At 36.1% G+C, this 72,089-nt stretch overlaps 2 protein-coding genes across 3 annotated transcripts; both read left to right on the top strand.

The window, feature by feature from the left end:
* Nucleotides 1-38,381: 38,381 nt before the first annotated feature.
* LOC131146412 (protein SPIRAL1-like 5) lies at nucleotides 38,382-41,027 on the top strand. 2 transcript variants are annotated; one of them, XM_058096008.1, is made up of 4 exons: nucleotides 38,382-39,079; nucleotides 39,797-39,838; nucleotides 40,138-40,375; nucleotides 40,663-41,027. In XM_058096008.1, the coding sequence occupies exons 3-4, from the start codon at nucleotides 40,145-40,147 to the stop codon at nucleotides 40,735-40,737; spliced, it is 306 nt and encodes a 101-aa protein (XP_057951991.1). In that variant the 5' UTR covers nucleotides 38,382-39,079; nucleotides 39,797-39,838; nucleotides 40,138-40,144; the 3' UTR covers nucleotides 40,738-41,027. The 2 variants fall into 2 exon arrangements, with proteins under 2 accessions (XP_057951991.1, XP_057951990.1); XM_058096007.1 differs by having other exon boundaries at nucleotides 38,838-39,079; nucleotides 39,800-39,838; nucleotides 40,093-40,375.
* Nucleotides 41,028-44,773: 3,746 nt separating this feature from the next.
* LOC131145670 (probable serine/threonine-protein kinase At1g01540) lies at nucleotides 44,774-66,919 on the top strand. Its single transcript, XM_058094871.1, has 7 exons — nucleotides 44,774-45,330; nucleotides 65,165-65,266; nucleotides 65,393-65,515; nucleotides 65,605-65,775; nucleotides 65,908-66,031; nucleotides 66,113-66,322; nucleotides 66,436-66,919. Exons 1-7 carry the CDS (start codon nucleotides 44,774-44,776, stop codon nucleotides 66,499-66,501), a joined length of 1,353 nt encoding a protein of 450 aa, XP_057950854.1. The 3' UTR covers nucleotides 66,502-66,919.
* Nucleotides 66,920-72,089: the final 5,170 nt, after the last annotated feature.

The following is a 72,089-nucleotide window of genomic DNA, read 5'->3' as shown; positions in this document are numbered from 1 at the left end:
TCATGATATATAGTAGCTCATTTTCCACACACTAGTAATAGCATATTTCTTCTTACTGAGCATTGGCTCATCCCAGTGTTGAAACATTTTTTAGGTAATCCAGGTAGGCGAGCAAATCAGGCTCTCAAATAGAGGGGCTTCTGTAGTGCCCTGTCAGAGAGTGAGTATCATTTTTGGGAACGTTTTTGTATAGCCCTCACCAGTTGAGGATATTTTGGGAATATAGTTATATTTCTATATATTGGAGAACATTTCAGAACTCTGGTATTGTATGTAATGATTTATGGTTATGTTACATGATTTTTACTTCTTGCTGCTTAGGTTTTGGTTGGGTTTACCCCCAGCATGGTATCAGAGCATGTAGAATATTATAATATGGAAAAAAAAAAGAATAAATACCCAGTTAATTAAGCAGGTCGTTACATCAACACCCTGAAATTTACATTTTTCCCAAACAAAAGTTCAGTATTATTCCATCTACTACACTTTCCTCAGTCTAGAAATACCAAATATCTTATAAAACTTAAAATAACTAACTTACCCAGATTTTGGGATGGTGCTCAAGTTAGCTTAACCCACAAATTACTCCAGCAGACTTGAAGAGAATCTTCCCAGGAGTAGCGTGGCGGCTTTTGATCGTCAAACCGGTGAAGAACGAAGCCGGAAATCTAGAGAGAAGGTGTGGGAGATGATTTTAGAGAGAGAAAGAGAAACAAGTTGCATGAAAATTTTTCTGAAATCCCGATGTTGGTGTTTTTATAAGGTGCAGATTCATCGACGAGACACATCACCTCGTTGACGAGTCAAGAGAGAAACGAGCTGTATGAAAATTTAACTGAAATCCTAAGGTTGGTGTTTTTATAAGGTGTGGATTTGTCGATGAGACACGTCACCTCGTCGACGAGTCCATGAAGGAAGTTCGTCGACAAACTCGTAAACCTCGTCGATCAAATTCAGGCTCCACTAAACCTCTCTCGGTAAGTTCTCATCGACGAGTCCAAGAATGCTGCTCGTCGACGAGACCCTTCTTAGTCCCTTTAAAAATCTTTTTCTCTCCTTTTCCTTTATTATTTATTTGCGATAATTCTTCGAGTCTCTACATAGAGTATTTTTGAGTTAGAAAGAAGGGTATAATCTTGATGATATTTTTGACTTGTATTAAATTTTTATGTTTTATGTTTTAAGTTTTCTGAGTTATGGATGGTTGTGAATACTGGGTGTTGGAAATATGTATATATATGTAGATGCAAGTTGATGAATGGATTATTTGGGATGTTATAGTTAGAAACTCTGATATTTTATTGTCATTGGATTATATTTATGTTTTCTACTGTGTAAACGATAATAGAATGTTAGGTATCAGGTAAATGAATGGATTACGTGGCACTCGGGTCCCATTAGGTGGGATCGGGGTGCCACAAAGCACGGATTTTTCAGGTATAACGCACTAGATCAGGTTTTCAGATTCTGAGCGTTACATTTTGGTATCAGAGCAATTAGGTTTTGGGTTTTGTAAACTCTAGAATGGATTAATACTAGAGTATATGATTGAGTTGCAATAAGGATAAGGATGGGTAGATTAAGATACCGTTAGGAATTCTGAGTTATGTTTCGTAAGCTTGGGAGCAGAAATCCCTTGATGAACTTCTGTGTTTTTTTGAAGAAGTAACTAGTTTCAGAAAATCATGGTAAATCCATCGATGGTGATGTTTCCGAATAGAGAAATTAGAACTTGGGATTTGAACCGAAGGTTAGGTTGGTTGATTTGTGTAGGAAAAAAAAAATCTTTGAAGGAGCATAATTTAGGTGATGTGATTTAATGGTTTGTGGTCGAATTGGGTGTTTGATATTCAAATTGGAGTATATGAAAATGTGTGGTATGAGGTTGGGTAGTTGATTTCAGAGGTTATGGTATTAGGGGAAACAACAAGAACCACTAGGAAGGGGTGGTCTAGCACGAGTGTACTCGTTGCTTCAGGCTGATGTAGATACTAAAGGCACAGATACAAGATTATATATTTAAGATAATGATAATTTAATTTAATTAGGGATGATTGAACAGTTTATATGATGATCTTAATGTTTACGATGATGTTATTTAATTGTGGAAAATGTAGAAATTCATTTGATAAATATTGGGATATGTGAGATATATTGAGTAATGAATTCTTGAAATGAGGAAATTAATGGTTAATAGAAATTTTGAGGACGAAATTTTCTAAAGGAGGGGAAAATATAAAGACTCGAAAAAATAATAATATTATTAACTAATTAATTAATATTATTAAATTAAATTAATGAATTAAATAATAGGATGAATATATATAAGTATACATACATATATATATATATATATATGTATGTATGATAATTAATATAATGTTATAATGGTTAAAGTAAGATAATAAAGTAATAATATAATATAATTAAATGTTAGTGGAATGCATTAAATGCATGAATGATATTTGAAATTAAGTTTATATTGTTAGTGGTTAGTGGGTAGTGGGTAGTGGATATGTAAGTAAGATTGCATGCAATTCAATTTTGAAATTGAATCTTCACGACCAGTGTCTCTCATTTCTCTCTCTCAACTCTCATTTCTCCATGGCCACCTCTCTTTTTCTCTAAAATTTTTCGACGAATATCTGGCTGATTAGAACGAAAAATAGAAGGAACCGTTGGATTCTAATCTCCGCCATTGATATTTCTACCGTAGCGGATTTGTTATGGGAGCGGCGTAGATACCACTCTTGAGGAAAGGTATACTCCCTCTATTTTCTTAATTACTCCTTAGATCTTCAGTTAAATCGATGATCAGGCACCACCATGGGGTCCTAGTCTCGATCGTTGTCATTTTGGTCGGAGTAAATTTTTAATTTGGGTATCCTAAGCACCATTCCAAAGCAAGAGTAAAATTTGGGGAATTAAGTAAATTGGTTATATTTGGAAATTTAAATGTTTATTGGGAATTTATGGGCTTAGGAAATGTTAAAATTATATTTTATTTAGGATTGATTTAATGGAACTATGATTTGTGATTCAGGGTTTAAGTGAGCGCCACAGGCATCTTTTTGGAGTCCCTGTTGGCGTTTTTCAAGAAACAAGGTAAGGGAGAATATATATTAAACCATGTTTTATGAATTAAAAGGATAAATGGATTAGGTTAGGTATATATGTATAAATTTTCTTATGGGTTAAAAATGCTAACCGTTTAAATTATGATTTATGAGTTTAAGACTGTTTTATTAGTTATGTATATATGAAAATGGGATGATTAAATTAAAATATTTTTCAGGATAATTATGTAAGAAATTAAAGGTATATTTTCAGTATATGAATGTTAAATGTAGGTTGACTTATTTTATAGGAAATGTATGAATTTTTACTGCTAAATTATGTGGCATGAGTAAAATGAAAATTCTATGTAAATTATGTTGAGATACAGGTTATACAAAGAATGCAATGAGAATGAAAATGTTATATGAATTATGCTGCATGTGATTGTTAATGTAACCATGTAAATGATGAACAGTTAAAATAAGTTGTAGACTAACTGATGACAGGTAAAAGGTGCTATAGACTAACATATGACATCTAAAAGGAGCTGTAGTAGCAGATTTAGAGCATATCTATGTGGACTAATTGATGTACAACTAAAAAGAGTTTTAGTACGAATGCATGAAATGAAATGAAAAGAATGAAATGAAAGGGAAATGAAATGGAAATGAAATATAAAATGTGAACAACGTAAAATGGAAAAGAATCACGTAAAGTGAAATGCAATAAAATGTCAAAGTTAAGAATATGAACAGATGAGAGATACAGAGTAATGACGGAGAGAATAATGTATTACAGTAGTATCAGTATGTAAGCTAGTATAATATGGTACGTGTATGGGTGGGGCAAACTCTTTGCCCGAGAGCTTGCTGAGAAAGGCGAGTGCCCTAGTAGGCATCTGATGTAGTAGTAGGTTGCATAACGTATTAGGATAGAGGGAAATTACTTGTATGAGCGGGTAAATTTCCTTTTTCTCGGGAGCCTTTGCTGGTAAATTTTTGCATGAATTGTGTGAGTACGAAATTACTCTTTCACCTGAGGGCTTACTAAGTAAGGTAAGTGCCCTGATATGCTTCAACTGTAACTATTGGTTGCCTAAAGTATCAGAGCAGAGGGGTACTACTTGTATGGGCGGGTAATCACCCATATACTTAGGTATTCTTGTGGATAAAATACCTTGCATGTGTTTGATTAGGCTCAAGAAATGATTTTAGAAATTATGATTAAATACAAATGATGATTTTATATGTTATTTACAAACCTCATGTTGGCCACGCGCTGATTTAATATATTGTTTCTTCCCTTACTGAGATGTGTCTCACCCGAATACAAATTCATCTTTTTTAGGACCTCCACGTGATTGAGCTTAAAGAGTTCGGGGCTGTTATGGTATTTTTGAGCTAAAAAGAAAGGGTATAAGCTTGATGATATTTTTACCTGTATTAAGTTTTTATGTTTTATGTTTTAAGTTTTGTGAGTTATGGATGGTTATCCATAGAGGGTGTGTAAAGACCCAAAAGATTAAAATAATTAGGAGAAAAAAATAAATAAAATTAATTAATTAATTAAAATTATTAATTAACTAATTAGTTAAACATTATTAAATTGATGTATTAAATAAATAAATAAATAAAAAAGAATAATAATAATAATAATAATAATAATAATAATTGGAATAAGAGATATATATAAATATATATATATATATATATATATATATAAAAGTTATGTAAAGTTAAAGTTTAAAATATATATATATATATATATATATATATATATATATATATATATATATATGTTTGAAGATATCCTGAAGCAAAGGCTTCAGGAGAAGAAAGATTTTTTTTTGCTCCAGAGAGGAGCGCCACCTGAGAGTTTTTCCTGCGCCCTCCACTTGCTCTCCGTCTCCGTCTCTCCTTTTCTCAATTTCTCGATGAATTTGCAGCGCATTGGGAAATGGAAGGTGCCATTGGATTCTTGGTTCCGCTGCCGACATTTCTACTGGAGTAGATTTTTCATGGGAACGGCTTAGGCACTGCTCCTGGGGAAAGGTAATTTTTTTCCATTTTCTCAATTTTACTTTAAATCTGCTGTTAAATTGGCGAATGGGTACCACCACGTGGTCCTAATCGTCGTTGTTGTCATTTTGACGTAGGTAATTTTTCAATTGGGATTTTCTAAGCCCTACTCCAAAGCAAGAGTGAGATTTGGAAAGTTTGGCAAATTAATTAAATTTGCGGGTATAACTATAAATTGAAAATTATGATCTTAGAAAATATTTAAATAGTACGTTATTTAGAAATAATTTAAATGGAATTAGGGTTTTTGAATCAAGACTCGGGTAAGCGCCGCGGGTGTAAAATATTTAAGGATATATTTATTTATTTAGAATTTATGGGCCTAAAAAATATTAAAATCATATTTTATTCGGGAATAATTACATGGTATTAGAATTTTTGATTTAGGATCCAAGTGAGCACTGCAGGTATTTTTCCGGAGTCCCTGTCGGTGTAGTTCAAGAAACAAGGTAAGAGAGAAATTTATATTTAATCAGGTTTTTCATGAATTAATAATGAACATGTGTTATTTATGTATATATGTTTTTTATGTGGGTTAAAAATGCCAGCCATGAAATTTATGTTTTCTGAGCCTAGGATTGTCGATATAGTTATGTATGTGTGAAAGTAAACAAACGAAAGTGAAAGGAATTTTCTAAGGAATTATGTAAGAAATGAAGTGTATTTTGAGCATGTAAATGTTAAATGTGGGTTGGCTTATTTTATGAGAAATATGTATGAATTTTACTACTAAATTGTGTGGCATGAGAATCTGTACAAATTATATGTTAAATGTATGAGATGCAGGCTAAGTAAGTAAAACAATGAGAATAAAATATGATATGGACAATGTTGCCTGTGTATGTTAAATGCAACCATATAAATGTAAGACAGCTAAAAGATAGCCATGTTAGCAGATCCAGCACACTTCTGTGTAGATTAACTGAAGATAGCTAAAAGGAGCTTTGTTAGCAGATCTAGCACGTTTCTACATGGACTAATTGATGATGGCTAAAGACCAGTTATAGTACGAAGTAATGAAATGAAATGTTATGTAATGAAATGACGATGAAATGACAATGAAATGAAATGACAAAGGTAAATGATGTAAATGGGAAAGAGTCACTTAAAGTGAAACGAAATGCAAAGTTAAGTTATGAACAAGAATGAATGTGCATGAATGTATAATGACAGAACAGAATGATGTATTATGATAATAGAAGTATGTATGTACATAGAACATGTTACAATTGAGCGAGACATACTCTTAGCCTGAGGGCTTGCTGAGTAAGGCGAGTGCACTAGTAGCTTCAGATATGACAGTAGCTGCATAACACACTAGGGCAGAGAGAACCTACTTGTATGGGCGGGTAGGATTCCCTATCTTTAGGGCCTTTGTCGGTAAACTATTGTTGAACTGTGTGAGTACGAGATTAATCCACCACTTGAAGGCTTATTGAGTAAGGTGAGTGCTCTGATATGTTTTAATTGTGACCTTAGGGTTACCTAAGTATCAGAGCAGAGGGGTGCTACTTGTATGAGCGGGTAATCACCCCTATCCTTGGGTAATCTCGTGGGTTAAATATTTGCATGTGATTGTTTAGGTTCAGAAAATAATTTCAATGTTATATGATGATTTAAAAATGATATCTATCTATCTTATGTTGGCCACACGCTGTTTTAGTATGTATATTTCCTCTCTTACTGAGATGTATCTCACCCGAATAAGATTATTTCTTTTTCAGGACATCCTCGAGTTCGAGCTTAAGGAGCTCGAGGGTATTTAGCATTTTGAGGGACTTAAAGAGAAAGGGTATATTTTCAAAACACTTTAGGGGGAATGTAGATATTTATGTTTTAAGTTTTTATGTTTTAAGCCTGTTGAGAACATAATGGTTGTGAAAATACTGAAATGCTTTTGGAGATGTTTGTATATATGGGAATGCAGGTGTTGGATGGATACTTTGGATTATAAATAGAAATTAGTAAACTCTGGTATTGTGTTATATGGAGATTTTGTTTATGTTTTCTGCTGCGTATGTTATGTTAATGATGGATTATCAACGATTTTATCCGGTATAACGCGCCGGACTCGGGTTTAAGGGTTCGGGGCGTTACAGGGTGTTGGAGATATGTATATATATATAGATGCAAGTTGATGGATGGATTATTTGTGATGTTATAGTTAGAAACTCTGATATTTTATTGTTGGAGGATTATATTTTTGTTTTCCGCTGCGTAAATGATAATAGAATGTTAGGTATCAGGTAAATGAATGGATTACGTGGCACCTGGGTCTCATCAGGCGAGTTCGAGGGCCGACGAAGCACTAATTATTTAGGTATAACGTATCGGATCGGGTTTTTGGATTCGGGGCTTTACATTTTGGTATCAGAGCAATTAGGTTTTGGGTTTTGCAAACTCTAGAATGGATTGATACTAGAGTATATGATTGAGTTGTGATATGGATAGGGATGGGTAGATCAAGATACCGTTAGGAATTCTGAGTTGTGTTTCGTAAGATTGGGGGCAAAAATCCCTTGATGGTCTTCTGTTTTTTTCTAAAGAAGTAACTTGCTTCAGAAAATCATGGTAAATCCATCAATGGTGATGTTTTCAAGCAAAGAAATTAGAACTTGAGATTTGAACTCAAAGATTAGGTTGGTTGATTTGTGTAGGAAAAAAAAAATCTTTGAAAGAGAATAATTTAGGTGATGTGATTTAATGGTTTGTTGTCAAGTTGGGTGTTTGATATTTAAATTGGAGTATATGAAAATGTGTGATATGAGGTTGGGTAGTTGGTTTCGGAGGCTATAGTATCGGGGGAAACAACAAGTGCCACTAGGAAGGGGTGGTCTAACACGAGTGTACTCGTTGCTTCAGGCCGATGTAGATACTGTTAGAGATGCAGGTACGAGATTATATATTTAAAATAATGATGATTTAATTTAATTAGGGATGGTTGAGCAATTTATATGATGATCTTAATGTTTATGATGATGTTATTTAATTGTGGAAAATGTAGGAATTCATTTGATAGATATTATGATATGTGAGATGTATTGAGTTATGAATTCCTGAAATGAAGAAATGAATGGTTAGTAGAAATTTCGAGGACGAAATTTTCTAGAGCAGGAAAGAATGTAAAGACCCGAAAAAAAAAAGTATTATTAACTAATTATTATTATTATTTTCAAATTAAATTAATGAAATAAATAATAGGATGAATATATATAAGTATACATATATATATATATATATATATATAGTATTAATATAATATTATAATGGTTAAAGTAAGATAATAAAGTAATAATATATTTTATTTAAATGTTAGTGGAATGCATTAAATGCATGAATGACATTTGAAATTAAGTTTATAATAATATATATATATAAAAGTTAAAGTAGATATTATATAGAATATTATTATAATAATGTTAGCGGTTAGTGGTTAGTGGATATGTAAGTAAGATTGTATGAAATTCAATTTTGAAATTGAATCTTCACGACCAGTGCCTCTCATTTCTCTCTCTCAATTCTCACTCCTCCACGACCACCTATTTCTTTCTCTAAAATTCTCTACGAATATTCGGTCAACTGGAAAACGGAAAGTACCATTGGATTCCTGTTTCCACCATCGACATTTTCTTCCGGAGCGGATTTGTCGTGGGAGCGGCTAAACCCTAAACCCTAAACCCGTAGGCACAACTCCTGGGGAAAGGTATACCCTCTCTATTTTCTTAATTTTTCCTTAGATTTTCAGCTAAATCGACGATCGGGCACCACCACGGAGTCCTAGTCTCGATCGTCGTCATTTTGGTCGGAGTAAATTTTCAATTTGGGTATCCTAGGCACCACTCTAAAGCGAGAGTGAGATTTTGGAAATTAAGTAAATTCGTTATATTTGGAAGTTTAAATGTTTATTGGGAATTTATGGGCCTAGGAAATGTTAAAATTATATTTTATTTAGGATTGATTTAATGGAACTAGGATTTGTGATTCGGGGTTTGAGTGAGTGCCGCAGGCATTTTTTCGAGGTCCTTGTTGGCGTTGTTCAAGAAACCAGGTAAGGGGGAATATATATTAAACCATGTTTTATGAATTAAAAGGATAAATGGATTATGCTAGGTATGTATGTATATGTTTTCTTATGGGTTAAAAGTGCCAACTGTTTAAATTATGATTTCTGAGTTTAAGATTGTTTTATTAGTCATGTATATATGAAAATGGGATGATTAAAGTGAAATATTTTTTAGGATAATTATGTAAGAAATTAAAGGTATATTTTCAGTATATGAATGTTAAATGTAGGTTGACTTATTTTACAGGAAATGTATGAATTTTTACTATTAAATTGTGTGGCATAAGTAAAATGAAAATTTTATGTAAATTATGTTATATGTATAAGATACAGGTTATACAAGGAATGCAATGAGAATGAAAATGTTATATGAATTATGTTGCATGTGATTGTTAATGTAATCATGTAAATGATGAACAACTAAAAGGAGTTGTAGACTAACCAATGACAGCTAAAAGGAGCTGTGGTTTAACTGATGACAACTAAAAGAAGCTATAGTAGCAGATTTAGTGCATATCTATGTTGACTAACTGATGCAGAGCTAAAAGGAGCTGTAGTACGAATGCATGAAATGAAATGAAAAGAATGAATTGAAAGGGAAATGAAATGGAAATGAAAAATGAAATGTGAACAATGTAAAATGGAAAAGAGCCATGTAAAGTGAAATGCAATGAAATGTCAAAGTTAAGAACATGAACAGATGAGAGATACAGAATAATGACGAAGAGAATAATGTATTACAGTAGTATTAGTATGTATGCTAGTATAACATGGTACGTGTATGGGCGGGGCAAACTCTTCGCCCGAGGGCTTGCTGAGAAAGGCGAGTGCCCTAGTTGATATCAGATGTAGTAGTAGGCTGCATAACGTATTATGACAGAGGGAAATTACTTGTATGAGTGAGTAAATTTCCTTATTCTTGGGAGCTTTTGTTGGTAAACCTTTGTATGAACTGTGTGAATACAGGATTACTTGTTCACCTGAGGGCTTACTAAGTAAGGTAAGTGCCCTGATATGATTCAGTTGTGACCATTGGTTGCCTAAAGAATCAGAGCAGAGGGATGCTACTTGTATGGGCGGGTAATCACCCCAATCCTTAAGTATTCTCATGGGTAAAATACCTTACATGTATTTGATTAGGCTCAGGAAAGGATTTTAGAAATTATGATTAAATGCAAATGATGATTTAAATGTTATTTACAAACGTTATGTTGGCCACACGCTAATTTAATATATTGTTTATTCCCTTACTGAGAAGTGTCTCACCCGAATACAAATTCATTTTTTTCAGGGCCTCCACATGATCGAGCTTAGAGAGCTCAGGGTTGTTATAGTGGAGACCTACCTATTTTACCATATTTTTTTTTCACATTAAACATAACATCATTCTTAATAACCTTGTTTCCCTATTATACTGATATAACATGGTCCACCCAGACCCGTGGGTACCAGGGACATACCTGCCAAACAACTTTGACACCTAAGCAGCAGGAAACGTAATTTACATACAACTATCCAATAAATCACAATAGCAGAGTTCTACTAAATCCACTAATTTGTGTATATACAATTATCTACCAAAAGACTGAAAGTATCCTAGGGCCAATTCCCAAAATAAATCTGACCACCCTGGCACAACAACTCACCCTTCTGACAGGGTAGCACAGTCCAACTCTATTGTCACGGAGCTCTATCTACTCCTCTACCTGGATTTCCTGAAGTGTTTTAATGCTCGGGTGAGACACCTATCAATAAGGGAAATAAACTAATTTCAGTGTATGGCAACATGAGTATTTTCATGTTGTATATATAAATAATACATAAAACATAACTGGAAAAGTTTGACTGTACAAAACTGAGTAAAACATGATTTGTCAATTCATAATATAACATACTGCATACTGTGCATGGAAAACATCCTATATAACCGTACTATACTTAAATAACACTCAAGATGGATAGCTAGCTGATGTCATGTATTACCCCACATAACTGGGTTGTGCGACCCGAAGGTGAGACCTAGCAATAGCTAGCCGACCATGGTAGATAAAACATAAGTCTGTAAGTACGATGGGCCTACCCCACCTAGTCTTGGACTTCCAGGAGAACATCACCACTCTACACTGAAGCCACATCGGCTGCCATCTCCCTACTACTGGTCGTGTGGTAGCACTATCATAATTCTGAACATATAGCTACGATACCGTGCTCCTAAAAACTGAACTAAACCATACCATCCGAGTTTTGATATCATATAATACAATTCGTATACTGAACATAACTGTAATGACCCGGAGAATTAAAATAATTAAAATAATTAGGAAGTATAATAAATAAAATGGATTAATGGATAATAAGGAAGGATTTTAGAAAGAAAAGCAGACTTCGTTGACGAATGTCCTGTCTTCGTCGATGAGAGTCCTTCTGGAGATCGTCGACGAAAGTATCTTCTCGTCGACGAAGTGTTTATAGTGGCTCGTCGACAAACCCACGTGTCTCATCAACGAAACCCTATTTATAAATTGAATTTCTCTAATTTTCAGCGAGGACATTCGAAAACCTTCACTCTCTCTCTCTCTCTCTAAAAACTGATTTTCCTAGCCTTCTCTCTTCTATTTTAGATTGGATTTGACCCGGTTTGATGATTCGGAACCACAACAAGATTCATAGGATCGTTCTTTGCAAGGCTGTAGGAGTTGATCGTTGGTTTGAGAGGTTTAGGAAACATCCCAAAATCAGGGTAAGTGAGTTATTTTGGGAATTTCTTAACGAATATTGTTATTTGGAGCCTAGGAAGTATTAAATAAATATTTTTCTTAAGATTTAATTCAATTGAAGTTTATTTTAATTAAACTAGGATTTTTGCATTTAGGGTCCAAGTGAACGCTATGGGTATCAGTTCGGGAATCTTGCCAGCGTAGTTTAAAAGTCAAGTAAGGGAAAATTATATATTAAATCAGGTTTTTATGAATTAAATAAAATCGACCATGTTATATAAATATGTATATGAGTTTTCATTTGGGTATAAGATGCCAATCATGTAAATTATGTTTTTTGAGGTTAGGATTGCCTATGTATATGTGAAAATGAACCAATGAAAGGGAATAATATTTTCAGGACAATTATGTAAGAAATGAAAGATATATTTTTAGTATATGAACATTAAGAGTTGATTGGCCTATTTTACAAGAATATGCATGAATTTTACTGTTAAATTGTATGGCATGAGTAAATGTAAGTTTTGTGCAAATATATGATAAATGTACGAGATGCAGACTAAGTAAGTAAAGCATTAAAAATAAAATATGATATGGACTATGCTGCTTGTGTATGTCAATGCAACCATGTAAATGTAAGACAGTTGAAAAGAGTCATGTTAGCAAATTTTAGCATATTTCTATGTAGACTAACTGATGACAGTTAAAAGGAGTTGTTGACTAATTGTTGATGGCTAAAGTCTAACTGTAGTACAAATGAAAGAAAGGAAAATGCAATGCAATGACCATGAAATGATAATGGAATGAAATGTGAAATGTGAAATGTGAATGATATAAATGGAAAGAGTCACTTAAAAGTGAAATGCAATGTTATTTTTAAACTATGAACATGAATAGATGTGAATGATTGAATAATGACAGAAAGAATAATGTATTATGATATTAAAAGTATCTATGTATGTAGAACATATTACGATTGGGTGAGACATACTCTTCACTTGAGGGTTTGCTGAGAAAGGCGGGTACGCTAGTAACTTCAGATGTGGCAGTAGCTACATAACGTATTAGGGCAGAAGGAAACTACTTGTATGGGTGGGTAGATTTCCCTATCCTTAGATCCTTTACTGGTAAACTTTTGTTGAATAGTATGAGTACAAGATCAATCTAATACTTGAGGGCTTACTGAGTAAGGTGAGTACCCTGCTATGCTTTAGTTGCGATCTTCTGGTTGCTAAATGTATTAGAGCAGAGGGGTACTACTTGTATGAGCGGGTATTCACCCATATCCTTAGGTAATCTCGTGGGTTAAATCTTTGCATGTGATTGATAGGCTTAGAGAATGATTTCGGTGTTTATGATAATGTTTTGCAAATGTAATTAAAATGATATCTATAAATCTCATGTTAGCCACACACTATTTTTAATATATTGTTTCTTCTCTTACTGAGATGTGTCTCACCCAAATATGATCATTTCTTTTTCAGGATATCCTTGAGGTCGGGTTTAGAGGGTTTATAGTCTTTTAAGAATTGTAAAGAGAAAGGGTATACTTTTGTTAAACTATGGGGTTGTATAAAGTTTAAGTTTTTGCTTTATGTTTTATGTTGTTATGTTTAAGTCTGTCGAGGAAGGAATGATTGTGAATACTGAAATGTGTTCGAGATATGTGTATATATGGAAATGGTGATAATATGGATTGTAGATAGAAAGTAGTAAACTCTGGTATTATGGTATTTTATATATGGAGATTGGGTTTATGTTTTCTGCTGCATATGTTATGGAATAACAGGATTTTATCAGGTATAACGCACCAGGCCCGGGTTTAAGGGTTTGGGTCTTTACATTTTGGTATCAGAGCAATGATTTTGGGATTTTGAAAACTTAGGAATGATTTATACAAGAGTATAGGAATGAGTTAGGATGAACAATAGGAGATGAATAGGTTAGGTGTTGAGAAGTAGGTATAGTGTAGGGAAGTATAGGATTTTGTCTTATAGCTTGGAGGCAGAAATCTCTTGGCGAACTTCTGTGATTTTCTGATTCAGTTGACGGTTTTAGAAAACCACGATAAATCCATCGACGGTGATGTTTCTTAGCTGTGAGATTGGTCCTTATATGGAAATTTTGGATTTTTATTGGATTTAATATAATGATTATGTTGTTTGGGGTTATGATATGGAATTCTTATCTCTTCTCTGTCCTATTTCCAAGATGGATTCTGGAGATGAGAATGTAGAGGCTGAAGGAAGGGAGGGTTCAGTGACTTCTAGTGAAGAAGAAATAGATACCTTTAAGGTACTGCGGGGTATCGCATGTCAGGTTAAAGTAGAGATGAAGAAGGATCCAAAAGAACAAAACTGTCCACTTGCAGGACAGGGCTGCAGCATTAAGGAATTTATGAGGATGAACCCTCCAGCCTTTATAGGAGGACCTGATCCCGTGGCTGCAGAGAATTAGGTATAGGAAATAAAAGAGATCATGGCTGTACTCGACTGCACGGACGAACAAAAGGTTTGATATACTGCATTCAAAATGACTAGAGAGGTGAAGCGCTAGTGGCTTTCTGCGAAGCTGCTAGAGGATCAGAAGGTGGTAAAGATAGCTCTTACCTGGGAGAGATTCAAGGAGCTGTTCTTTGATAGGTATTTTCCTTCATCTGTCAGAGAGGAAAAGATTGAGAATTTTACTAATTTGACCTAGGGGGATATGACGGTTGCTGAATATGCGGCTAAATTTGTGGAACTATTGCGTTTCGCTCCATTTCTGATGCCAAATGAAGTAAAGAAGGCCAACATATTTGAGAAAGGTCTGAGGCGCATGATCTACGAGTTGGTGGTCGGGTTTCACGTCCAGAGTTTTTCAAAACTAGTTGATAAGGCCTCGGTATTGGAGAAGAGTATTCAGAGCAGCACTGAGTCTTCGGAGTAGAAAAAGAGACCTGCACCATCTAGTTTTCAATTTGAGGCCAGTCAGAGATCAGCGAAGAAAGGGAAAGAAGCAGTGGGCTCTATATGCCCGAAGCGTAATAAGAGGCATAGGGGCAAATGCTGGTTTGGCTCTCCGAATTGCTACATGTGCAGTAAGTCAGGGCATATCAAGAAAGATTGCCGGGAACCACTGCCTATGGTATTTGTTCAGAATCAGGACCGGGGAAAACAATAGGTACCGCTTGGAAGAGGTGCTCCACCTCGACTGTACATACTTCGAGCTGAGGAGGGTGCCATCAGAGAAGCAGATATGAGTTTATATTTAAGACAATGATGACTTAATTTAATGAAGAATGATTGAATGATTTATATGATGATATGTATGCTGAATTTGTATAGTTGTAGTTAGCAAATGAATTCAAGTAATGTGAAAGCATGATTAGTTAGTAAAATTTTGAGGACAAAATTTCTTAAGGAGGGGAGAATATAATGACCTGGAGAATTAAAATTATTAAAATAATTAAGAAGTATAATAAATAAAATGGATCAATGGATAATAAGGAAGGATTTTAGAAGGAACAGCAGGCCTCGTCGATAAATGTCCTATCTTCGTCAGTGAGAGTCCTTCTAGAGATCGTTGACGAACTTAGTCCCTCGTCGACGAAGGAATCCTGAGAGAGTATATTTGAAACTATGAATTTCGTCGACGAAAGTGTCTTCTTGTTGACGAAGTGTTTATAGTGGCTCGTCGACGAACCCACGTGTCTCGTTGACAAAGCCCTGTCTATAAATTGACTTTCTCTCATTTTCAGCGAGGAAATTCGTGAACCTTTGCTCTCTCTCTCTCTCTCTCTCTCTCTCTCTCTCTCTCTCTCTCTCTCTCTCTTTCTAAAACATGGTTTTCCTAGTCTTCTCTCTTCAATTTCGGGCTGAATTTGACCCGGTTTGATGATCCGGAACCACCACGAGGTTCGTAGGATCGTTCTCTACAAGGCTGTAGGAGCTGATCGTTGGTTTGAGAGGTTTAGGAAACATCCTAAAGTCAAGGTTAGTGAGTTATTTTGGGAATTTCTTAACGAATATTGTTATTTGGAGCCTAGGAAGTATTAAATAAGTATTTTTTTTTTTTAAGATTTAAGTCAGCTAGAGTTTATTTTAATTAAACTAGAATTTTTGGATTCAGGGTCCAAGTGAACGCTGTGGGTATCAGTTAGGGGATCCTGCCACCGTAGTTTAAAAGTCAGGTAAGGGAAAATTATATATTAAATCGGGTTTTTATGAATTAAATAAAATGGACCATGTTATAAGTATGTATATGAGTTTTCATTTGGGTATAAAATGTCAATCATGTAAATTATGTTTTTTGAGGTTAGGACTGCCTATTTAGCTATGTATATGTGAAAATGAACCAATGAAAGGGAATAATATTTTTAGGACAATTTGTAAGAAATGAAAGATATACTTTCAGCATATGAACATTAAGAGTTGATTGACCTATTTTATAAGAATATGCATGAATTTTACTGTTAAATTGTGTGGCATGAGTAAATGTAAGTTCTGTGCAAATATATGATAAATGTATGAGATGCAGGCTAAGTAAGTAAAGTATTAAGAATAAAATATGATATGGACTATGCTGCTTGTGTTTGTCAATGCAACCATGTAAATGTAAGATAGTTGAAAAGAGCCATGTTAGCAGATTCTAGCACACTTCTATGTAAACTAACTGATGACAGCTAAAATGAGCTGTAGATTAACTGATGATGGCTAAAGTCTAGCTGTAGTACGAATGAAAGAAAGGAAAATGCAATGCAATGACAATGAAATGATAATGGAATGAAATGTGAAATGTGAATGATATAAATAGAAAGAGTCACTTAAAGTGAAATGCAATGTTATGTTTAAACTATGAACACGAATAGATGTGAATGATTGAATAATGATAGAAAGAATAATGTATTATGATATTAAAAGTATCTATGTATGTAGAACATCTTATGAGTGGGTGAGGCGTACTCTTCGCCTAAGGGTTTGTTGAGAAAGGCGGGTGCGCTAGTAACTTCAGATGTGGCAGTAGCTGCATAACGTACTAGGGTAGAAGGAAACTACTTGTATGGGAGGGTAGATTTCTCTATCCTTGGCGCCTTCACTGGTAAAATTTTGTTGAACAGTGTGAGTACGAGATCAATCTAATACTTGAGGGCTTACTGAGTAAGTGAGTGCTTTGGTATGCTTTAGTTGTGACCTTCTAGTTGCTAAATGTATCAGAGCATACGGGTGCTACTCTTGTGGGTTAAATCTTTTACATGTGATTGGTAGGCTCAGAGAATGATTTCAGTGTTTATGATAATGTTCTGCAAATGTAATTAAATGATATCTATAAATCTCATGTTAGCCACACGCTATTTTTAATATATTATTTCTTCCTTTACTGAGATTTGTCTTACGCGAATATGATCATTTCTTTTTCAGGACATCCTTGAGGTTGGGTCTAGAAAGCTCAAGGGTTTATAGTCTTTTAAGAATTGTAAAGAGAAGAGGTATACTTTTGTTAAACTATGGGGTTGTATAAAGTTTAAGTTTTTGCTTTATGTTTTATGTTGTTATGTTTAAGTTTGTTGAGGAAGGAATGATTGTGAATATTGAAATGTGTTGGAGATATGTGTATATATGGAAATGCAGGTGATAATATGGATTGTAGATAGGAAGTAGTAAACTCTGGTATTATGATATTTTTATATATGAAGATTAGGTTTATGTTTTCCGCTGCGCATGTTTTAATTTATGGATTATCAGGATTTTTTCAGATATAACGCACCGGACCGGGTTTAAGGGTTCGAGGCGTTACAATAACTATTTCATATTTCATAATAATATTTAACATGATAATATTTCACGAATTCTTTCATAACATACATGAATATGACATCTGTGCCAACATGAATCACGACATCTTCGCTGATATAACATAGCATGTAATCTTGGCATCTGCGCCGGCAAATTGTAATATACTAAACATGAATTTCTTGCACTATTTACATAATATTCATGAAATCATTGTTTCTGCACTGTTTTATAATTTTCCTAAAAACTGAAAATACATGTTTATTCTGAAATAACATAATATTCCATAAGCATAATTCTCATGGTAAATAATACTTATGCCACACAAGATGAATAACATTCTGGTGTAAAATTTATTCTAAAATCATATTTCTTGATAAAACATATTTAAATCATATCCTTGTTCACAACAGTATTTCCTAAACATAATCTTACAATATACATATTATCTTGAAATCAAATGCTATAAAGTAATGAATAATTTTATGAAAATACTGAATTAGTTTATCCTCTTACTCAGCTTACTAAGATGCTCACATAGCTTAATCCTGACTTCATGACATTTTCAGCACAAAACCTACAATTTCCATTTCCCTAGAACATTCAACAGAAATCCAACATAATTCCAAAAAACATTTCCTAGGTTCCCAAGAACCTAAATAAATTGTTAAATTCCAAAATAATCAAATTAACTTGGTTTTCTTGAACTATGCCCGCGGGGTCCCGAAATTACACCCGTGACGCTTACCTGAGCTCTGAATTCAATGATCCTAATTCAACCTCAGAATATCCAATATTTAACATTTTTAAATCTACAATAATTAAATAATAATTAGCCCATTAATAACCCCCTTAGCCTAATTTTGGGGTTATGTCTATGACAACCCCACGAGAAATCTACTTTACTAAACTTGTAGAGAATCATCTCTAGATACTCGTGGTGGTGTCTGATCGTCAATTGGATTTAAAATTTACAAGAAATTGAGGTAAAAGTGAGAATTGAGCTTATCCCAGTAGATATGCTTACGCCGCTCCCACGACAAATCCGCTCCAATAGGAATGTCGGTGGTGGAGGTAGGAACCCAACAATATCTTCAGATTTTCAATCAGCCGAATGTTGGAGAAGAAATTAAGGAGAGTGGAAGAGGAGACGAGGGAGAGACGAGAGGAGAAACAATGGGCGCAGGAACTCACCTGGGGGGGCCGAATCTCCTCCTGAAATTGTGAAATCCTGAAGCTTCTTTGAACCTTCTGGTAAGTATAACATATATATTATATTACTTATTTCATAATTCTTATTATTTAATTAATTTATTTATTCTTCAATTTAATTTTAAATCTTAAATTATTTATTTATTTATTTATATTTATTATTTATTTATTTATTTATATATTATATTATTTTATTTTATTTTTACATTCCCAAACATGTCATTTTTTAGGGCGTTACATTTATAGTATTTTTGAGTTAGAAAGAAAGGGTATAAGCTTGATGATATTTTTTGAGCTGTATTAAGTTTTTATGTTTTATGTTTCAAGTTTTATGAGTTATGGATGGTTGTGAATTCTGGGTGTTGGAGATATGTATATAGATGCAGGTTGATGAATGGATTATTTGGGATGTTATAGTTAGAAACTCTAGTATTTTATTGTTGGAGGATTATATTTGTAGTAACCGGAAAAAAAAAATTAATAATTAAAATTTAAAAAAAATAATAATAATAATAATAAAATAATAAAATAAAATTAATTAATTAAATTAACAAGTAAAATAAATAGTATAATAAGAAACAAATATATATATATATATATATAAATATTAAAGCATGTATATATATATATATATATATACATATATAAAGTATGAAAGCTTCTTAAAGAAGCTTTACCTTACTTAAGGTTTATTATTATATATATTTATAAACTAGCACAAGCTTCTTTAAAGAAGCTTTGAAAGTCAATCCAAATTTAATTGGATTTTGTGTGCATGAGTGCATTTTCTCTCTCTCTCTCTCTCTCTCTCTCTCTCTCTCTCTCTCTCTCTCCTACGACTCTCTCTCTTCGATTCCGGGCTAGTTTTACGCCGGATCGACAAACCGAAACCACCACGATGCTCCTGACGAAGTTCTCTACAAGTCTGCCGGAACGGATCGTTAGGAAAACGAAGTTGGATTTCATCCCAAATCCAAGGTAAGACTTTATATTCAATATTTGGATTTTTGACAGTTGAAGAAAGTAATATACGCGTAAAAATACTTAACTTTAATACTGTAAATTTTCAGTTCCAGGGTATTGATTGGGAACGTTGGGAATCATCCCTAAGTCGAGGTAAGACTTTTTAAGTCGAATTTGACTTAGTGGTAGTTATAGAAAATGTTGTACGTACGAAAATACTAAACTTTAATTCTGCGAGTTTTCATTTTCAGGGTATTGAGTTGAGAACCTTGTGGGTACGGGGAAGATTTTCTTAGGGGCTTTTCAGGAATCAGGTAAGGGGATAAACTAAACTAGTTTTGTTTTGAGAAAATGTATGTATATATATATATATAGCATCTGGTTTCAGGAAAAATAAATATATTTATATATATGATTTATATTTGGAAAATACTGTTTAAATGATGATATGTTGAATACGTAGAAAATTTGTTTAGTGTGGCATGAGTATAAAAGTGTTGTGAAATACTGTTTTTTTTGGAATGGGGACGATATGGATTTCTATGATGGAAAACCGGCGTACGGGCCGAGATATTTTTATATGTATATGTGATTTGCCGGCGTATGGGCCGTGCTATGTGGATGAGATTTGCCGGCGTACGGGCCGTGCTATGTGATTTGCCAGCGTACGGGCTGTGCTATGTGATTTGCCGGCGTACGGGCCGTGCTATGTTAAAATGTGTAATACCGGCGTACGGGCCGATGATTTTTATGATACACGTATATATGTGAAATGATATGATTGATGTGAAAATAAATGATATGAGATATTTATGTATCACGGTTTTAGTATATGTATATGATATCAGAACCTGGTTGGCTTGGTCTAGGCTAGCACTTGCACGGTACCGTTGCTATGTGTCCATGGTCTTCGTGATCATGATATCTGTGTTAACGCCGCTGTACGGAGTGGTGTGAGATTGGATGGTCGATGTGGTTATATTCAAGAAGTGTGTTGTTATCGCCCCTGGTGTACGGACCAGTCTGGGCAAACCCATCGGACCTACAGACTACTGTTTGACTTGGCAGTGGTCGGCCAACCATTGTCAGGTCCCGCCTTCGGGCCACACAACCCAGTCATGTGGGGGTAATACAGGACAACAGCCAGCTAACCTACCAGGGTTGTTTTTATGTTATTATTATTATGATATGAGATGAGAAATGTTATGAAAATGCAGTATGTTCTGTCATGTTTTGATATGTATATATTCCCAGATTTGATAAATAGTATTAAATATGTTATGTATGGTATATGTAGAACACAAAATACTCATGTTGCCACACACTGGTATTAGTTTATTTCCCTTACTGAGAGGTGTCTCACCCCTAAATCTTATACATTTTTCAGGAGCCCCTAATAGGAGAGCGGGAAAAGCCCCGCTGATCTAAATCAGTTGTTTGCCCTCTTTGGAAGGGTAAGTTTTTGGGTAGAGACAGTTAGGTTTTGTGGGGATTGTCCCTAGATTTCATTTTTGAGATGTATATACTGTGAGATAGTAATTGTAGTGACTCTGGTATGTGTTATGCACATTATGATGAGATGTATATGATTTTATACTTTCTGCTGCGTAGGCTTCTGCTGTATGTTTTGTTATATCTCTGGTGCCCACGGGCCCAGGTGGATTGTGACCTGCTGAGTTGGAATGTATGATGTGATGATAATTTATTTATATAAAAAAAAATGTATGTGAAAAAGGAGCAGGTCGTTACAGTTGGTATCAGAGCCTAGGTTGCTAGGTTCTGTAGACTTTAGAGTGCAGCAGGAACAATACCAGAGTTTAGGAAATGATTTGAGGTTTTGTTCTACAGTCTAGAAGCAGGACTTCCATGGTAGTTTCTGTGTTTTTCCTGGGGTGACGATTTCAGGAAAACCATAGTAAGCTATTGTCGGGTTGTGTTCCTAGAATGTAGGACTGGGGATTAACAATGAATTAGAAATGTTGAGATGAGTGGTGAGGATAGGTGGGTAAATTATGAGGATAGGATTACTGAATTGCAACTGCTATTTTTTAGGATGGATCCAGAAGGAAATAGTGCCCATGCGAGTGGCAGTGATGGAGCAGGACCATCAGGTACAGCTAGGACCGACTCTGATGCGGTATTACGTAGCGTGGCTCAGCAGGTTATGGCTGAGATTGTTAGGAGCTTGAGGGAGCAGAGTGGTCCATCTACAGGCCATGGGTGCACTATAGAGAAATTTACAAAGATGAATCCTCCGGCGTTCACAGGTGGAGTTGATCCAGTAGCCGCTGAGAACTGGATGCAACAGATTGAGAAAATCTTGGCTGTGCTGCAATGTACTGAGGAACAGAGGGTCCTCTTTGCCACCTATAAATTGACAGGAGAGGCTAAGAGGTGGTGGACTGCGGTGAGACTATTAGAGCAGCAGAGGGTGACTCCAATAGCTATGACATGGGACCGGTTTAAAGATTTGTTCTTTGACAGATATTTTCCAGCTACTGTGAGGGAGGCTAAGGTAGAAGAGTTCCTGAGTCTGAAGCAGGGACAGCTATCCGTCCAGCAGTATGCAGCACGTTTTATCGAGCTCTCTCGATTCGCCCCATACATTGTTCCTGATGAGGTGAAGAAGGCGAGGCAGTTTGAGAGAGGCTTGAGGCGGAGTATATTTAGGTAGGTGGTGGTGCTGCGGATCTAAGACTTCGCTGAGTTGGTCGACAGGGCGGCCTTGGCAGAGATTGGTGAGCGTCTTGATGCGGATGAGCAGGGACAGAGGAAGAGATCTGCATTTACGAGCTACCAGCAGGGTCACAGGCCAGGTCAATGGAGGAGAGGTAATCATGGTAGAGGGCGGAGACAGGAGACAGGAGGACGCCAGGTGCAGACAGGGTAGGGTCCTCCAGTTTGTCAGACTTGTGGTAGGAGACACTGGGGAGAGTGTCGAGCTGGTGGTGTAGTGTGCTACCGCTGCGGTAGATCGAGACATATAGTGCGAGATTGTCCTACCCCACCAGATGCAGTTCCGGTGTGCTATCGCTGCGGTAGATCGGGGCACATGGTACGAGACTGCCCTACTCCACCAGATGCAGTTCCAGCTCCTAGACCATACCGGGGAGGTTATCAGGCACCACGGGGAGGCCAGCAGAGGAATACGGCTCCAGCCAGGGTGTTTACTCTGACGCCGGGTGAGGCTGAGGCATCAGGTGACGTGGTGACAGGTATGGTCATTATGCTTTCTTTTAAAGTTATTGCATTATTTGATTCAGGAGCTACACACTCGTTTGTGTCCTTGGGGTGTATTAAATTATGTGAGGCTGAAACACAATCATTAGATGTTGAACTGTTGGTATCTACACCGACTGGGTCGGTAGTGAGGTGTGGTAGGGTACTCCGTAACTGCCCAGTAGAGATTTAGGGGAAAACATTGTCTGTTGATTTGATAGTGCATGCATGGGTTTGACGTTATATTTGGCATGGATTGGCTAGCGGCTAATTTTGCCAACATAGATTGTCGTGCACGAGAGGTGATATTTAGACCCCCGGGGGAAGTAGAATTCAAGTTCGTAGGGTCGCATGTACAATCCTCGCCTTAGCTAGTTTCAGCTATTCAGGCCAGGAGACTACTGCTGAGTGGTTGTCAGGGGTTTGTGGCGGTTGTGAAAGAGATGTTAGAGAATGAGTCGAAACTTGCTAGCACGTTTGTAGTGAAGGAATTTGTGGATGTTTTTCCAGATGAGTTACCAGGCTTGCCACCTGACCGTGAGGTGGATTTCTCTATTGATCTACCTCCCAATACAACGCCGATTTCTAAAGTACCTTATCGAATGGCGCCAGTGAAGTTAGTAGAATTGAAGAATCAGTTGCAAGATCTGCAAGATAAGGGCTTCATACGGCCCAGTGTATCTCCGTGGGGAGCTCCAGTTTTATTTGTGAAAAAGAAAGACGGGACTATGAAGATGTGTATAGACTATAGGGAGATAAATAAAGTGACAATCAAGAATAGGTATCCTCTACCCCGTATCGATGATTTGTTTGACCAGCTCCAGGGTACACGGGTGTATTCGAAGATTGACCTCAGATCTGGCTACCATCAGGTGAAGGTGAAAGCAGAAGACGTCTCAAAGACGGCCTTCAGGACTAGGTATGGGCATTACGAGTTTCTAGTGATGTGGTTTGGTTTGACGAATGCTCCTGCGGTATTTATGGACTTGATGAATAGAGTCTTTCACCAATACCTAGACCAGTTTGTTGTTGTTTTTATTGATGATGTACTGGTCTATTCTAGGAACTATGAGGAGCATGAGACGCACTTGAGACAGGTTTTGCAGACACTTCGGGAAAAGAAGTTGTACGCCAAGTTCAGTAAATGTGAATTTTGGCTGGAGAAGGTCGTGTTCTTGAGGCATGTTGTATCTGGGGGTGGTATTTCTGTGGATCCTAGCAAGATTGAGGCTGTAGTGAATTGGGCTAGACCGAGAAATGTCCAGGAGATCAGGAGTTTCTTGGGGCTAGCAGGCTATTACCGTCGTCTTGTTGAGGGATTCTCAGCTTTGTCAAGGCCCTTGACATGACTGACGAGGAAGAATGTTAGATTTGAGTGGGACGATAGTTGTGAGCAGAGTTTTCAGGAGCTGAAACAGAGACTAGTCACAGCACCAGTGTTGATCATCCCATGTGGGGGTGAAGGGTATACCATTTAAAGTGATGCGTCCTTGAAGGGACTTGGCTGTGTATTAATGCAGCATGGCAGGGTAGTGGCGTATGCATCCAGGCAGTTGAAAGAATATGAGAAGAACTACCTTACCCATGATCTTGAGTTGGCTGCAGTGGTACACGCACTGAAGATTTGGAGGCATTACCTGTATGGTGAGCAGTGTGAGATCTTCTCTGACCATAAAAGTTTGAAGTATTTCTTTACGCAGAAAGAACTAAATATGAGGCAGAGAAGGTGGTTGGAGCTGATTAAGGATTTTGATTGTATCATCAGTTATCACCCAGGGAAAGCAAACGTGGTAGCTGATGCGTTGAGCAGGAAATCCAGGGAGCCAGTGTTGGCGGCTATGGGGATCCAGCATCCGATCATAATGGATCTAGAGAGACTCGGCATAGAGTTGGTGGAGAGTGATCTCCCAATATGTATTGCCAGCCTAGTGGTACAGCCTACCCTGCAGGAGAGAATTAAAGCTGCCCAGAAGGAAGATCCAGAGCTAGTGAAGGTGATAGACAGAGTACAGAGTGGGTAGGGGGAGGAGTTCAGTGTCGCAGATGACGGAACTTTGCGGTTCCGTTCCAGGTTATATGTTTCTGCCAATACTGAGATCAGGAAGACTATTCTAGAGGAGGCTCACAGATCTTTGTATACAGTTCATCCCAGTACTACGAAGATGTACAGAGATCTGTGAGAGTCATACTGGTAGAGTGGTATGAAGAGAGAGATTACCGAGTATGTAGCGCAGTGTTTGACATGCCAGCAGGTAAAGGCTGAGCACCAGAGACTGGCAGGGCAGTTGCAGCCGTTATTCATCCTAGAGTGGAAGTGGGATCACATATCGATGGACTTCGTGTCAGGACTGCCGACGATGTTACATGGTCATAATGCCATCTGGGTGATTGTTGATCGATTGACGAAGACCGCCCACTTTATTCCCATCAAGATCAGCTACTCCCTCAGCCGTTTAGCGGAGATTTACATTCAGGAGATAGTACGTTCTCATGGGGTGCCTGTATCTATTGTATCGGATCAAGACCCACGATTCACATCACGATTTTGGAGGAGTTTGCAGGAGGCTCTGGGGTCTCAGTTATCGTTTAGTACGGCATTCCATCCTCAGTCAGACGGGCCGACTGAGAGGACAATACAGATATTAGAGGACATGCTCAGAGCGTGTGTGCTAGACTTTGGGGGTAGTTGGACTCAGTTCATGCCATTAGTAGAATTTGCGTATAATAACAGTTATCAGTCTAGCATTGGCATGGCACCATTTGAGGCTCTGTACGGTAGGAGATGTTGTTCTCCTTTGTTTTGGGATGAAGTGGGTGAGCGGCGAGTAGTGGGACCAGAGCTAGTTCAGTAGGCGTGTGATAAAGTTCGTCTTATCAGGGATAGGATCAGTGCAGCTCAGAGCCGACAGAAGAGTTATGCCGACCATCGCCGCAGGAATTTAGAGTTTGATGTAGGTGATCACGTATTTTTGAAGATAGCTCCGATGAAAGGGGTTATGCGATTTGGGAGGAAGGGTAAACTTAGTCCTAGGTTTATCGGTCCATTTGAGATTCTAGATAAAGTGGGACCGGTAGCCTATAGGCTAGCTTTGCCACCTATATTGTCCAGGATTCACAACGTATTTCATGTTGCTATGTTAAGGAAATACGTCCCAGACCCTTCTCATGTCATCAATTATGATGAGTTGGAGCTTAGTGATTCACTGGGATATGAGGAGGTACCAGCACAGATTCTGGATAGGAAAGTGCAAGAGCTACGTAACAGGACGATTCCTCAAGTAAAAGTCTTGTGGAGGAATCATGCAGTAGAAGAGGCTTCTTGGGAGTCTGAGGAGCAGATGAAGCAGAGGTATCCGCATTTATTTCAAGAAGTCTGAGTGAATAAATGTAAATAGTTAAGTAGTTTTCTGTTGCAGGTACATGTAATGGTTGAATAGTGTAGTACTTTAGTTTTGGGAGAATGGTTTTCTTTTGTATATGTAATCTTCCAAGACTCGAAATGTAACCACGGTATTCCTCCGCCATAAGTGAGGGTAGGTAATAAAATGAGTAGACCCTTTTTCCTAATTAAAGGATGGCGAGTTACGAAAACAGTAAATTTCGAGGACGAAATTCTTTTAAGGGGGGAGGAATGTAGTAACCGAAAAAAAAAAATAATTAAAATTTTAAAAAATAATAATAATAATAATAAAATAATAAAATAAAATAAATTAATTAAATTAACAAGTAAAATAAATAGTATAATAAGAAACAAATATATATATATATATATATATATAAATATTAAAGCATGTATATATAAATATACATATATAAAGTATGAAAGCTTCTTAAAGAAGCTTTACCTTACTTAAGGTTTATTATTATATATATTTATAAACTAGCACAAGCTTCTTTAAAGAAGCTTTGAAAGTCAATCCAAATTTAATTGGATTTTGTGTGCATGAGTGCATTTTCTCTCTCTCTCTCTCTCTCTCTCTCTCTCTCTCTCTCTCTCTTACGACTCTCTCTCTTCAATTCCGGGCTAGTTTTACGCCGGATCGACAAACCGAAACCACCACGATGCTCTTGACGAAGTTCTCTACAAGTCTGCCGGAACGGATCGTTAGGAAAACAAAGTTGGATTTCATCCCAAATCCAAGGTAAGGTTTTATATTCAATATTTGGATTTTTGACAGTTGAAGAAAGTAATATACGCGTAAAAATACTTAACTTTAATACTGTAAATTTTCAGTTCCAGGGTATTGATTGGGAACGTTGGGAATCATCCCTAAGTCGAGGTAAGACTTTTTAAGTCGAATTTGACTTAGTGGTAGTTATAAAAAATGTTGTACGTACGAAAATACTAAACTTTAATTCTGCGAGTTTTCATTTTCAGGGTATTGAGTTGAGAACCTTGTGGGTACGGGGAAGATTTTCTTAGGGGCTTTTCAGGAATCAGGTAAGGGGATAAACTAAACTAGTTTTGTTTTGAGAAAATGTATGTATATATATATATATAGCATCTGGTTTCAGGAAAAATAAATATATTTATATATATGATTTATATTTGGAAAATACTGTTTAAATGATGATATGTTGAATACGTAGAAAATTTGTTTAGTGTGGCATGAGTATAAAAGTGTTGTGAAATACTGTTTTTTTTGGAATGGGGACGATATGGATTTCTATGATGGAAAACCGGCGTACGGGCCGAGATATTTTTATATGTATATGTGATTTGCCGGCGTATGGGCCGTGCTATGTGGATGAGATTTGCCGGCGTACGGGCCGTGCTATGTGATTTGCCAGCGTACGGGCTGTGCTATGTGATTTGCCGGCGTACGGGCCGTGCTATGTTAAAATGTGTAATACCGGCGTACGGGCCGATGATTTTTATGATACACGTATATATGTGAAATGATATGATTGATGTGAAAATAAATGATATGAGATATTTATGTATCACGGTTTTAGTATATGTATATGATATCAGAACCTGGTTGGCTTGGTCTAGGCTAGCACTTGCACAGTACCGTTGCTATGTGTCCATGGTCTTCGTGATCATGATATCTGTGTTAACGCCGCTGTATGGAGTGGTGTGAGATTGGATGGTCGATGTGGTTATTTTCAAGAAGTGTGTTGTTATCGCCCCTGGTGTACGGACCAGTCTGGGTAGACCCATCGGACCTACAGACTACTGTTTGACTTGGCAGTGGTCGGCCAACCATTGTCAGGTCCCGCCTTCAGGCCACACAACCCAGTCATGTGGGGGTAATACATGACAACGGCCAGCTAACCTACCAGGGTTGTTTTTATGTTATTATTATTATGATATGAGATGAGAAATGTTATGAAAATGCAGTATGTTCTGTCATGTTTTGATATGCATATATTCCCAGATTTGATAAACAGTATTAAATATGTTATGTATGGTATATGTAGAACACAGAATACTCATGTTGCCACACACTGGTATTAGTTTATTTCCCTTACTGAGAGGTGTCTCACCCCTAAATCTTATACATTTTTCAGGAGCCCCTGATAGGAGAGCGGGAAAAGCCCCGCTGATCTAAATCAGTTGTTTGCCCTCTTTGGAAGGGTAAGTTTTTGGGTAGAGATAGTTAGGTTTTGTGGGGATTGTCCCTAGATTTCATTTTTTAGATGTATATACTGTGAGATAGTAATTGTAGTGACTCTGGTATGTGTTATGCACATTATGATGAGATGTATATGATTTTATACTTTCTGCTGCGTAGGCTTCTGCTGTATGTTTTGTTATATCTCTGGTGCCCACGGGCCCAGGTGGATTGTGACCTGCTGAGTTGGAATGTATGATGTGATGATAATTTATTTATATAAAAAAAAATATATGTGAAAAAGGAGCAGGTCGTTACAATATTTATGTTTTCCGCTGTGTAAATGATAGTAGAATGTCATGTATCAGGTAAATGAATGGATTACGTGGCACCCGGGTCTCATCAGGTAGGTTTGAGGCCCCACGAAGCACGGATTATTTAGGTATAGTGCACTGGACTGGATTTTCGGGTTCAGGGCGTTACAAAACGTCCCCTCATTGTCAGTGCTTCTGTTACTATTTCCTTATGGGCCCTCTGATCTTTTTTTTTCTGCATTCAGTATTAATCAATGCAGTACAAACAACATTAAAAGTTACTTTATTCTTCCCATATAGTAAAGTGGTGGTTAGATGCTCATAATCATTAGGGAGAGAATTCAATAATAATAAGACATGGTCCTCATTTTTGACTTTTTCATCCAAATTATACAAATCAACTAAAATTTGATTGAAAGCATTTATGTGGTTATTTGTAGAAATTCTTGGTTGATACTGGAAGCGAAACAATTTCTTTTTCAGATAGAGCCGATTTTCCAGACTCTTGGTCATAAATGCATCTTCCAATGTCTTTCACAATTTCTTTGCAGATGTCTCCCTTATAACACAATATTTCTTATTTTTAGTGAGACACAAACAAATTGTACCACATGTGTGACGATTGATCTTTTCCCAATCTCTGTCGCCCATATCCTTTGGTTTATCATCCAAAGCAATATCTAATTCCTGCTAGTATAGGATGTCCATCACCTCACATTACAACATACCAAAATTATTGGTACCATCAAATTCCTTCAATTCAAACGGAGCATTAGCTATCGTCTTTGAAGATAATGACGAAACTTTTGGGGTTGTATTTTCTGCCATATTCCAAAACTATATATCCAATAGCAAACCAATTGAACAGAAGACCTAGGATGAATAGTACCACACTTATCCCAACTATGCCTACTTTGTATATCCTATGAAATTTCACTTTGACTAGATAGATCTTCAGGGAGCGACTGAGCCGCAATGGTCTCTGAACACTCACTTAGATAAGGTCTTTTTTAAACTTTAAAAATGGTATCAAGGATCTTAATAGATAAATACCTCTGTATTGACACTATTCAACTTGTCTTTGATACCAATTATTGTGCTGGACACCCCACTTGTGTTAAACACTAATACTACAACTATTACTATTGAATATATAATCAAAACTAAAGCAATGCAGAAACTAATAATAGAAAATAACAATAAAGAACAAGGCAATAATTTACGAGGTTCGGTACATAATTACTTATATCCTCGAGCGCCGACGATCAATCCACTACTTCCAAAAAAATTGCAACTTGGGCAAATTTAAGATTACTAATAGTAATTAGAAATACCCTAAAGTACAAATATTGTTTGTAACTCTACAAATTTGAAGTGTGATTACAAATGGAGAGGGGAGCTCTTTATATAGCTTCGTCCCAAATGTTCAAACAACCTCTCCATCGATGTGGGACAAACAAAAACTTCAAACAATCTTCCCACCAACAAACAAAAACCAACAAATTTAGTTATAAATAACATTTTCTATTTTTTAGTTCTTCAAATAATTATAAAAATTTTAATTTATTTTTTAACTTTTCAAGATTCATATTTAAAAAGTAGAAAATGAAAAATTTGTTTAAATGTGTATAATAATTTTTAAATTTGTATTTCTACATTTCAAAATGATAACATAAAGATATTTGTTTTCAATTTTCGAAATTTGTACAGGGTTATACTTAGAATTATGAGTTTTGAGGTTTGAATTTGGATTTTTTTAAATTTAGAAGAAATTTCATACATGATCCATACAAATTAAAGAATGTGATGAAAAAAAAATCTATTTTCCACCACTAAAAGGGCCTTAAATCTTGGGATGTTTTGAGCAAAAAGAAAAAAATCGAAGGTGCTGTCGCAATGTCTTGGAGAAGAGTTCGAAATGATAAGGAATAATAATATTAAAGGTTTAATGGAGTCGCATTTAATGTGTTATTTTCTTAGGTGTGATTAGCTCACCTAATTACTACATGTTGATTGATATCTACAGTAATCTCCAAGAAACCAGTAGTCTCGGTCTACATTTCCTAGAGTTGGGATCAGGAGTTCAGTTATGCGAGGGGATGGTACTAGCACCCCCTACACACCCATTCTATGAATGATATCTAATTAATAATGAATTATTCCTATATTGTGTAAAAACCTCAAAAAGAGATATAAAATATTAGTGGATTGATTTCAAAAATAAAATAAAAATAAAAATAAAAATAAAATAATTAAAAATAATAATATTAATTAATTAAACAAATTTAAAAAAAAAGAAAAAAAATTAATTAATTAATCGAATTTAAAAGAAAAAGAAAAAGAAAAAAAATTAATTAAAATTAATTTTTATTTTTTTAATAAAATATATTATAATTATTAATATTAATTAAATATATTTATTATTATTATTATAATATATAATTCCTAAAGTTTAATTCACGCGCCCCCAGTATGATTTTCATACTATTCTTCTTCTTCTTCTTTTCTTTTATTTTCTCTTCTCTGCAACTCTCTGTAATCTCTCTCTCTCCTCACGTTCTCTCTTCCTCTCTCCTTGATTTCGTGACGGATTTTCACCCGATCGAAAATCCGAAGATACCACTGGACTCCATTTGCTGCTGCTGTCATTTCTTCCGAAGCGGATCGGTGATAGGAGCGGCGTAAGCGTATTCCCTGGGGTAAGCCATTTTTCCCTTTTTCTTTAATTTCTTGCAAAATATAAGCCCAATTGACAAACGGACGCCACCACGAGAATCTAGGAATGATTCTCTACAAGTCTAGTGGGACGAAATTCTCGTGGGGGTGTCAGGCCAAAACCCCAAATTTGGGGTGCGGCGATTATTAAATGACTTATTTTTAATTAATTAGCATTAATTTAGAAATGCTAAAATATTAAGCATCTAGGACTGAAGTAGGATTTCTGAAATTTAGGACTCAGGTGAGTGCCATGGGTGTAATTTTGGGACCCGCAGGTAAAATTTGAAAAATTAAGTATGGATACTAAATAATAGTTTAAATATTAATTTGAGGTATATGTAGCCTAAGGAAGGTTAGATGAGTATTATTTTGGAGAAATAGATTAATTAATCTGGGGAAAATGTAAATAGTAGGAATTAGATTTCGGGCGCCAAGGGCGTGAAATTTTGGGTCCTAAGGAATTTCTCAATAGTCAGGTAAGGGAATAAACTAAAGCAGTAATTTTCCATACAAATTATTATTGATTATGAGTAAATTTATTTTCAGAAAAGCATATGTTATATTGTGTATTACGAATGAAATGTACGATTGGGAAAATACTGCTATGATGATTAAAATGTATATGTATGTATGAGATGTAAGGAATTCATGATTTCAAAATATGAAGTATGACTTTTAACAGTATATGTGTGGCATGAATATTATTTTATGTGAAATGTATTATGATGTGAAAGATTTTACGAACCAAGCATGATTTCAGGTATTATGAAAATATGAGTTATGTTGTGATGGTTTTGACGATTATGTGATAAATGATGTATTTTCAGTATATATATACCTGAAACAATTTTGGTGCAAGGCCATATATTTATATTATCGGCACGAGGCCGTATTTATGTTTTTGGCGCGAGGCCATATATTTATGTTATCGGCACGAGGCCGTATTTATGTTATTGGCTCGAGGCCATGTATTTATGTTATCGGCACGAGGCCATATTTGTGTTATCGGCACGAGGCCGTATTTATATTATTGGCGCGAGGCCATATGTATGATTTCGGTGCGAGGCCGTATCTATGTTTTCTGCACGAGGCCGTAATGATGTTACGTATGATCATGTATTATATGTTTTCACAACCAGGATGTTAGTTTAGTTCAGACTAGGAGCTCGGTAATGTAGCTATGGGTTAATTTTGGCACGAGGCCTTATTAGTGCTACCGTCCCACGAGGGGATGGGAGATGGATAGTCAATGTGGCTTTCAGTAGAGTGTGGACGTCCACCTGGTAGTCGGGACCAGGGTGTGGCGGGCTCATCGTACTTACAGACATATTTGATTCGGCAGTGGTCGGCCAGCCATTGTTGGGTCCTGCCTTCGGGCTGCACAACCCGTCATGGGGGGTAATACATGACACCAGCTAGCTATTCATCCTGTGTTTGTTTTCAGTACTACAGTTACAACAATTGATTTTATGTATGATATGAATTATTAACAGATGTAAAAATATATGGTTACCCAGTACGATATGATGATGTTTATGGAATTATGAAATGTACTATATACGTATAAATGCATTAAATATTCATGTTGCCACACAGCTGTATTTAGTTTATTTTCCCTTACTGAGAAGTGTCTCACCCCCAAACTTAATTAATTTTTCAGGAGCTCCTGAGAGGCTGGCGGGTCAGGGCCGCCGTTGAGCTAGTGAGATTACCCTGTGAGAAGGGTAAGATTTTGTAATAGCGTCAGAGTTATTTTGTGTTTGACCCTAGAGATATTTGGTTGTATGTGAGGATGTATAAAAAGCTCTGGTATTATATTTTATGATTGGATGTTTGAGATTTTATGTTTACTGCTACTAGGTTTTCCGCTGTGTTTGACAGATGTCCCCGCTACTCATGGGTTCGGGTTGACCATTTTATTTATTGTCTGATATTTTATGTTAAGAAATTGAGGGACGTTACATATTGAATCTAATGGTCTTCAATTAACTTTTTAAAAATAAATAAAATTTAATATTTTAAAAGAAGACATAAAATAAGGTACAATTTGGGAATGTCTAATAAGATCCTAATAAGACCTCCAAAGGAGGGGATCTTATTAGATCAACCCCTTTTTGAATTAATATAAGTAGGACCAGAAAATTGAAATACCTCTTTTCCCTTTTGTTTAATCATTGGGACACACACGCATAAAATAGAATATATACAAATAATAATCAAATAAATTCATCAAATTTGAGTAAAAAGAGTCTTTAAAACATTCTACATTTTTCATAATTTATAAAGATTTTTTTAAAAAAATTTTCAATATTTTTTTGCAATTCTCTAAGATTTTTAAAGACTTTTTCTCCATTTTATTTACTTTTTGATATTTTTATTTTTCCTTTTTTTTGTTATTTGAGTCAAAATAACTCAAATGGTTTTTATTTATTTATTTTTAAAATTTTTAATATATATATTTATTGGTTTACTATTTTCCCCAATTCTTAAAAATTAAAAATTAATTAAAAATTAATTTTTTAAATAAAAAACGAATCGGAAGATTGAGATGGGTTAGATCGGTCTAAATTAGGTCAACGAGTCAACTCAGGTTGACCTGGGTCAAACCGATTTGACTCGGTTGAGGAAGCACTGCCATGTATTAGTCAGAGAAGGTGATGCGCGGGTTGGATTTTTTTTTTTTTCGGATTTACTACACGAGAGTGGCATCAGTATGACATAATCTGTCACATGGCAGAATCTAGTAGGTCATGGGCATTTGACGCGGATCGCTCGTCAGCAATTTGGCTATCCAGATAAAATACACATTGGATGGTCAGGATACACCATGTGCCATCATCTGTATGGAGACACATGTCTTACTAATATACATAAAAACTTATTTTTCTCTCTCTTCTTTTCTTTTCCTTTCTCTTTGCTCCTTACTCTTTCTCTAGCACAAATCTCTCATTGTCTCTCACTCTCTTGTTCTTTTCTTTTGCATAGATCTCTCTCTTCTCTCTCTCCTCTCTCTCTCTCTCTCTCTCTCTCTCTCTCTCTCTCTCATGTTTCAAACCTATCTCTCTTTTTCATTGTTTTGTAGGTCTTGAATGATGCACGTGGTGTGGTAGGAAGCGTTAAGCTCTTGCCCTATCTCCTAAATTCGAAGGTAACCCTCTCAAATCCCTATCTCATTTCCTTAATTTCTTTTTCTTTCATTCTTTTCCTTGATTTTCTTGGATTTTCTAGGGCATTTCTCATGTTTTCTCGCAAGCCAAACAGGGGGTTAGAGGCTAGTTAACCTGGGCATTAACCCAGGTTAGATTAGGTTAGGTGGCGGTTCAGGTTAAGCTGGTCAAGGTTAAGGCTAAGTTGGTTGGGTTAGTTTAGGTTGGCTTAGGTTGAGTCAAGTCCAATTGAACCCTAGGTCAATTGAATTTAGCTGGATCGATCAAGCCCAACTGACCCTGGTTATTGGTACTAGGACATGTATTTGGGCCATGAGAACTTAGGCTAAGACAAGCCCAATTGGGCCGTGGATTAGTTAGGTCTTGGGGTTCAACTACGTTGGGTTATTTTAATTTGTATTTGGGCTAACTTAAAATTAGGCCCATTTGGACTGTGAAAGAAAAAAGTGAGTTAATTGGGCCGCCGGGGGGTGGGAGTTAGCTTACTTGGTTGAGAATAGTTTTAGTTGACCCAAGTCCACTAGTTGAACCCCAAGACCTAACTAATCCACGACCCAATTGGGCTTGTCTTAGCCTAAGTTCTCATGGCCCAAATACATGTCCTAGTACCAATAACCAGGGTCCAGTTGGGCTTGATCGATCCAGCTAAATTCAATTGACCTGGGGTTCAATTGGACTTGACTTAAAATTAGGCCCATTTGGACTGTGAAAGAAAAAAGTGGGTTAATTGGGCAGGGGGGGGGGGTTTGGATAAGATTGGGGTCATTGGACCCGTGTTGGGTATTCCGGTTCGTTGACTTGGACTCTACTCAATTTGACTCAGGTTTTTGGGTTGGATTTGGGGCACTCAAATCCGAGTTATCGGACTCAGTTACTGATCTTGATCTGGATATGGGTACTCGGGGCTGGCTTTTCCTAGTCCGAGTTAAATACTTGGGTTTTGTATGGGATGTTTTAGAAAAAAATTGCTCGATTTATTGATTTATGTTTTGTTCAAACACTATTTTAAAATTTTCTATTTATTTTTTTTTCATTTTCCTGTATTTTTCACATTGTATTAATGGATATTTATTTATATTTATTTAAATTATGTTATATAAATCCCGAACAAAATGAGGTGTGTATTGGTGCAATTTGGATTTTTGTAGCTTAAGATAACTTTGTATTTGAAACTTAAGATTTTTGGCACTAAGTGTAAAGTTATATGAATTTAGACAAATAAAATATAAATTTTATACAAATTCAAATTAAAATTTTTTTATCCCAAACAAAACTAAGTAATTAAACCCTTCTCAAAATTTTGTTTTATAATAAATTCAACTCTTAAAATATCTAAAATTCAATAGAGGAAGTGGATTTAAGATAAATTCAATTAGAGGAAGTGGAGCTACAATAGGAAGAGTAGTCACTCAAGTTTGCCTTTGTCCCTACACTTGAAGACAAGTCCAAAAAATAAAAGGTCCTCTTTAATTTCCTTCCTTAAGTAGTTAATCATAGCCTTAATTGGTCCCTCCACAGTCCTCATTATTAATAGATACACCAATTATCTTCTAATAATCATAATTAGTTCAGCACTTTGAGTGAGTGTGGGACACATCTAATTATTTTTATTTCTACTTTTATTTTTTGACAAGGTGTTCTTCATTTATTCATCTCAATTATTGATGCCATTATATCAAGTTCTAATTGTCCTTTTGGAACTTAAAAACATCTTAGTATAGGATTATTAGGGTTAGTATCGATTAAACGAAATATACTAAAAAATTGTATTGAATTTATTTCAAATCACACAAATCCAAAACCTCAAATTATTTTTATTTCTAATTTTATTTTTTGACAAGGTGTTCTTCATTTATTCATCTCAATTATTGATGCAATTATATCAAGTTCTAATTGTCCTTTTGGAACTTAAAAAAATCTTAGTATAGGATTATTAGGGTTAGTATCGATTAAACGAAATATACTAAAAAATTGTATTGAATTTATTTCAAATCACACAAATCCAAAACCTCAAATCTATACTATCAAACAATATCTAAGAAAAGAAAATCACAATACAAAAGAACCCATTTTTCCATGTTTGGTTAATAAAAAGGTGAATAAGAAGATAACGAATACATCAAATCCATAAACAGGAATTTGCAAATTGCAATTCCACACCGAATGAGCATTAGCAATCAACATCAATGCAGAGTCTAGAAGGAGTGACTTATTCTCTCCCTAATAGACATCTTTCGAGAAACAATTGACGAAATGCACTAGTTAAGATAGGCAATATATATGCATGTGTATGTGTGCATGTGAATGTATGTATAGATCCTAGTTGCCGATGCATACTAATACTATATGTGCTCCACAATTTTAAGGGTCCATTTGGATCAAGAATTTTATTTGGAGAAAAAAAGAGAAAGAAAAATAAGGAGGAAACTTATTTTTCATTGTATTTTTCTTATCTATTAAAAGTTTTTTTAGTATGACTAAAAATTAGAAAAAACTATGTATAGATCCTAGTTGCCGATGCATACTGATACTATATGTGCTCCACAATTTTAAGGGTCCATTTGGATCAAGAAATTTACTTGGAGAAAAAAAGAGAAAGAAAAATATGGAGGAAACTTATTTTTCATTGTATTTTTCTTATCTATTAAAAGTTTTCTTAATATGACTAAAAATTAGAAAAAACTATATATTAATGATGTGTAAAATCAAAGTTTTATTCTTGACATTAGTATATTTTTTATTTCCTTTTTCACTTTCCTTGATAACCAAATATGAAAATATAGATTTCTGGATGTTTTTCTTTCCTTCCCCTAATATTCTCCGAGTTTCAAATGGGGCATAAATATAAGGTTTCTAAGGAGACAACAAAGGAGTTAATATAATACGAAATTGCGGGTAATTTTTATAAAAATAAATATACTATTACTTACTAATTTTATTTTAATTTTAAAAACAGGGACACCTTAGAAAGAAAAAGAAGGAAAATTAGTTGAAAATTTCTTATTCTTCCCTAAAGTGATACTATAATTAAGCAAAGACTCCTCCAATTTCTCATAATTGTCCTCAACTCCTCACATACTTAAATGTAATTACATTTTAATTTTAGCCATTGCAAAATAGGGACTTGGATAAATTAGAATGTGAAATATTAAATATTTCAACTTTAAGGAAAGAAATAAACTTTAGTAAAAAACTAGTTATGTTTGGTTTGCGGAATGTCTATTATCAAGAATAGATTAGTTTTAGTAGGTTTTTTTTTATAAATAGTAATATAAGAAATTATGTTATTTTTAAAGTAAATAATAATGTGAAACATTTTATGAGTCCATTATAAGGAATAGATGAGGAATAACTAAAACCCAAATTTCATTATGAGAATGTTTATTCTTTTATTGTTATCCATTAAATGAAATTATTGGAAATATATAAAAAATAATTATTCTCTGGATTCTTAAAATTTAAACTACATTTCACTGGTAAATAGCTATTCCTTATGAAATACCAAATCTAATTCCACAAATCATGAATAGACAGAACTATGAAGTGCTTTATTTTAATGGTTAATGGTTGGTGAGAAGACCCACAAGATATTGATGCTTAACCAATCATCTAATATTTCATGAATGGGAATTGGGAAGCAATATGACCTTCCTGTTTGATCATTTGATTCATTTCATACAAAATCAACCTTGTTAATTACTACACTTCCTGCATGTTACACATTTTTTTTCGATTGTATCTTTCTTAAGAGCCCCAGTTTGAGTTGACTATTAATTTGAAATAGGACATTGGTATTTAAGTAAAGAAGAACAGATTATCCCAAAAAAAAATTTTATTTTAAAATAGTATGACTTATAGATCGGCTGATCTTGGCTTTGAGTTTAAAAAAGTTGTTTTTTTTTTTAAAAAATAAAATAAAAAATAAGGGTAAGACTGCAGATATTGTGACGAGTCTTTCTCTACTATCACAAAGATTTGCTCGGAGTCTTGTGACCTAAAGCTGCCTTCTTATAACTATAACATTCATGCATTTTTAACTAGTAAATGATTTCTGTATACTGCTGAAATGTTTGATGAATGATGTTGCACCTGACCAAAGCCAGTAAAGCCGGAAAGGATTGGAATCTCATATTGTACACCAGCTGTTTGGTTAAACGTCCCAGCGGGTTTTGGGCTTCTCTTATTTGTGTCCATCAGCCTCATCCATTTTGCTTACATAGTTCCTTGGGGTTGTTCAGATGAGTAAGCTTTAATATTTGTTCAAGGTCTACGGCATTGTATTTGTTTATTCTCCGGTTGGATTTTTGTATCTTATCTCCAAATGTTAATAGTTTTTTTGAATGGTAATAGTGAAGTTTACTTACTAAGAAGGGACGTACAAAGGAAGATACTGTATAGTAGTTTGGCAAGCAAGGGGCTTGAGAACCCAAAAACAGTACAGGGCTATGCATCATTTAGGATTTTTCCTTGGTGGCTCTATGTATCTTTTGTAAATTACTGTGAAGTGGTTTTCTTTCTTACATTGTAACTATTTTCCTGTCAGTGGTGCACCTATTTGCTGACAAAAATGGCTTACTTTCCTTGTAATATTTCACATTGTGTGCATTGCAGTCACTTAATTTGTACTGTTTTGGCTCTTTCATTTCCAAAAAGCAATTACAAAGTAGAGAGAAATGACAACAGTATGCAAGCTTCAAGATGAAGAGCATAGTCATAGATACAGAGCTGCGAAGAATTACTGTCTTGACATAAAATTAAGCATGATTATATGATTTGAACACTGGGTAAAACCGGTTCTAGTACTGGCTAGTGCTGCCATTATCTTGCATCTCATGATTAGATATCTTTGTATTTTACTGAGCTTTTAAAGAGGCACAAATAGTAGGGATCACAACTTTTGATTACTTTCCAGCTAAATTGGTGCTAATGGCTTTCAATTTTTTTTCTGCAACTTGACAGCAGAATTCCTACTCATCGGCGTTTGACTGACAAAGTATTGACGTAAGTTCGCTATACATCCATCATTCCTCAAACATGTTCATACACATGCATGTATTAATGAATGCATGCTTGATTATACACTTTCATTGAACATTTTTTTTCTCCTTTTTTGAGGTGAACATTAATGTTAAGCTTGAGAAAATTTACAAGGTGATATATGCTTTGTGGTAAAAATTAACATGACTATGTATGATCCATGCATGTGTCATTCAACAATGCACACAATATTTGAACACATTACTCTATATAAACAGTCATATCTTCATAGAGCTGATGATAAAAAGGAGGAAAATTATTAGGGCAAACATGAGTACTAGTAGAGGTGGAAGCAGTGGCGGTGGACAGAGTTCATTAGGATACCTGTTTGGATCCGATCAGGAGTCGAACAAACCTCCAGTCTCCCCCCCAGTTACTAAGGCACCATGGGATGATGATAACAGCACAAAGAAACCCCCAAAAAGTTCTAACTCAGAGAAGCTGAGGGTCTCCAACAATTACCACAGAGCTCAAGGCCAAAACTCAGGCAACTTCCTTACTGTGAGTAGTAATCAATATTAAAGCTCCATTGGATTAATGCCAAGTTGTTTTTAGAAGAACCTAAAACTAAAAAGATAATATACAGAAAGCAAGACCTTAAATCTCACCCAATTAGCTGTACTTCTCAGCTCCAGCTACGGTTTCTTGTAGCTTCTCTCCTAAAAATCAAATGCAGGTGAAGTTTGCCTACACACACACACACACACACACACACACACACATTTGATGATATGTGATGCATGTACTTCTTCTGAATTTTGGGTTAATTTCTTAGCAAATTCTTGCAGGACCGTCCGACGACGAAGGTTCAGTCACCTCCTGGTGGAGACTCATCTCTTGGGTACTTGTTTGGCAACAAGTGAAGTTTTTTCTACTAAACTCTCTCGGTCCCTCCTCTTCTACTTTTCTCTCTGTGTTTGCCAAGGACCTAGTAGCTAGAGATGTGGGTTTTGTTATCTTGAATCCGTAGATAAGGGTTTCTTTTTCTACTATGCAATAATGTATGTGTGTATGCGTGTGAACTGTGAAGGGGATGGAAAAATGAAGCATGAATGTATTTAGGGCTATAAGATATTACTGCTGTGATAATCCAGAGGTTTTTAAATGACATTTATGTAAGTGGGTGCATTTGATAATGGTATGTTTTTGCTCATATATTTTACTAATTTATCAGTAGTGGATTTGCCTTCAATCTAGATCTGGTACCAACAAATATATAATTTATTAAGGGCGACATGATACTAGTAATTTGATTAGTTTGATGTTAAATTTCTTTTCGAGATGTTCATCTATCCTAAATTGTGATTGACTTAGTACTGATATTACTGATTTGATGATTCTAATACTAAATTTCTTTTCAAGCTTCTCATTCATAATGAAATGGGATTATTTAACCTAAACAGTAGAGGTATTATAGTTTACTGTTTGGATCAGAAACTCCATGCTCTAATTTTAGATCCATTCCATAAACATGCAATAACAGCTATAACTGTTTAATTAATATCTAAATTGGAAGATGCCCAGAAAAAAAAGAACCATCAACTGTGTCTTGAGCTGCTGCTATGCAATTGTATGCAACTCCTCCGTCACTGGCTAGGTATTCTTTCCATTTACTTAAGCAGGAGCAGCTGCCTTGCACAAGCAAGTTTCAAAAACCTCTCTTAGGGCATGGTGATTATTAATTTATGTGGGAGTTGGAATTTTTCTAGTGCAATGTCTGAAAACTCTCTCTTCTTGTTTTTTGTTTTCCATATTCATGTCTATCTTAGTTAGAATCCTTGTCTTCCTTAAGTTTTCTTTGTTCGGGGGTCACCATGCAAAGACCCTTCACCTGCAACCCCGGACAGCATCCGGCATCGACACTTGTGATGCCTGAAAACTTTCTGTATTTTGTATTTTATTTTCTGTTTTCTTGGGTGAGGCTGGAGGGGTTTAAATCAGACGGATGCTTTGTTCTAAAACATGAATTTTGTATGGACAGAAGAGTAGGGGGCTGGCTAGCTCCAAAGGCCCTAAAAATTTTATCAGCCTCTGCAATATGAATCACAGTAATTCTGAAAATGTGAGGCAGTGTTTGTTTAATTTGGTCATGAACCCAGCAGAAAGAAGCCTGAACTATGAAGTCTTTATGGATTGGCATTATGGCAAAGCACCTGTACAATAAAACACGCACAGCAGAAAAGCTTTTCAATTTATGATGAACAGAATGACAGTATGAATATTAAATAGTATCAATCAGCAAAGACATGATAAAGTAAGCTTCTTTTCTGCATGCATATTTTGCAGTATAATTTTTCTTGTTCAGTTTGCGGAATGGAATGGGGTAGGAAAGCATGAAGATTGAATGGAGGGTATACGAATCAAGTCATAAATTCAATTTCATTCCTCCGGATTTTATTCCATTCTCATGTATCAAATGGTGCAGTAACAGTGGTAATAACCAGCTTTGCTGCATCTTTCTGCTATATATATTTTTCAAGTCTTCAAAATGAATAAACCGTCATTCCAGGCGAAGGGCCATTGCTGTGCATGAAGCCACAGCAACCGGCTTTCCCAGCTTTTATTATATTTGTCTTCACTCTACTGTAAGGTATCCCACCCTCTCTCTCTCTCTCTCTCTCTCTCCATCCATCCTGTGTTTGACTAGAACATGAATTTTTGGATTTGAAATTTGAAATTGTGTAGGTTTTGGATGATTAGATTGTGCTAGGTTTTATCTTGGTTCAGTTGGTTGATATGAATTCAAATATGGTACATTAGTAGTCAAACCTTGTGCTCCCAAAGCAGCATAGGAGAAAGCTGTCAAGTTCAGAAGGAAACTTATTTTTGATTGTATTTTTTAATATTAAATATTATTAAAAATAAAAATTTATTTTAATATAATTAATAATTAAAAAAATTAAATATTAATGGTGTATAAAATAAATTTTTTTTTATTGATTTAATATATTATTTATTTATTTTTTTCATAATCAAACATAAAAAATTAGATTCATTTATATTTTCATTTCCTTTTCCTCCAATTTTTCAAGTTCCAAACCTCAAAGATATGAATGTGATGTAGTGTGATGAATCAGCCAATGAATATTTCAGTTGAGTTGCTTACAATCTTAATTGCCTCCTTTTCACCATTTTGATTTTAATAAATCATTTTAAAAAGTCATGGGTCAAATTAAGCCTAAGTAGTTGATAAAAAGAAAATAACAAAATTGATAATTTTAAAATGAAAAAAAAAAAAATATTAGAAGACATGCAAATTGAAAAAAAAAAAAAGTTAATCTAGGATTACTAGGATCGAGGATAGATAATCTATCTAGCTATAACACATATTAAAAAGTTTTGAATTGCTCTTATATGTTTCCTTTTGCACTTTATTTTTGACCCGGATGAAGTTGGGGTGGATTAATTCATTGATGGGTGGGTACTCGATTTTGTCTATATCTTAGACGGGTTCGGATTGGTCTTGGTTAGGTGGGTTTGTCTTTGGATATAGACTTGGCTTTCGGAGTTTAGGTCAAGTGGACGGGTTCGGTCGATCAGAGTGAAGATCTTGCCTCTTCGATGGGTTCCCCCCCCCCCCCTCCCATTTGATAATATTGTGTATTCCCTAAATTTATATGAAAAGCTTTAGGTTAGAACAAAATTTTCACTCATTTAAACACGCTATCATTTTATATGGATATTGAAAAATTAAAAAATAAGTTAAAATTTTTATAATTCTTGGAAAAACAATAACATTAAAAATTAAAAGTAAATTTCACACTTAAACGGATCCCTAATTTTGCAAACCATTAACATAAAAAGTTTTCTTAATTTTTAGTTTTTTTAGAATAGTTTTTCTATTTTTAATAGCATTTGATATAGAGAGAAAATAAAATAAAAAATAAATCTTTCACTCTTTTTTTTTTGGATTACGCACCGGGCATCCATGTGTCCGTTTTACGGTCCACGTGACTAATCCTGCGACCCTTGAAGTTGACCCCACAACTCCAAAGGGAGGGTAAATTCAGAAGTTCAGGGGCGGAAATGAGCTCAGGAGAGTTTGAACACCTGACCTCATGAGAGGCATTCCTGCAGCCCACGCTACCATCTTGATTGTACCCACTGTAAAGAAAAAAACAAAAAGAAGAAAATTCTTATTTTTTCTTTTTTCTAAATATTTTTTTATTTGAAAAGAATTCAAAAAATTAGAAATAATGCATTTCATAATAACTGTCACATTTTGTTCATACAAAAGTACAATTCTATTATGTTCTTTACCTTTATTTCGTTTGACTCTATTCTATTTGATTTCATTTTATTTTCATTTTAATGTAATGTTAGAATTCAAGACGTTATTTACAAATTAAAAATTTTAAGAAAAGAAAAGAATAGAAATGAACTAACAAATTTGTATTTACATTGTTGATTATCAAATAAAGTGTAAAAGAAAAGAAATTTTTTTTTTATTTTTACAAATGATAAATATTTTTTTTAAAAAATTAATAAAATTTTTAAAACATCATTTTCTTTTCTTTTTGTCAAATAAAATTCAAAAAATGGAAGGAATATTAAAATGAAGCAAAAAGAATTTGGAGGTGAAATGGGCTGGACTTGCTGTATATCCAACCGAGCAAGCCTCTTTATGAGCCCAAAAAATTCTAGTATCCAAGCCCAGCCCAGCCTCCTCATCAACCCAAAATAATAATAATAATAATAAATGAAAATATAATAAAATTCGAAAAACCGTTATGCGGAGGCCGCTACTGAAGGAGGCATGTGAAGACTTCCCGTGTGACTGAAAACCAAGCCTCCTCTGTTCTACAAACCTGCACACCTTCATATATACTCTCAACGTTCTTCCCATTTCCTCTCTCTCTCTCTCGCTGCATTTGATCTGCTGTTCTTAATCAATTATCCATGTTCTTTCACGTTTCATCTCTAAACACCAACCTCTCAAAGCAAATTACCTCATTCTTCGGCCTCAAGGCATGGCTCCTAATCCTGATTTGCATTGCTCTGTTTCTCCTCCTGCTCCTCTGTTTCCTCTCTCTGTTCATCCTCCTCCGTCGCCGTCCGAATTCTCCGCCGCTCCCCCGCCGCTGCCCCTCGAAGCCCGCAGCCCCCAAGCATTCCGGGAAGATCTTTCGAGGGTCCTCGCTGGACGCGCGGCTTCTCTCCCCCTATGCCTCCAGGATTGAGAAGAACTCCGCCGAAACAGAGCGCCGGGTAGCCTTCTCCGGCGAGTGGTCGGCCCAGGAAACCGGAACAATTGGGGCGGATTTAGACTCTGTTGCTTGGCGGCTCCGTGTGTTGTCGGATCCCAGGTGTGGGAATTACTTCCCATTGAGGGAGATCAAAGCGGCGACATACGAATTCGCTAATGAGAATCTGATCGGAGCCGGACATTGTGGAATTGTTTATCGCGGCGTCTTATCGGAGAACACTCCGGTGGCAGTGAAGTTGCTGAGTAACAGGTACCCGGAAAAATGAACTTGAACTTCTAATATATTTTCCATTTTTATTGTTTCCTATTATTATTCCGAACTTGGACCTTATTAATTAAGTTAAAATTTTGGTTTGAGGGGAGAAAGGTTTTGCTAATTTTTAGGTATATCTTTTATTTGGAACATGAAATTGAGTGTTTAATTGGAAATTGTATAAATTTAAATAAAATTTATTATAAAATTACATTAGTTTTAGTATAAATTTATATAAAATTACAAATTTAAAATCTAAAATATATATTTTCAAATGGAGATCCTACGAAAAATAAATTGAACAAAAAGTAAAAGTTGTTAATGATAATATAAATGTTGAATGCTTGCCTGTCTACTAATTTGTAGGTAGTTGAGTTCATTATTTTCCTCTAATTCTTAATTTGAAGCTTGAGCACAACTATCCGGCATGTGTATTGAGTTTGGTTGGGCGAATAGGTTATGTATTGAGTTTGGTTGTATATATTGAGCGAGCTGCCTCTCCATGCACACAAAGGCTCATACTTTCATTAGGGAAAGATGATTTTCTAAAAAAAAAAATGGAAAAGATTTTGTTAATCATTTTTAATTTTTTTATAAATATAATACTCTTAACATTTCATAGAGTCTGTTGCTAATGAAGCATTGTATAGGGGTTCACCCCACATCGAGGGAGAGGGAGTTTCCAAGGAAAAAAAACTTGGTTCTTTTGTAAAGTACGTCTTAAGTTATTCATAAATAACATGCTAAAAAAAATATTAAGAATTCCACTTACGAGTTTGTCCCACATTAATAAAATAGAGTAGAAGATAAGTGCCTATAATCATGGTTAACCCCAAGGCTTGATAGACTTAAACTTTTGAGTTAAGTTGGCGTTCACTTATGTGTATTAAACTCACCCGTAGACTATTTTGGTGCTAATAAGTGGTATTAGAGTTGACGATCCATAATTCTTGCTAGTGACATTATAAGAAGTTAAGATTTGAAACTAATTCTTTTAACGTGTTAACAGTTAGAGGATTAAGTGCGTGGCCGAATTAGGCTCAGGTGTTCATACATGTGTTCCTACAAGTGTAGAGATATGAAAAAGAAAAAAGAAAAAAAAAAAAAAAAAAAAGGAGTGGTGATGAGTAGACTCCCATTGTTTCGTGCCTTTTCCCATGGTTGAGTAATGACTTCTAGTTGGTTATATAACAAGTAATGACTTCTATTCAAGGGGAGTGACACAAGCGAGGCGGAGATATTGAGAATTTCACTCGCAAATTTATCCCAAATTGAAAAAATAGAATCAAAGATTTGTGCTTATATACATGATTAAGCTCAAGATCTAATAGACTTAAGCTTTTTGGTTAAGTTGATATTTACTTATGTGTATCAAGTCCACCCATTGATTCCCCTGATGCTAACTAGCAATATCAGAACCGATGGTTTATAACTCTAGGCATGCCACATTGTAAAAATCAAGGTGTAAAATTGTTGTATTTGGTGGCTTATTTCTTGAGTAGTTGACATACACAAGGAGGAGAACATAGTTAATATCAGCAATCTAAGGGAAACCGTCGATGGTTTTACTGAAATCTCAGAATTTCTGCTCTCGATATCTTTCCGTCGAAGCAAATCATTGATGGGCTTCTGAAACCGTCGACGGTTTCGTTTGGGGCAGCGAGGCTGAATTCAAAATTTGAATATGAACGTTAAGTTGGTTGGGTTTTGGGGCGAAACTTCCAAAGGAAACTTTATTTATACACTAGTCTGAGTATTTTGAGAGAGAGAGAGAGAGAGAGAGATCATTGTAAGATGTATTGTAGTGTGTGTTCTTTGATACTTACATAGTGAAACTTTGTCGATTGCTCCCGCGGATGTAGGCATTGATGAATCATGTAATTCTTTGTGTTGTTGTTCTTGCTTTCATATATACTGTGTGTGTGTGTTCCATATTTGTTCTTCATTGTTGCCGCGTTTAATTTTTGCTGTGCAAAATCCAAGTTTATTCACAACAATTGATATCAGAGTACTTGTTGTTATGGCAATCGGGTACTTCGTCTATAAAATTTGACGTTTTCAAATTTTATGTAACTGGAAACTTTGGTTTATGGTAGAGAAAAGTAAAGATTTTCTTGTGCAACAAGGGATGGTAAAGGCCTTGTGTGGTGTTCAACCGAAGAGTATGGATGAGACTAATTGGAAAGAATTAGATGTAAAAGGTTGTTGCAACAATACGATTGTGTTTGGCCAATGAAGTGCTTTATCACGTCATGGACGAAGATTCTCCTGCGGCTGTTTGGAAAAAGTTTGAAAGTTCGTACATATCCAAATCTCTTACTATGACGCCCTAATTTTTCATACCAATTTTTTTTTTAATATATTTACAAATAGTCATCATCACATATTGTCCACGACAACCTCTAATGCCACAATACATAACCCGACCCGAAAGTGGGTACCGAGTACACAATCATATTCATACACACGAACCTAACAATGAAAGTCATTTCATATATATATATATACATACCATAGTGAATACACATACCAGAGTATCAACTTTGGAGCATTTCTCGAAAAGCTCAGTTTAAAAATCTACTCTGCTAGATGTGTAGAGAATCTTCCCTAGAACACCGTAGCGGTCTCCGTTTGTCGATACGGGCTAAATCTGGGCCGGATTTGAAGAGAGAAGGGAGAGGAAACATTTTAGAGAGAGAAAATCAGAGGAAAATAAGTTTTTGTCAACGAGTCATAGAAGGAACTTCGTCGATGAGATATTGCGTTCGTTGACGAAACTTAAAATCTGAAATATGCTCACTTAAGATCTCTTCGTCGACGAGGGACTAAACTTCGTCGACGATCTCTAGAAGAACACTCGTCGATGAAGACAAGATATTCGTCGACGAGGTCTGCCATTTTTCTTTCCAAAATTTTCTCCTTTTCCCTTATTCTTTATTTATTTATGCCATTTATTATCTTCCTAATTATTTAATCATTATAATTTTTCCAGGTCGTTACATTCACCCATCCTTTAGAAAATTTCATCTTTGAAATTTCTTTACTAATCAATCATTTCCTCGTTTTAGACATTCATTAATTCACTATATCCCAATATTTATATCAAAAAAAATTTCTACATTATCCATAATTAAATAACGTCATCATATGAACTTCCAAATCATCCATAACTAAATTAAATCATAATTATCTTAAATATAAACCTATACCTGTGTTCCTGGCATTCTCTGACTCAGGCTGAATCAACGAGTATACTCGTGCTGGACCACCTCTTCCTAGTGGTACTTGCTGTTTCCCCCAGTTCTGATTCGGTACAGGTACAACAAGCAATGGTTCCTGACAATTCTTCTTGATATGCCCCGACTTACCGCACCTGAAACAATTAGGAGTCCCAAACCAGCATTCACCCCTATATCTTTTGTTACATTTCTAGCATGCAGAGTAAAACTGATTACCCTGATAACCAGGATAACATCAATCTTCTGTCTCTTGTCTTGAGCCCACTACATCTTTCCCTTTCTTCCCCGATCCTTGACTAGCCTCAGTTTGAAAACTAGATGGTGCATGCCTTTTTTTTTTTTTCTGCTTTGTAGGCTCTGTACTGCTCTAGATGCTCTTTTCTAGCACCAAAGCCTTATCAACCAAGTATGAAAAATCATGGACTTGGAATCCCACCACCAGCTCATAAATTATGCATCTTGGGCCTTTTTTAAATTTCCTAACCTTTTTTGGCTCATTCGGGATCAAGAACGGTGCGAAGCAAGATAGCTCCACAAATTTCGCTGCATATTCCCCAATGGTTATATTCCCCTAGGTCAAGTTAGTAAACTCTTCAATCTTTTTCTTTATGATAGATAAAGGAAAATACCTATCAAAAAACAACTCTTTAAATCGCTCCTAGGTTAGCGTTATCTTTACCAGCTTCTGTTCCTCTAGTAGCTTCACAGAAAGCCACTAGCGTTTTGCATCTTCGGTCATCTTAAATGCGGTATAATGGACCTTTTGCTCGTCCATGCAGTCGAGTACAACCATGATCTCCTTTATCTCATGTACCCAATTCTCTGTAACCACTAGATCAGGTCCTCCTACAAAGGACGGAGGGTTCATTCTCATGAACTCCTTGATGTTGCAGCCCTGACCTGCAGGTGGACAATTTTGCTCTGTTGGATTCTTCCTCATTTTGACTCTAATCTACTGGGCCATACCTCGCAGCATTGCAGAGGTATCAATGTCCTCTTCACTGGAAGTCTCTGAATCATCCCTTCCTTCAGCCTCTACATCCTTATATCAATGTCCTCTTCACTGGAAGTCTCTGAATCATCCCTTCCTTCAGCCTCTACATCCTTATATCTAGGATCCATCATGAAAATAAGACAGGAAAGAGATAAGAATTCCATATCATAACCCCAACAACACAATCATTAAATTTGATTCCAATATACATTCAAATTCTCCATATAAAGACCAATCTCACAGCTTAGAAACGAAATCATCTAAAGTTTACTGTGGCTTTTCTGAGGCCGTCGACTGCTTCAGAAAAATCATAGGAAACTGTCGACGTATTTCAACCTCTAAACTACAAAACAAAATCTTATACTTCTCAACTCCTAACTTATTCATCTAATATCCTCATCCTAACTGTAACGCCCCAGAACCACCACGTGGGGCCCAGAGTGTTGTGAGACCAACACGTGTCTCAAACACCATTCACGTAGCGGAAATAATTAAATAACCTCAAACAAAATACTAGAGTTTTATATATCCATATGCGGATTCATATAATTACAATCTCATTCTTCATATTACAAAAAAAAAAAAAAATTAAATATATTAAACATAAAACTAAATACATATCCATTTTGATATATTCAACTCACAAAAACTAACCCCCGCACTGGAGCTATCTAAATTCAATCACCCGGAAAACCTGAAAAAATTAAATCATCGACGGGGTGAGACTCCCCTCAGTAAGGAAGAAATAATTTACAACAGTGTGTGGCTGAAGTGTTTAATATATAATTAAAATATCCATACAAATGCATTCATAATCCAATAGCAGCCAGGTAACACTTTCATAATCACATCATGGTCAACTTCTCTGTCACCTGATCATATGCCCACATGTATAAATATTTTTACTAATAATTCCCAAGAATAGGGAAGTCCATCTGCCCATACAAGTAGATTCCCTTTGTTCTAGTACTAACACCAGGGCACTCACCTTTCTCAGTAAGCCTTCGGGTTATATATCCAGATAACGTCCCCGAGAATAGGGAAGGTCACCCGCTCATACATGTGGCTTCCTTCTACTCTGGTATCCACAAATAATCACCAGAGTACTCGCCTTCCTCAACAAGCCCTTGGGTGGAGTAATCTATTTTACCTTAAATACTTAATTAAAGTTACTCATAACCATTTCCAATCATTTCAAAGAGTTCCACACACATGTGCATACCATAATCAATCCATACAAGATAATTCACACAGTCTTCAATCATACCCACACAGGGTCCAAAACCATGCAGAATACAACGTCCACATAGGATTGGTCCACACAGGACTATCAAACATATAGCATACATGTCCACACAGGATTGGTCCACATAGGACGCAACACAAACCATCCTGTTCATGGAAAATAGGTAAACAAACTCCTCATTCCACTGCCAATGTTTACCCCCAATATAAACGCTCATATAACAACCTCCTCATACCACTGCCAACATTATATGAAGGTTGTATCAGGTACGATATAACGACCTCCTCATACCACTGCCAATGCTATATCATAATTTACATGAACCACAACACAAACCAATAGTAAAACCAATCACTCAACACATCCACGCAACTACCACGGTATACACAATCATCTAGTATTTTCAACCAAACAGAGTTCGCAACCCAACAATATTCGCAATCACAATGATTCCTCATTCCATAGTACTCACAACCATTAATTAGCAAAAATGGTTTCAAGTCACACGATTTTTCCCAATATATTATATAATTAAAAACAATATTTACATTACTTGCGCGGTTCAAAAAATTATACTTAAATATGTAGAATTTATACCCAAAATTAGTCAATTTAAAATTAGTAAAAATGCTGTTATAAAATATTTCCCCATACCCGCTCCTTGGGATTCCTACTCAAAATAATAATAAAACCTCAAAATTATCTCAAAATAATAATAAAACCTTAAATTATCTCATTTACCCCTTGGCTTTGGGATGTTTCCCCAAAAACTCTAAATCAATGATCAGCTCCCGCAACTTTGCAGAGAACGATCCTACAAATCTCATGGTGGTTCTGGATCGTCAAACCGGGTCAAATCCAGCTCGAAATCAAAGAGATAAGGCAGGGGAGTCGTGGTTAGAGAGAGAAACGAGAGGAGAAATGGTTTCTTTTGCTGAAAATATGATTTTTGCCTATTTATAGACAACTTGCCATGTGGCCTTATCGACGAGACATCTGGACTCGTTGATGAGCCCAAGACCACCACTTATGGAAAAAATTGGGAGCTCATCGAAAAAATTCAGAAATGTGGGAACCTCTCTCAGTAAACCCTCGTCTACGAGACAAGCACACTCGGCGACGAGGCTCAGAAGATTGCTCGTCGACGAGAAAATCTAGTTCATCGACGAGCGCCTACTTATTATCCTTTAAAATATCTTTTCCCCTTTCTTCTATTTTCTCTTTTTCCTTTTATTATCTTTCTTATTATTTTAAATAGTTAAAATTTTCTGGGTCGTTACATTAATTGATTCCTATACTTTGGTATAAATCATCCCTAAGTTTGCAGAACCCAAAACCTATTGCTCTGATACCAAATTGTAACACCCCGAACGTGAAAACCTGGTTCGGTGTGTTATACCTGAATAAACCGTGCTTCGTGGTGCCTTGAACCCGCCTAGTGGGACCCGGGTGCCACGTAATCCATTTTCCTATACCTGTTATTCCATTAACAATTATGCATTGGAAAACATAACTACAATCCTCAATCAATATAATAACAGAGTTTTTCTACATCTATCTACATTCCATATAAACCATTCATCCACCTGTATCCACATATATACATATCTCCTAAAACAATATTCACAACTTCCAATATTCACAACTCAGAAGATTTAAAACATAAAATATAAAACCTAAATTTATACATCCCAAAAGTATCATCAAGTTTATACCTTTTTTTCCTTTTTATAACCCAAAAATACTATAATAATCCTGAGCTCTCTAAGCTCGATCCAGTGGAGGTCCTGAAAAAGATAAATTTGTATTCGGGTGAGACACATCTCACTAAGGGAAGAAACAATATATTAAATCAGCGTGTGACCAACATGAGGTTTGTAAATAACGTATATATGTATATTCATCATTTGCAAATCATCATCATAATTTCTAAAATCATTTTCTAAACCTGATCAAACACATGCAAGGTATTTTACCCACGAGAATACCTAAGAATTAGGGTGATTACCCGCCAATACAAGTAACACCCCTTTACTCTGATACTTGAGGCAACCAATGGTCACAACTAAAGCATATCAGGGCACTTACCTTACTCAGTAAGCCCTCAGGTGAAAAAGTAATCTCGTACTCACACAGTTCATACAAAGATTTACTAAAAAGGCTCCCGAGAATAAGGAAATTTACCCGCCCATACAAGTAATTTCCCTCTGCCCTAATACGTTATGCAGCATACTGCTACATCTGATACCTATTAGGACACTCGCCTTTCTCAGCAAGCCCTCGAGCGAAGAGTTTGCCCCGCCAATATACATACATATCATACTAGCATGAATACTGATCCTATAATAATACATTACTCTGTGTGTCATTTATCTTACATTTGACTTTACATGGCTTTTTGTCATTTTACATTATTCACATTTCACATTTCATTTCCATTTCATTTCATTCTTTCATTTTATACATTCGTACTACAACTTCTTTTAGTTGTACATCAGTTAGTCCACATAAATATGCGCTAAATCTGCTACTACAGCTCCTTTTAGTTGTCATCAGTTAGTTTATAGCTCCTTTCAATTATTCATCATTTACAGGGTTGCATTAACAATCACATGCAGCATAATCTATATAACATTTTTATTCTCATTGCATTCCTTATATAACTTGTATCTCATACATATAACATAATTCAACATAAAATTTCCATTTTACTCATGCCACACAATTTAGCAATATATTTCAAACATGTTCTGTAAAATAAGGCAACCCTCATTTATCATTCATATACAGAAAATATATCTTTAATTTCCTATACAATTATCCTGAAAAATCTTTCACTTTCATCAGTCCATTTTCAAAAATACACAAGTAATAAAACAACCATAGGCTTAGAAATTATAATTTAAATGGTTGGCATTTTAAACCCATATGAAAACATATACATATATACATAACATAATCCATTTATCCGTTTTATTCATAAAACTTGGTTTAATATATATTCCCCCTTATCTTCTTTCTTGAACTACGCCAACAAGAACCTTAGAAGATGCCTGTGGTGCTGACCCGAACCTCGAATCAAAAACCCTAATTTAATTAGATAAGCCGCAAATAATCTACTATTTCTGCATTTTCTCAACTTATAACCCTTAAATAAGCATTTAAAACCCCAAAACTAAGAATCCTAACCCTTACCTTAACTTTGGAGCATTTTTTGAAAAGCCCAATTTAGAAATTTGCTCCTCTAGATGTGTAGAGAATCTTCCTTAGAACACCATAGTCGTTTGTTGATTCAGGCAGAGTCCGGGCCAGATTTGAAGAGAGAAAAGGGAGGAAACATTTTAGAGAGAGAAAATAGGAGGAAAATAAGTTTTCTTCCCCAAGATGCTTCCCCAAATCCTTTTATACACAGTGTTGCCACGTGGCCTTGTCGACAAGAAGATAGGATTCGTCGATGAGTCACAGAAAGAACTTTGTCGATGAGATATTGCATTCGTCGATAAAACTTAAAATCCGAAATCTGCTTACTCAGGATATCTTCGTCAATGAGGGACTGAACTTCGTTGACAATCTCTAAAAGAACACCCATAAAAAAAGACAGGATATTCATCGACGAGGTCCGCCATTATTCTTTCCAAAATTTTCCTTTTTTCCCTAATTATTTATTTATCTATTCCATTTATTATCTTCCTAATTATTTAATCATTATAACTTTTCCAGGTTGTTACACTTCATACCTCCATATGCCAGAAGGGAGACGGACCCGACCTAACATTCTAAGGTCAAGGTGGAATTTCACTACCATCCACCATCTCTCGGCTTCTTCTGTCAGTTTATACGTGGCAAATAGAACCCTCTGCTCCCTAGTACACTGTAGCACTGCCAACACCTTTTCAATCTCCTGCATCCAATTCTCTATGACTATAGGAATAGTTCCTCCTAAGAAAGCCAAAGGATTAATCTTTGCAAACTTCTCAATCGTACATCCATGGCTTGCAGATGGACCTACTTGCTGATTGGAGTTTCTGGTAATTTCAGCCATGACTTGCTAGGCCACGCTGCGTAATACTACGTCTGAGTCGCCATCAATTGCACTTGAGGGTCCAACACCCTCACTACCACTTGCATGCACGCTACCACCTCCAGGGTCCATCCTAAAAAGACAATAAACTTGGCTTTAGGACCCTATTACCATAACATTTCTAGCACATTTCATCTAACTAGTATATAATATCCTTAATTAATTTATCATCTCTATTCTTAATTCAAGGTTCAATCTTGCAACCTGGCACCCAACGCTACAATAGTTTGCTATGGCTTTCTTGAAATCGTCACCCGAGGAAAAACACATAAACCATCACGGAAGTCCTGCATCTAGACTACAAAACAAAACCTCAAATTCCTTTCTTCTATACCCTGGTATTGTTTTCGTTGCATTCTAGAGTCTACAGAACCTAACAACCTAGGCTGTGATACCAAACTATAATGACCTGCCTATTTACCATAAATTTTTTTCCTCACATACATAAATATCATTCTTAATAATAACCCTGATACCAATATAGCAAAATCAACCCGAACCCGTGGGTGTCGGGGACGCACCTGTTATACACAGTAGACACCTAAGTAGTGAAAATTATAAAATTACATCCATAACAAACGATACCAGAGTTTTACTACAATCCATAACATTTCTGCAAATATAATATAAAATCCTCCAAAAAACCAAAAGGAAAAACTAGGATCATAATAAAAAAACCATATGACCCTAGCTCAGTAACTCACCCTCCTACCGGGGTAGTATAAATTATCTCTACTGACGCAGAGCTTGGTATACCTATCTATCTGGGTTCTCTGCAATGTTTTGTAAGCTGAGGTGAGACACCTCTTAGTAAGGGAAATAAATTAATATCAGTTGTGTGCTGGTATGAGTATATTCGTACTATAATAGATAAACAATACATAACACTTGTCTGGATAAAAACTGGTGGTATAATACTGGGTAAAACATACATAATCATGATCATGTTAAATCATACAATATTTCAGTTATTATAAAATCATTTGCTATAACTGATAGTACTGAAATATTACCTAGGATGGATAACTAGCTTATGTCATGTATTACCACTCATGACTGGGTTGTGCAGTCCAAAGGCGGGACCTGACAATGACTGGCCGACCACTACCAAATCAAATATGTCTATAAGTACAATGGACCCAACCCACCCTGGTCAGGACTGTCAGGGGGATGTCTACAACACTACACTGAAGCCACATCGACTATCCATCTCCCACACTCTCTACTGGCAAGTGTGGTAGCATTAGACTGAACTGAACTGAATAGCTACGATACTAAGCCCTGAATACTGATCTAAACTAAACCATTCGAGTTCTGATAACATATAGTATTTTTACATATACTGATTTAACATGAAACTAGATTGATAGCATTTTTCTGAATTTTGACATATCATACATAATCATGGCCTTGCGCTGAATAACATACATAATTACGGCCTTGTGCAAACTCTCAATCACAGCCTTGTGCCGAGTATATTATAACATACTAAACTAAAATTTTGTACTATTTATTATAAAATTCTGAAACCATAATTTCCTATATTATATATGGTTTTCCTGAAAAATTGTTGTAAACTTGATTTTACTGAAAATATGACGTAACATAATATTCGTAAAATGATACTCATGCCACACAGTCTTAAATAATATTAAAATTGAATACCTAAGTTGAATATATTTCTGATTAAATATTTTAAAACCATTTTCCTATTCAACAATAGTATTCCCAAATATTCTAATATAATATACATAATTACTGTAACTATATGCTGTTTTAAAATAATAAATTTTCGTAAGAATAAACTGACTTAATTTATCCCCTTACCTGACTACTGAGAAGCCCACAAATTTAACTAAATTTGCACCTGTGATGTTCCCAGCTCAACACCCTGAAATTCACATTTTTCCCCAGCAAAACTTCAGTATTATTTCGTCTGCTACACCTCCTCAGTCCAGAAATACAAAATACCTTATAAAACTTAAAATAATTAACTTATCTACATTTTGAGATGGTGCCCAAATTGGCCCAACCAACGATCTACTCCAGCAGATATGAAAAGAATCTTCCCAGTAGTAGCGTGACGGCTTCGGATCGCCAAATCGGCATGAAATGAGGCTAGATTTCTAAAGAGAAGGAGAGGGAAACGAAGTTAGAGAGAGAGAGAGAGAGAGAGAGAGAAAGAGAGAGAGAGAGAGAGAGAGAGAGAGAGAGGATTTCTGCATGTTCCTCTCACTGAAAATGAGTTCTTTGCCTTTTATAGAAATTCTTGCCCATGTTGCCTCATTGATAAGCCACATCTCCTCGTCGATAAGTCTAAGAAGGAGTTTCGTCGACGAATGCTTATCCCTCGTCGATGAAATTCAGGCCCTGGGAAATAATCTCTCGGTAAGTTCTCATCGACGAGACGCATGTCCACATTGACAAGCCCAAAAATTCCCAATTTAAAATTTCCTTTCTTTCCTCTCCTTTTATTATTTAATTGATATAATTCATTGGTTTTCTACATTCTCCCCTCCTTATAAAAATTTCATTCTCAAAATTTACTATTTGTATTGACACCATCCTTTAAAGAAAAATGAGCTATTTATTTTATTACTTACCCTCACTTGTGATGGAGTAATACCATGGTTACATTTAGGGTCCTAAGAGATTACAAATACATAAACTAAAATTCTCCCAAAACCAAAATACTACCTACTACCAAAAGATTATTACATGTACTGATTAACCTGCAAAAGGAACATTATATACTTATTTGCATCTTTTCTTAATTACTACTAAACCCCACTGAATAAATGTAGGTATTTATGTCGTATCTGCTCCTCGATCTCCCATGAAGCTTCCTTTACCACATGATTTCTCCACAGGACTTTTATTAAAGGAATCTTCTTATTGCGCAATTCTTGTTCTTTCCTATTTAGAATCTGCAATAATACCTCCTCATACGTCAGAGTATCCCTGAGCTCAATCTCACCAAAATTGATCACATGCGAGGAGTCTAGGATGTATTTCCTTAACATGGAAACATGAAATACGTTTTGTATATAGAAAAAATGGGTGGTAAGGCTAGCCTGTAGGCAATTGACCCCACTCTCTCAAGGATTTCAAAAGGGCAAATAAACCTAGGGCTAAGCTTACCCTTCCTTCCAAATCTCATAACTCCCTTTAATGGAGCTATTTTTAAAAACACGTGATCTCCCGTATCAAATTCTAGTTTCCTGCAGCGAGTATCAGCGTAACTCTTCTGCCGGCTCTGAGCTGCTCTGATCTTGTCTCTGATGAGCCGAACTTTATCATATACCCGCAGCACTAGCTCTGGCCCCGCAACTCGCTGCTCACTCATCTCATCCCAGTATAATGGAGAACGACACCTTTTTCCATACAATGCTTCATAAGGTGTCATCCTGATGCTAACCTGCTAGCTATTATTGTACGCAAACTCCACCAGTGGCATATACTTGGTCCAACTACCCCCAAACTCTAGCACGTAAACCCGTGGTATATCTTCAAGAATCTGGATCATCCTCTCAGTCTGCCCATCTCTCTAAGGATGAAAGGCCCTACTGAAGGGTAACTGCCTCCTACAAGCTCTTCCAAAATCGTGAGGTGAAACGTAGGTCTCGGTCTAATATTATAGACATTGGCACACCATGAGAACGAACTATCTCCTGTACATAAATCTCTGCCAGTCTGTCCATGGAGTATTTGATTTTAATGGGAAGAAAATAGGCGGTCTCCGTTAGATGATCCCCGATCACCCAAATTGCATTCTAACCATGCAATGCTGACAACAGCCCCATAAAAAATCCATAGATATATGATCCCACTTCCACTCCAGAATGAAAAGTGGCTGCAACTGACTCGCCAGTCTCTGATGCTCAGCCTTAACCTGCTGGAACATCAAGCACTGTGCTACAAACTCAGCAATCTCCCTCTTCATGTTGCTCCACTAGAAAAATTCCTGAAGGTCACTATACATTTTTTTACTGTCAGGATAAACTGTGTATAGAGATCTATGAGCTTCCTCTAAAATCGTTCTCTTGATATCAGCATCTACAGGCACACACAATTCGGTGCGAAACCTTAGAGCTCGATCATTTGAAATACCGAACTCCTCTCCCTAACCACCTGGTACGCTGGCTATTACCTCTACTAATTCTGGGTCCTCTTTCTGAGCATCTTTAATCCTTTCCTTTAACGTAGGCTACACCACTAAGTTGACAATAAATTCCTGAGGATCACCCTCTACCAATTCTACACCGAATCTCTCCAAATCCATCTAAATCGGATGCTGAACCTCCATAGCTGCCAGTGCTAGTCCCACTGATTTCCTGCTCAGAGCATCAGGTACCACGTTTGCTTTCCTTAGGTGGTAACTAATAGTGCAGTCATAATATTTAATAAGTTCCAACCACCTCCTCTATCTCATGTTCAGCTCCTTTTGAGTGAAAAAGTACTTCAAACTTTTGTGATTAGAGAATATCTCGCATCTCTTACCATACAAGTAATGCCTCTAAATCTTTAACGTGTGTACCACTGCAGCCAATTTCAGATCATGGATAGGGTAGTTATTTTCATATTCTTTCAACTGTTGGGAAGCATAAGCTACAACCCTACCATGCTGCATCAATACACAGCCGAGCCCTTTCAAATGCGCGTCATTGTAAATTACATAGCCATCACCCCCCGATGGAATCATCAGTATTGAAGCAATGATGAGCCACAACTTTAATTCCTGGAAGCTTTGCTTGCATTCATGATCCCATAAAAATCTGGCATTCTTCCTGGTCAATCACGTCAAAGACCCTAATAGTCATGAGAATCCCTCTATAAACTGACGGTAATATCCCGCCAATCTTAAGAAACTCCTGATCTCTTGAACGTTCCTTGGCCTTTCCCAATTTACCACTGCCTCTATCTTACTAGGATCTATAGATATTCCATCACCAGATATAACATGCCCCAGAAATGCAATGTTCTTGAGTCAGAATTCACATTTACTAAACTTGGCATATAACTTCTTTTCTCTAAGCTTTTGCAATACATGTCTTATGTGCGCCTCATGCTCTTCAAAACTTCTCGAGTATACCAGTATGTCATCAATGAAAACTACAATGAATTGGTCTAAATACTGATGAAAAACTCTATTCATCAAGTCCATGAACACAGCAGGAGCATTCATCAATTCAAATGGCATGACCAGAAACTCATAGTGGCCATGAATCCGAAACGCTGTCTTGGAGATGTCCTCTGCTTTGAGTTTCACCTGATGGTACCCAAAGCGTAGATCAATCTTCGAATACACCTGCGTACCTTGAAGCTAATCAAATAAATCATCTATATGGGGTAGAGGATACTTGTTATTGATTGTTACCTTATTAATTTCCCTATAATCTATATGCATCCTCATGGAACCATCTTTCTTCTTTACAAATAACATTAGAGCTCCCCATGGTGATACACTGGGCCGAATAAAACCCTTATCTAGTAAGTAATGCAACTGATCCTTTAGCTCTCCCAACTCTGCTGAAATCATTTTGTAAGGAGCTTTAGAAATCGGTGTCATCCCCAGAAATATATCAATAAAGAAATCTACCTCGCGATTAAGAGGCAACCTGGGTAGCTCGTCTGGGAAGACATCTGAAAACTCCTTCACCACTGGCGTATTAGCAAGCTTTAATTCATTTTATGATATTTCTTTTACAAAGGCCACGAAACCCTGACAACCATCCAAGAGTAATCTCCTCGCCTATATGACTAATACTAACTGAGGCAGGGATTGCACTTGTGACCCCATGAACCTGAATTCTAGTCCTCTTGGAGGTCTAAATATCACTTCTTTCAAATGATAGTCTATACTGGCGTAGTTAGCTGCTAGCCAGTCCATACCAAATATTACATCAAACCCATGCATGTCAAACACTATCAAGTCAATTGAAAAGAGTTTTCCCTAAATATCAACTGGATAGCCTTAGAGCACTCTACTACACCTCACTACTGACCCTGTTGGTGTAATTACTAATAGTTCGGTGTCTAACAACTGTGTTTTTGCCCCACATAATCTAATACATCTCATAGATACGAACGAGTGTGTGGCTTCTGAATCAAACAATACAATAACTTTAAATGAAAGCATGCTAATAATACCTGTCACCACATCACCGGTTGTCTCAACATCACCTGGCATCAGGGCATAAACTCTTGCCGGAGCCGTATTCCTCTGGTAACCTCCATAAGGCACCTGATAACCTACTCGAGCAGGTCTGGGAGCTGGAGCAGCTCTAGCATGAGCCTGATAATCCCTCATCATGTGCCTTGGCTCCCCGCATCGGTAGCAGATGCCTCACCCAGCATGACACTCTTTCGGGTGTTTCTTTCCAAAAATCTGACCGGCTAGGATGACTGCGTACCCTAAATCCCATGGTTCCCAAACTCCTGTTTTATATCCTTATAGTAGCCACCCTTCTTCCACAAACCCCGACTCCTGTTTTCCCTTATTCTTTATTTATCTATTCCATTTATTATCTTTCTAATTATTTAATTATTATAATTTTTTCAGTTCGTTACACTTTAGGTCTTCATGTGTTAGAAGGGAGACGGGCCCAACCTAACATTCTAAGGTCAAGGTGGAGTTTCATTGCCGTCCACCATCTCTCAGCCTCTCCTGTCAGTTTATATATGGCAAATAGAACCCTCTGTTCCTCAGTACATTGCAGCACTGCCAACACCTTTTCAATCTCCCGCATCCAGTTCTCAGCGACTGCAGGATCAATTTCTCCTGAGAAAGCTGGAGGATTCATTTTTGTAAACTTCTCAATCATACATCTAGCCTGCAGATGGACCTACTTGCTCCCTAGAGTTTCTAGAAATTTTAGCCATGACTCGCTAGGCCACGTTGTGTAATACTGCGTCTGAGTCGCTACCAGCTACACTCGAGGGCCCAACACCCTCACTACCACTTGCATGCGCGCTACCACCTCCAGGGTCCATCGTAAAAAGACAATAAACTTGGCTTTAGGACCCTATTACCATAACATGTCCAACACATTTCATCTAACTAGTATATCATATCCTTAATTAATTTATCTTCTTTATTCTTAGTTCAAGGTTCAATTTTGCAACCTAGACACCTAACCTGATAATAGTTTGCTATGACTTTCTTGAAATCTTCACCCCAGGAAAGACACATAAACCATCACGGAAGTCCTGCATCTAGACTACAAAACAAAACCTCAAATTCCTTTGTTCTATACTTTGGTATTTTTTTCGCTGCATTTTAGAGTATATAGAACCTAGCAACCTAGGCTCTGATATCAAACTGTAATGACCTGCCTATTTACCATAATTTTTTTTTCTCACATACATAAATATCATTCTTAATAATAACCCTGATACCAATATAGCAAAATCAACCCAAACCCGCGGGTGCCGGGGACGCACCTGTTATACACAACTGACACCTAAGCAGCGAAAATTATAAAATTACATCCATAACAAATAGTACCAGAGTTTTACTACAATCCATAACATTTTTGCAAATATAATATACAATCCTCCAAAAGACCAAAAGGAAAAACTAAGATCATAATAAAAAAACCATCTTACCCTAGCTCAATAACTCACCCTCCTACCAGGGTAGTATAAACTATTTCTATCAATGTAGAGCTCGGTCTACTTGTCTATCTAGGTTCCCTGAAATGTTTTGAAAGATGGGGTGAGACACCTCTCTGTAAAGGAAATAAATTAATATCACTTGTGTGGCGGTATGAGTATATTCATACTATAATAGACAAACAATACATAACACATGTCTGGATAAAAATTGGTGGTATATTACTAGGTAAAACATATATAATCATGATCATGTTAAATCATACAATATTTTAGTTATTATAAAATCATTTTCTATAACTGATAGTATGAAAATATTACCTAGGATGGATAGCTAGCTAATGTCACGTATTACCCCCATAACTGTGTTGTGCAGCCCGAAGGCGGGACCTCACAATGACTGGTCGACCACTGTCAAGTCAAATATGTCTATAAATACGATGGGCCCGCCCCACCCTAGTCTGGAATACCAGAGGGACGTCTACAACACTACACTGAAGCACATCAACTATCCATCTCCCACACTCTCTACTAGCAAGTGTGGTAGCACTAGTCTAAATTGAACTAAATAGCTACGGTACCGAGCCCTGAATACTTATCTAAACTAAACCATCCGAGTTCTGATAACATATAGTATGTTTACATATATTGATTTAACATGAAACTAGATTGATAGCATTTTTCTGAATTCTAACATAACATACTGAAATGAAATTTTGTACTATTTATCATAAAATTTTGAAATCATAATTTCCTGTATTATTTATGATTTTCCTGAAAAATTGTTGTAAACATGCTTTTGCTGAAAATCTAACATAACATAATATTCATAAAATGATACTCATGCCACACAGTCTTAAATAATATTAAAACTAAATACCTAAGCTGAATATATTTCTGATTAAATATTTTAAACCCGTTTTCCTATTCAACAGCAGTATTCCCAAATATTCTGATATAACATACATAATTACTGTAAATACATGCTGTTTTAAAATAATAAATTTTCGTAAGAATAAACTGACTTAATTTATTCCCTTACCTGGCTACTAAGAAGCCCACAAATTTAACTAAATCTACACCTGTGGTGTTCCCAACTCAACACCCTGAAATTCACATTTTTTCCTAGCAAAACCTTAGTATTATTTCATCTACTACACCTCCTCAGTCTAGAAATACCAAATACCTTATAAAATTTAAAATAATTAACTTACCCAAATTTTGGGATAATGCCCAAATTGGCCCAACCAACAATCTACTCTAGCAGATATGAAAAGAATCTTTTCAGGCGTAGCGTGGTGGCTTTGGATCGCCAAATCGGCGTGAAATGAGGCCGAATTTCTAGAGAGAAGGAGAGGGAAACGAAGTTAGAGAGAGAGAGAAAGAGAGAGAGAGAGAGAGAGAGAGAGAGAGAGAGAGAGAGAGAGAGAGAGAGAGAGGATTTCTACATGTTCCTCTCGCCAAAAATGAGTTCTTAGCCTTTTATAGAAATGCTTGTCTACGTGACCTCGTCGACGAGCCACATCTCCTCGTTGACGAGTCTAAAAAGGATTTTTGTCGACAAACGCTTATCCCTCATCAACGAAATTCAGGCTCTGGGAAACAGTCTCTCGGTAAGTTCTGTCGACGAGAAGCATGTCCACCTTGACAAGCCCAAGAAGCCTGTTCGATGACGAACGCGCTACGTTCGTCGATGAGACCCTACTGAATTCCTCCTTTAAAATTTCCTTTCTTTCCTCTCCTTTTATTATTTAATTGATATAATTCATCGGGTCTCTACAAAATCTATGAAGGGAACTTTATTTATACACTAGTCTGAGTGTGTTTTGAGAGAGAGATATCATTATAAGATGTATTGTAGTGTGTGTTCTTTGATACTTACATAGTGAAACTTTTCTGACTGCCCTCGTGGATGTAGACATTGCCGAATCACATAATTCTTTGCGTTGTTGTTCTTGCTTTCATATATACTATGTGTGTGTTCTATATTTGTTCTTCATTGTTGTTGCGTTTAATTTTTATTGTGCAAAATTCATGTTTATTCACAACAAAAATTAATTCTCTTGACGTGATAATAGTTGGAAGATCTATTGTGTCACTGAGGCCAATAAGGATCATCTAAACTTAGTAGATGGATCTGAATGAGGTTAAGACATGGGAGGTATGATTGGTTTGAAGGCGCATGGAGTACAATCTGAGACACATATGGTTTAGGAATAAGATCCACTTGAGTAACTGTTTGAGAATTGAGCTTACTCTCACGAGAAAGATGGTTGATAGTGTCTACATCCATTGAATTTATATGTAGTCTTTGCTATCTTTTTAATGGAAAGACGTGAGACATGTAGCTGCCTGGGATCGCACTCTCAATAACACATTTGAAGATATGATGCTAACAAGAGTGGGACCCACCTATCATATATCTCACATCTAGGCAATAAACTCAAGAACATGTGGATATATGTATAAAAGCTCTTATGTTAAAATTCTGAAATACCCTCATTTAGTAATATAATGACATTATGTGCGGCTCCAATATACATAAGACATGATCTCTTTTTAATTTTTTTGGTCCTTTTCTCTTCCTCTGTAGCTTATATTATGAGCACATTACCTTTGGTTTCCTTTTACTGATTTTGAGAATGACAAATCTTCAGTTGTCAAGTTGAGGAATTCAAAGTAGAAGTGAGGATAGTTGGGCATGCTAGACACAAGAATTTGGTCAAGTTGCTCGGATACTGTATGGAAGGAGACCAAAGGTATCAACCCAATATTGAATTCTTTATCTTATTGCATTCAATATTTTTTCTAGCTAGGGAGACTTGAATTAAAGACTGAGATCCCTAAACCCTTCATACATATCCATACATTTTACATTTTATCAGGATGCTTATTTGTGAATACATAGCTAATGGTGATCTGCACCAGTGGCTTCATGGGCACAGAGGCCGAGTCAGTCCTCTTACCTGGGGCAGACGGATGAACATCATCATTGGAATGGCAAAAGGGTGACCCATATTATCCCCAGACAGCATTTTATTTCTTCTTTTTCCAAAAATTTATGCTCATACAGTTTAAAGGTGGTGTGTTTCTGCAGATTGGCCTACCTACACGAGGATATCGAACCGAAGATCGTTCATCAGGGCCTAAAGTCCAGCAATATACTGCTTGATCATCAGTGGAATCCTAAGATCTCTGATTTTGGGCTTGCAAAGCTCTTCGGTCCCGAGTGGAATCATCTGATAGCTCACACTATGAGAACATCCGGGTCAGTCTTTTTTTTTTTTTTTTGGGTTCCAAGTTTAGGATGACAGGGATAAAATGATCCTAGCTAGTTCATTCTTTTTGTTTTTCCCCTTGGATTCCTTTGGTGACATGAGTTGCATCAATTAATTTCTAGCTATGTAGCACCAGAATGTGCTTCTACTGCTGTTTTGACGGAGAAGAGTGATGTTTATAGCTTTGGGATTTTGGTCATGGAGATCATTTCAGGGAGGACTCCCATAGACTACAACAAGTATCAGGTGATAAATTTGACTTGGACCCCTTTTGACACCTGATTTTTTCCTTCGACTAATGAACTTGAAACAAATTTGTAATTGCAGGAATGCTTGATTGACTGGATAAAATCGATGGTTGCGAGGCAAAACTTCGATCACGTAGTGGATTCCAAGTTGCGCGGAGTACCTTCCTTGAAGGAACTCAAGCGAATTCTATTAATTGCTCTTCGGTGCGTCGATCCAGATCCAGAAAGTAGGCCTAAAATGGGAGATGTAATCCACATGCTAGAACCGCGAGACCTGCTGCTTTATGGTGTATGAACTTTGAACTGCCAAAATATGAATTTGTGATTACTGAGTGTCAACAAATTACCGGTTCTTTCCAATTCCCTAATCCCTTTTCACAAAGTTTGACTGGTGTAATGCAGGAACATCAAATTAGGAGAGCAGCTTCTTGCCGAAACTACCCAACAAGAGATTTCAACTGTTGCTGAATTGGGTAATGTTGGTTTGACATAGAAACTGCGCAGCAGCTGTCATTGTTGAAAAAACAATTTCGACAAAACTGAAATGTTGGGTTAGGCCTTGGATAGTTCCAAGTTAATTAGAGCAAGTTTTCGAGTTTATTTTCACTTCATTTATTTTTTTGGGTTCTTTAGATTAAGCTGTCAAGTGCTATTTTTTCATTTATAATTATCTTCATTCAATAAACAAATGTATGGTAACCACCTCCTCCTCCTCCTTCTTCTTCTTCTTCTTCTTCTTCTAATCATGTTTCATTTTTGTGCAATTCCAAATTGTTCTTCTTTATTTGCTTGCTGATTATAGCCTGCAGCTTTTTATTTTTTAGGTTCTGTATTGAGCTTGGAATTTGACAAATATGTCATGCAATAAAATCTCAAATTGCTGTCAGTTTTTGTTATTGTATTTTAATATTATTATTATATTTTTTTGTGTATCATAATAATAATATTATTTTATCTTTGAAAAGAAGATGTACCTTAAATTGGGTTATGGTCATTTATTCATGTATATCACAAATGAACAAGATTAATTATATGAATGTATCTTGAATCTAGAGTTGTATCTACTTAATATATACATAACTTATTGATTAAGTACATGGAGAATGAAGGGTCATTTTGTACCTATAAATAGACCCTTGAGGCATTAGCACAACACATCAATCTCTTCTCTTCATTCTTATCATATCATCCTTCTTTTGACTCTAGAGAGTTTGACAATCAAACAAAGTTTTTTTTTTTTTTTTTTGTGGAGTTTCAGACTCCTTTGTTTGTGCACAATTAGAGAGTCATACGATTCAAATCGAGCTGTTGTATCCTAGGTGTAACGAACCAGAAAATTTAATTGATAAAAGTAATAAAAGAAAAGGGATGGAAAGGGAGAAGGGAAGAAAAAAAAGAATTTTTAAAGAAGTATCAGCGAGGACTTGTTGACGAACCAACCGACTTCATCAACGAGCATCCTTCCTTGGCTCGTCGACAAGGACGCATGTCTCTTCGACGAGGATTTTCCAAGAGGGGTTTTAAACATATCTAAAATTCGTCGACGAACTCGCGTCTTCGTCGACTAATGTTCTTCTTGGGATTGTCGACGAGTACACGTGTCTCATCAATGAGGCTCTGCCTAGCTTTCATTTTCAGTGAGAAATGTTTTTGGGTTTTCACTTTCTCTCTCTAAAAATGGCCTCTCTGCCTTCTCTCTTTGAATCCGACCCGGATTTAGCCCGTTTCAACAATCGGAAGCTACCACGAGACTCCTGAGAAGATTCTCTACAACATAGGCAGAGCAGATTTTTAGTTTGGAGTACTTGGGAACCACTCCAAAACCAGGGTAAGTAGGTTATTTTCAAGTTTCATTAATAATATGGAGTATATAAGGCCTAGGGAATGATAAAATAACATTTTGTTGAAGTTTGGGTTGTTAAACTTGTGTTTTTGAATTAAGGTCTAGGTGAGTATCGCAGGCGACATTACGAGGTTTCTGTGGGCGTGACTTAGGAAACCAGGTAAGGGGAAATACGTTATAACAATTTTTATTAATTTTAAACTATTTAGTTTGATTATAAATTTTATAAATTTAGGTATACTTTTTTGAACAATGCAAGCATTGAAAATTCTGTTTTTGATTATATATTATATTGGGAAAAAACCATGTGGCATGAAAACAACTTTGATAATTAAATGATTGCAGGTACTGCTTGATTTCATCTGTTGTTCGCTTGTGGTTACCGTTTGGATTGCGAATTCTGTTTGGTTGTGATGTTGTTTGGATAAATAAATACTGATTGGTTGTGAATATTGTTTGATTGTGTATTTTGTGGTGAATGCGTGGATGTATTTGAGCGGTTGATTTTGTTATTGATATGTATTGTGGTTTATGTAAATTGTGATATAGCGTTGATAATGGTATGAGGAGGTCGTTATATTGTACCTGATATAAATTGCCATATAACATTGATAGTGGTATGAGGAGGTCGTTATATGGGCATTTGTATTAAGGGGGTAAAACATTGGTAATGGCATAAGGAGTTTGTTTTACCGATTTACTATGAACGGGATTGTGTGTGTGTGTGTGTATTAGTATCCTGTGTGGTTAATAGTCCTATGTGGACCAGTCCTGTGTTGACCATGTAATCTATGTGATGTTAGTCCTATGTGGGCGTTGTATTTTTTGTGGATTTGAACCCTGTGTGGGTGTGAAAGAAGACTATGTGAATAATCTTATGTGGACATGGGTCTTGTGTGGACTGTATCATTTGTGTGGCTATGGACCCTTTGTGGGCGTGCATGAATCGTGTGTGGATCCTATGTGGATTGGTTATGGTATGCGTATGAATGTGAATCTTTTTGAAATGATGGCATTGGATATGTGTAACCTTAATTATATAAGTATTTATGGTAAAGTATAATGCTCCACTTAAGAGCTTGCTGAAAAAGGCGAGTGCCCTGGTAATTTCCTGTGGTACCAAAGTAGAGGAAAACTACTTGTATGGATGTGCAATCTTCCCTATTCTCAGAGACTTTACCTGGATACATATCCTGAGGGCTTACTGAGTAAGGTGAGTGCCCTAACATTAGTGTTAGAGTTGAGGGAAGTTACCTGTATGGGCAAGTAATCTTCCCTATTCTCTGGAAATTATTAGTAAAAATAATTGTGAATGTGTGTATGTTACCAGAGGTCACGAATGTAATTGATGATGTGAATTCTTTGGTGCTAAAGATATTGAGTAATGGATGATTATATATATCTATATATATATATTAAACTCTCTACTACACACTGTTTATATTTTTTTTTCTTCCTTATTGAGAGGTTTCTCACCCCGTCAAATTATTAATCTTTTCAAGTCCTCCAGGTGATCAAGCTTAGAAAGCTCTAGGGTGGGATTGGTTTTGTGAGTAGTTAAAAGAACGGATATGTGTATAGTTCCATATTTAATAATTTTTTCCTAGTTATGTAATATGGAGAATATGATTGTACCTTTTATGGGTTTGTTTATATATTTTTGTAGAATTCTGGTATTTTATTTGAGGTTGTTTAATTAGTTATGCTACGTGAATGGTATTAGAGATGCGTGGTTAGTCTCATAACACCATAGGCCCCACTTGGCGGGTCTAGGGCGTTACAGTTAGTATCAGAGTCTAATGGTCTTGCAAAATTTAGGAGGATTAATACCAGAGTATAGGTTTGAGTTGGATAAGGGTAGGAATGGGTAGATTAAGGTACCAACAGGAGTTCGAGTTTGTTTCGTAGCCTAGAGGCAGAAATCCCTTGACGGAATTCTGTGAGTTTTTGAATCAGTCGACGGTTTCAAAAAATCACGATAAATCCATTAACGGTGATGTTTCCAAGCGGAGAGATTAAAACTTGGAATTTGAATTTGGAGGTTAAGATGATTGCGGATAATTGGATGTTGGAAGTTTAATTGAGGATTTGGATATTAAGTTGGTTTCTTGTTTATGATTTTTTCAGATATATTATGATGTAGAGTGTAACAACCCAAAGAATGATATTTAAATAATAAAGAGAGAGAGAAATAGAAACAGTAATAGAAGGAGGCAGTCGACTTCGTCGACAACATCGCACTTTAGGAAAAATACCTCAATAAATTTATCAGAGCCTAGTCGACGAATACAGGGGATTCGTCGATGAGGGTACAATAGGACCTCGTCGACGAGGGCGAGCTTCGTTGACTAGAAGATACTGAGGAGGATTTTAGGCAGTCTGAAATTCGTCGATAAGGAGGTAGGGTCCGTCGACGAAATTACTGAAGGACTCGTCGACGAGAAGACGTGGCTCATCGACGAATTTCGCAGTATAAATTGTGCAAAACCTTGATTAAACACAGAATTCCAGCGCTATTCTCTCTCCTCTCTCTCTCTCTCTCTCCTATGACCTTTCTTCCATCTCTCTTCGATTTCGGCCCCATCAGTCACCGGATCGAAGATCTGAGGCCACCACGACGCTCCTGGCGGAGTTCTCTTCAAGTTTGCCGGGACGGATCGTCGGTGGGATTGAGTTGAATTTCTTTCCAGAATCAGGGTAATGTCTTTTATTCAGTTTTTAGCCTTCTGGCAGTTGTAAAAAATGATTTTGGCCAAGAAATATTGATATTTTGTTTTGGAAAATGTGGTTTTCAAGGTGTGGAATAGGAAGTCCTGCGGGTGTAGGACCAGTATACGATAAGGGCTTTTCGACAGTTAGGTAAGGGAAACATGCTATGCTAGGAAAATCTAGTATGATTTCAGTATGAAATTTATGTTTTTACCAGATTATAATTCAAAGTATAAATTTATGCAATTTATTATTGAAGTTAAAGTGTTTTAAATTATTGTGTGGCATGAGAGTATGAATACAGTATAGAAACATGTTTATATAGTATTTTTAGGAATATGTTTTACAGAATATACAGACAGTGAAACGCGTTTACAGTATCTTTCAAAATACCATGATTTTACAGTTTTACAGCACCATGACAGGTAGATTTACTGTTATTACAGAATCATGGTAAAATAGTTATGTAAGAACCCGAACCATGATATAGGGGTTAATTATGTAAAAGAGGGAAAAAAATGGAATTTGCATAGACTTCGTCGACGAGGCCATAATTCGTCAACGAAGGTAAAAGGCTTCTCGTCGACAAAATTCAGAAGCTCGTCGACAAGTAAATGCCGAGAGGCCTAGGAAAATTTGAAATATCTGGCTCGTTGACGAGGCTTCCGATTCGTCGACAAGGCTAGTGAGAATTCGTCAACAAGGATACCAATTCGTCGACGAATCCACTCGGGTCAAAGGTGCTATAAAGGTGTTTTTGGGTTGCTTTGGAGCTAAGTTTCCCCAAACACACACACTCTCTCTCTAGAACTCTCCCTACACTCTCTCTCTCTCTCTCTCTCTCTCTCTCTAGTTTTGTTTGCCGATCGTTGCCCAGTTCGTAAATCCAACGTTACTGCGAGGATCAGTGAAGGATTCTCTATATTTCTAGCGGATTAGAATCTCGTTTCAAGCGATTTCTGGTTTTAGGCTAAAATCAAGGTAAAGCTTGGTTTTCAATTCAGATTCAAAATATGTGTAGTAGTACAGATTGTAGGTAAGTATTGTTCGTAGTTTTGAGGATCGTAGAGTTTGTAGCTGGAATTCAAGTTAAGGTAAGGGGATTCTGTTTATATCAATTCATTTTCGAAGTCAGGATCGGTAAGCTTGTCGGCTACGATCGTATGTATGTTATGGCTACTTATTTGGAGAAATCTATTAGGTAAAATATGGGATTTTCGAGTTACAGTTTTCGAGAAAAATTGGGGATTTCGGGTATCATCTCTACTTTGTTTTGGAAACTGTTGGTTATGTTAAAATTGTACTATTAAGGTGACCGTAATCCATATTTGCATAAACTGTATACTTGAAATTGTAATTGATATGATTTGCCGTAAACAAATAAGTGTGGTATGTATGGTGGTATGTATTTGTTCCAAGTATTTGTAAAACAACTATGTGGCGGTTAATTACTGTATGCTGAAATGTATAGGAACGCAAGTTCCAAAATGATTCCAGGGATTTG

Source organism: Malania oleifera, chromosome 13 (assembly GCF_029873635.1).
Source record: "Malania oleifera isolate guangnan ecotype guangnan chromosome 13, ASM2987363v1, whole genome shotgun sequence".
In the NCBI taxonomy this organism is placed as follows: domain Eukaryota; kingdom Viridiplantae; phylum Streptophyta; class Magnoliopsida; order Santalales; family Ximeniaceae; genus Malania; species Malania oleifera.
The sequence above is the reverse complement of the archived record's forward strand: the minus strand, read 5'-3'. Positions and strand labels throughout refer to the sequence as shown.

What these genes read in the sequence shown, in the direction of transcription:
- LOC131146412 (XM_058096007.1), top strand. Translation starts at nt 40,112, where the DNA reads ATGATAAAAAGGAGGAAAATTATTAGGGCAAACATGAGTACTAGTAGA. An exon ending in ACTCAGGCAACTTCCTTACT is followed by an intron (nt 40,376 to 40,662) that starts GTGAGTAGTAAT and finishes AAATTCTTGCAG; the next exon opens with GACCGTCCGACGACGAAGGT.
- LOC131145670 (XM_058094871.1), top strand. Translation starts at nt 44,774, where the DNA reads ATGTTCTTTCACGTTTCATCTCTAAACACCAACCTCTCAAAGCAAATT. An exon ending in TGTATGGAAGGAGACCAAAG is followed by an intron (nt 65,267 to 65,392) that starts GTATCAACCCAA and finishes ACATTTTATCAG; the next exon opens with GATGCTTATTTGTGAATACA. An exon ending in GAGACCTGCTGCTTTATGGT is followed by an intron (nt 66,323 to 66,435) that starts GTATGAACTTTG and finishes GGTGTAATGCAG; the next exon opens with GAACATCAAATTAGGAGAGC.